The 71,684-nt window shown below is 48.4% G+C and overlaps 12 non-coding genes and 1 pseudogene across 12 annotated transcripts; all 13 read right to left on the bottom strand.

The window, feature by feature from the left end:
* Positions 1-47,506: 47,506 nt before the first annotated feature.
* On the bottom strand, positions 47,507-47,648 carry LOC134993178 (U1 spliceosomal RNA; annotated as a pseudogene).
* Positions 47,649-47,800: 152 nt separating this feature from the next.
* LOC134993170 (U1 spliceosomal RNA) lies at positions 47,801-47,963 on the bottom strand. The gene has a single exon (XR_010197056.1). It is a non-coding gene; the product is annotated as a U1 spliceosomal RNA (small nuclear RNA).
* A 152-nt stretch (positions 47,964-48,115) lies between these two features.
* Positions 48,116-48,279, bottom strand: LOC134993171 (U1 spliceosomal RNA). The gene has a single exon (XR_010197057.1). It is a non-coding gene; the product is annotated as a U1 spliceosomal RNA (small nuclear RNA).
* A 671-nt stretch (positions 48,280-48,950) lies between these two features.
* Positions 48,951-49,113, bottom strand: LOC134993172 (U1 spliceosomal RNA). Its single transcript, XR_010197058.1, has one exon. It is a non-coding gene; the product is annotated as a U1 spliceosomal RNA (small nuclear RNA).
* Positions 49,114-49,265: 152 nt separating this feature from the next.
* On the bottom strand, positions 49,266-49,429 carry LOC134993164 (U1 spliceosomal RNA). The gene has a single exon (XR_010197051.1). It is a non-coding gene; the product is annotated as a U1 spliceosomal RNA (small nuclear RNA).
* A 671-nt stretch (positions 49,430-50,100) lies between these two features.
* On the bottom strand, positions 50,101-50,263 carry LOC134993177 (U1 spliceosomal RNA). Its single transcript, XR_010197062.1, has one exon. It is a non-coding gene; the product is annotated as a U1 spliceosomal RNA (small nuclear RNA).
* Positions 50,264-50,415: 152 nt separating this feature from the next.
* Positions 50,416-50,579, bottom strand: LOC134993169 (U1 spliceosomal RNA). Its single transcript, XR_010197055.1, has one exon. It is a non-coding gene; the product is annotated as a U1 spliceosomal RNA (small nuclear RNA).
* A 671-nt stretch (positions 50,580-51,250) lies between these two features.
* On the bottom strand, positions 51,251-51,413 carry LOC134993175 (U1 spliceosomal RNA). Its single transcript, XR_010197061.1, has one exon. It is a non-coding gene; the product is annotated as a U1 spliceosomal RNA (small nuclear RNA).
* Positions 51,414-51,565: 152 nt separating this feature from the next.
* Positions 51,566-51,729, bottom strand: LOC134993168 (U1 spliceosomal RNA). Its single transcript, XR_010197054.1, has one exon. It is a non-coding gene; the product is annotated as a U1 spliceosomal RNA (small nuclear RNA).
* A 646-nt stretch (positions 51,730-52,375) lies between these two features.
* On the bottom strand, positions 52,376-52,538 carry LOC134993174 (U1 spliceosomal RNA). Its single transcript, XR_010197060.1, has one exon. It is a non-coding gene; the product is annotated as a U1 spliceosomal RNA (small nuclear RNA).
* A 152-nt stretch (positions 52,539-52,690) lies between these two features.
* LOC134993179 (U1 spliceosomal RNA) lies at positions 52,691-52,854 on the bottom strand. Its single transcript, XR_010197063.1, has one exon. It is a non-coding gene; the product is annotated as a U1 spliceosomal RNA (small nuclear RNA).
* A 671-nt stretch (positions 52,855-53,525) lies between these two features.
* Positions 53,526-53,688, bottom strand: LOC134993173 (U1 spliceosomal RNA). The gene has a single exon (XR_010197059.1). It is a non-coding gene; the product is annotated as a U1 spliceosomal RNA (small nuclear RNA).
* A 152-nt stretch (positions 53,689-53,840) lies between these two features.
* On the bottom strand, positions 53,841-54,004 carry LOC134993166 (U1 spliceosomal RNA). Its single transcript, XR_010197052.1, has one exon. It is a non-coding gene; the product is annotated as a U1 spliceosomal RNA (small nuclear RNA).
* Between the last annotated feature and the right edge of the window lie 17,680 nt (positions 54,005-71,684).

Below are 71,684 nucleotides of genomic sequence, written 5' to 3'. Positions count from 1 at the left end.
AAGTGCTGAAATTCAACAGCTCTCTCGAACTTGCAAGGCATGGCTGTGCAGCTGTCTCCAGCCATCTCCTTGCCCACTGTGCAAAGGGGCAGAGCTAGGAGTGAAGCAGTGGACAGCAGTTGAGGGGCGTTTCAAACTGTAACAGGGTTGGGACAATTTCAGTATCCTTCCCTCACCGTCTAATTGGTCAGTCCCATGCTGATTGCCATAGCGCCCTTTCGAGACTGCAGAACTCTATCCCTTAGCCACGGTTGGCACAGCTGGATGGTGCCCCTGGCAAGTGCCATCCTGGCCAAGGGGTAGATACGCCCCTGAGGGTCAGGGCCAGAAACAGAAATCTCGGGGCCCAGTACACTGATATCTCTGGGGCCCCCTCAACCCCCCCTTAACTTGGCAGAGGGATCTTTAAAAAAAAATGGAGCCTTTGACTCGGACCGTCAGTGAGGCCGGCAGGTGGTTTTCATACTGGGCTATCCAGCTCTTCGGTGGCGGGGGCAGGGACATTCAGAAAAGGGCCAGCACAGCAACATGCATAATAATGGCAATACAGTATGGACCACAGGGACTGGACAAAGTGATGCGGTAAAAGGAGGGGGGAGGGTTTAGTTGGCCTGTTAATTGTTTTCCTGCTTAAATTGAGCAGTTGGTGGATACACTTTAAAAAGCAATATTGGCACTGTGGCCCCATTATTTCTGTTCTTAATACTTGGAGCCCTGAACAAGTGTCCCCTTTGTCCCCCCTGTCACCGGGCCTGTTCAGGCGTTACCTATGGAGAAGCTGCGACATGACATCCTAGGACACGATACTGCACCATGCATCACCATTATATTTCAGTGTGCCTTGTCAATATTTAAATCTTGTTCTGTGTGACGTGAGTTGTAAATGGTTGAAAATCTCTGTGCTACAGTATCGTCACCATGTAGTTATAACAACACCGCAAAACCACCAAAAGACGTGTTTTGGTAGAGGGACTGCTGGAGGGGCCCATTGGGGCCCCCAGTTTGCTACCCCACCCCAGTATACCTGTGCTGTAGCCAGTGGAAGGGGCACTATCTTCCCGGTGATCTCTTCGGGAAGATGGTGCCGCACATAGAAAGCAAAGACTCTGGCTGCACTCTCCTGCCCTCGCTCTAAGCAAGGTGATCGGGCCACAAAAGGACCCCTGTTGGACCCCTGCCGGACCCCGGCCTGTGGGCCACAAAAGGATGCATTGGGGGCGGCATGCGGCCCATGGGTTTGACACCCCTGCCCTAGAGTATCAAAATTTGTTTCACGGCACCCCTAGGCCAAAGTTTTTTTTATTGAGAAATTCAGAAAAAAATATAAAATTAAGTAAATTGTGTTTATAGCATGTCATCCTCAGGTTCAGTTATGTTGTGAGGGAATGGTTTTGCCAATTTAATAAAGTATAAATAATTTTAATTGGTCCTGGACCACCAAACTATGCTACCAGTGCAAGAACCCCAGTTTGGAAACTACTGCCATAAAATAAACCTTTTTTGTTTTTTTTAAACTACATGTAATACACCTTAGAGCTCAGTTCCTAAAAGGTTTTAAACCCTTGCATACAGTAAACTACACATATTTAAAAATCCTACACCGGGCACAAGTGCTCACGGGCCAATTTCATGGCAGTCTCGGATAGGAGGGCATTGTGGATTCACCAAGGGAATGCTGATGCTGACTCCAAGAAGAAAGGGAGTCTCTTCCCTATGAAGGTGAAGCCTTGTTTGGCGACGGCCTAGTTAATTTGATCTCGGCAGCTCCCGCAGGTAAGTCATCCTTCTTGCCCTATGTTCCCTCTCAACGGATGAAGACGCATCATTATCTGAAGCAGTCATTTCGGCCCAATAGATATGCAAGAAGTTAAGATTCCCCTTTCTTTGCAGGTAGAGGAAGGAAAAGAGGGAAGAGGTCTGTAGCCTCTTCAAGATCGCAGGAGCAGAGATCGTCCTCTGCTTCTGCCAAATCCACTGCATGACGCTGGGGCTCTCTTGCAGGAGCCCGCACCAGTGGGGGGCACGTCTAAAACTCTTCAGTCAGTTCTGGATTCATTCGGACCTGGACTCGTGGGTTTTACAAATAGTGTCCCAAGGGTACAAACTGGGGTTTCAAGACGTTCCCCCTCACCGATTGTTCAAATCAGCCTTAGTCAGCAGGGAGAAGGTTTTTATTCAAGCCTCTTCGTGGTCCCGAAGCCGGACGGCTCAGTCAGACCAATCTTAAATCTGAAATCCCTTAATTTCTACCTAAAGAAATTCAATTTCAAGATGGAATCTCTCAGGGTAGTGATCTCCAGTCCGGGGGATAAAGGAGATTTCATGGTTTTGGTAGACATAAAGGATGCCTACTTATATGTTCCCATTTAGCCACTGCATCAAGCTACCTGAGGTTTGCAATTCAGGATTGTCATTACCAATTTCAGACGTTGCCGTTTGGTCTGTCCACGGCTCCGAGGATTTTCACCAGGGTGATGGCGGAAATGATGGTTCTCCTTCGCAAGCAAGGAGTCACAATTATCCCGTACTTGGATGATCTCCTGATAAAGGCGAGATCCAGGGACCAGTTGGTGCAAAACATCTACTCTCCCTGACAGTTCTTCAACAACATGGTTGGCTCCTAAACTTGCCAAAATCGCAGTTGGTCCCAATGACGCGGTTGTTGTTTTTGGGAGTGATACTGGACACAGAAGAGGTTTTCTTCTAGTGGAAAGGCTCTGGAGATCCAGAGTCTGGTCAAACAAATTCTGAAACCAGCAAGAGTGTTAATCCATCAATGCATTCAGTTGCTGGGGAAGATGGTTGCGGCCTACGAGGCCATTCAGTTTGGCAGGTTCCATGCCAGAGTGTTCCAGTGGGACCTGTTGGACAAGTGGTCCGGATCCCACCTACACATGCACCGGAGGATAATCCTGTCTTCCAAGACCAGAATCTCACTCCATTGGTGGCTGCACAGTTCTCACCACCTAGAGGGGCGATGGTTCGGGATCCAGGACGGGATCCTAGGGACCACGGATGCAACCCTCCGAGGCTGGAGAGCAGTCACACAGGGGGAAAACATCCAAGGAAGATGGTCAAGTCTTCCTTGGATGTTTTCATCTCCACATAAATGTTCTGGAGTTAAGGGCCATTTAATAACTGCAGACACAGTACGCACTGGGACGGGTGCCCAGCATCCTCTACGGACTAAGAGAAAAGGATTTACCGGTAGGTATTAAAATCCTATTTTCTCTAACGTCCTAGAGGATGCTGTGGACTCCGTAAGGACCATGGGGATAGACGGGCTCCGCAGGAGACATGGGCACTTTAAGAAAGACTTTAGTTCTGGGTGTGCACTGGCTCCTCCCTCTATGCCCCTCCTCCAGACCTCAGTTTGATACTGTACCCAGTGGAGACTGGGTGCTTTTCAGGAGCTCTCCTGAGCTTTCTGACAGAAAGTATTTTGTTAGGTTTTTAATTTTCAGGGAGCACTGCTGGCAACAGACTCCCTCATCGAGGGACTGAGGGGAGAGAAGCAGCCCTACTCTCTGAGTTGCAAGGTCCTGCTTCTTAGGCTACTGGACACCATTAGCTCCAGTGGGATTGGTACGCAGGATCTCACCCTCGCCGTCCGTCCCAGAGCCGCGCCGCCGTCCCCCTCGCAGAGCCGGAAGATAGAAGCCGGGTGAGTATGAGAAGAAAAGAAGACTTCAGAGGCGGCAGAAGACTTCATGATCTTCACTGAGGTAACGCACAGCACTGCAGCTGTGCGCCTTTGCTCCCATACACCTCACATACTCCGGTCACTGTAAGGGTGCAGGGCGCAGGGGGGGCGCCCTGGGCAGCAATATAAACCTCTTTCGCAAAAATATAACATATATACAGCTGGGCACTTTATATATGTATAAGCCCCCACCAATTTTACAGTTTAAGCGGGACAGACGCCCGCCTCCGAGGGGGCGGGGCTTCTCCCTCAGCACTCACCAGCGCCATTTTTTCTCCACAGCACCGCTGAGAGGAAGCTCCCCGGACTCTACCCTGCTTATACCACGTTAGACAAGAGGGTTGAAAAGAGGGGTGGGGGGGGCACATAATTCGCAAATTACATACAGCAGCACTACTGGGCAAACATTAAGTTACTGTTTTATTCCTGGGTTATATAGCGCTGGGGGGGGGTGCTGGCATACTCTCTCTCTGTCTCTCCAAAGGGCCTTGTGGGGAAACTGTCTTCAGAAAAAGCATTCCCTGTGTGTGTAGTGTGTCGGTACACGTGTGTCGACATGTCTGAGGAAGAAGGCTATATTAGAGAGGAGCGGGAGCAAATGAATGTGGTGTCTCCGCCGACAGCTGATTGGATGGATATGTGGAATGTTTTAAATGCTAGTGTAAACTCATTGCACAAAAGATTAGACAAGGCAGAAGCTTTGGGACAGTCAGGGTTTCAACCCATGCCTGATCCTATGTTGCAGGGACTGTCAGGGTCTCATAAGCGCCCACTATCCCAGATTGTTGACACAGATACCGACACGGATTCTGACCCCAGTGTCGATTACGATGATGCAAAGTTACAGCCAAAATTGGCAAAATCCATTCGATTTATGATTATGGCAATAAAAGATGTTTTGCACATCACAGAGGAACCCCCTGTCGCTGACAAGAGGGTACATATGTACAAGGGAAAGAAGCCTGAGGTAACCTTTCCCCCCTCACACGAGCTGAACGAGTTATGTGAAAAAGCTTGGGAATCTCCAGATAAAAGACTGCAGATTTCCAAAAGGATTCTTATGGCGTATCCTTTCCCATCAACGGATAGGTTACGATGGGAATCCTCCCCTAGGGAGGACAAAGCATTAACACGCTTATCCAAGAAGGTAGCCCTCCCGTCCCAGGATACGGCTACCCTCAAAGAGTGTGCTGACCGCAAACAGGAGATTACCCTGAAGTCCATTTATACACATTCAGGTACCTTACTCAGACCGGCAATTGCGTCGGCCTGGGTGTGTAGTGCTGTAGCGGCATGGACAAATACCTTATCTGAGGGGATGGATAGCCTAGACAAGGATACTATTTTATTGACCCTGGGGCATATAAGAGATGCTGTCCTATATATGTGTGTATGCAAACTACAGGTGGTGCTGCAGGGCCCACACCCTTTTACTTGTCTTGTAGAGCAGCTCTGAAGCTGTTACAGTGCCCAGCTGCTGCAAGAAATCAGCTTGAATGCTTCAGGGGCTTGGGCATGGCCAACATGAGCCCCACACCGAAGGAGGGTGGGGGTGTTTAATGCAAACTTGGGGTTATACAAGCGCCGCAAAAGGCCGCCATGCCCTCCATGCCCCTTTTCTCTTTTCATATACAGATGAGGGTTCCAGCCAACTTTGGCCCACTGCTTGGATGACATCACCGTATGCAAATCCGTCTGCTGCAGACCTTCCCCCAGGAATGCTTGCAATAGTTGTTGCATATGGTTTAATGTCTGAGGGTGCTTCAGTATTAGGCAGCCTTCCGCCCTCCCATGTTCATCTGAAAAGATGTGGTCTCCCTGCAGTTGTTGTCCCCAGACGAGAGTTCCCTTGTGCTTCCTCAGTTAAATCTCCTTAACTTGACGGGGGGGTGCCCGAGCAGCCGCCCTCCCCAGCCCTATCCCAACACATACTTATCTTGCATATGAGATCTCTTGATCATGAAGATAGTTCTCACAGGTTGAGGTTCATCCTGGCCCCGCTCCCCGCTGGAGAGCGCTGATGGGGACAGCAGCGGGGCTTCAGCAGAAGGGTGAGTATGTGTGGCCAGAGACCTCCCTTCCCATGTGCAGGCCTGCAGAGTCTGCCACGCAGGATGGGGCATGTGGCACTCTCCCTCCCAGGGGCTCTTCCAGATGTAGCTCCTCAGCAGTATTTTTCCCGGGCTGCGCGGCGCTCTCCCCGACTGGCATCCGCCCTGGAACACTGCCTTCCTCAACGCAACATCAGCAGGGGGCCCTGGCCTCATCACCATCCCAGGTCTTTCTCATGTATGTATCATGTATGTGTGTGTGATATATGTATGAATCATATATGTTTGTGATATATATATATATATATATATATGTATGTATGTATGTATCTATCGTATGTGTGTGTATATATATGTATCTATCATGTATGTATGTATGTATCTATCTTGTATGTATGTGTTCTATCTATCTATCTATCTATCTATCTATCTATCTATCTATCGTGTGTGTGATATATGTATGTATATGTATGTATCTATCATGTATGTGTTATATGTATGTATCACACCTTCCTCTATACATATACATACATACATACATACATACACACACCTATATCTGTACGTACACTGACATACACACACCAACATCTATACATAAACACGCTGACCCCTAAACGTACACCAACGTACCCACACCTGCATCTATACCTACACATGCTGACACGTGGACGTACACCGGCTTACCCACATGTGAATCTATACATACATGTGCTGACACCTGGATATACACTGATGTACCCACACCTAACATCTATACATACACATGCTAACACCTGGACGTATACAGACGTACCCACATTTGCATCCATGCATATATAGATTTAGGTGTGTGTACGTCAGTGTACGTCCAGGTGTCAACGCGTGTATGTATAGATGCAGGTGTGGGTACGTCTGTGTATGTCCAGGTGTCAGAATGTGTATGTATAGATGCAGGTGTGGGAAGGTCAGTGTAGGTTCAGGTGTCAGCGCGTGTATGTATAGATGCAGGTGCTTGTATGTCCAGATGTCAGTGCATGTATGTATAGATGCAAGTGTGGGTACGTCGGTGTATGTCCATTTGTCAGCGCGTGTATATATAGATGCAGGTGCTTGTATGTTGGTGTATGTCCAGGTGTCAGCATGTGTATGTATAGATGCAGGTGTGGGAATGTTGGTGTATGTCCAGGTGTCAGGGCGTGTATGTATGGATATTAGGTGTGGGTACATCAGTGTATGTCCAGGTGTTAGCGCATGTATGTATAGATGCAGGATAATAATCACACAGCGTGCCCCCCACCAACCACAAACCTCCCCCACCCCCCTGTATGACATAAACACCGCTAATTCCACTTACACACAATAATTTCAGTTTGCGACCAGGAGCCGGCAATGTATGTGCACCCAAATGAAGCCACTGTACATGCCCTGCAGGCTGCTATGTACTGCACAGGTGCAACAAATGTAAATGCCCTATCTTTAAAATGGGGCATATTTTACTAAATTAAAAAAACCTGTAACTTTCTGTAAAACCTTAACCCCAAAAGGCACTACACTAACATCGGGGTGTAGAGTTGGATCTTGATCCAAGGCACCAACAGGCTAAAGCTTTGACTGTTCCCAGGATGCCTCGCACCGCCTCCTCTACAACCCTGCCCAGTGGCGTAACTAGACCTTTGTGGGCCCCATAGCAAAATTCTGAATGGGCCCACCAGCACTCAACAAGAATGAGTGGCGTTTGGGGTCAGAAAAGTAGAGGGGAAGGGGTCTGACAGAGTAGGGGGCAGGACATGAATGAATAGAAACTGAGGTGTCCATTATATAAAGAAATACAGTATGTGTGTCTGTGTGTATATCACACACACACACATATAAGGGAAATTCAAATGCCCTCAATTATTGCGCCCATTACACTCTGGTTTAGGTGCACAAAGCACCTAAACCTGAATAAAGTAATGGGCGCGATCATGAAAAGACACCGTTTGGTTGCCCAAATGGGTCTCTTTGCACACATTTCAGCTTGTTTCCCCTGGGGGTAGCGAGCTGAAATAAACATGTCGCACCCGTTGGCAGCAACATTAGAATAGCTGCTGACGGGCACGATTGAGTGAGGAAAGGGACATTTGAATCCAGCCCATAGATGCAATGTGAATATGTAATTTGTACCTTCCTATCTTAAAATGTATATAGTAGTGTTTACACTAGAGGTCTTTCCGAACCCCCTAATCCTAACATTGTAATTTGCTTTAGGGCGCACCTCCAATTAGTCTAGTGTTTCGTATTTTCACATTAAATACTTTCTCGCATTGGTTGGTTAAAGATTAGATCGTATATTTTTCTAGATATAGCTGTATAAGGCTACATGCTTCTCCCCTAACTAGAGATGTGCAGCGGGCATTTTTCGTGTTTCACGTTTTGGTTTTGGTTTCGGATCCGCAGTTGTGTTTTGGATACGGACGCGTTTTGGCAAAACCACCCTTTCGGGTTTTGTATTCGGGTGATTTTTTTTTAAAACCTCAAACAGCTAAAAACATAGAATTTGGGGGTAATTTTGATCCTATAGTATTAAGCTCAATAACCATAATTTCTACTCCTTTCCAGTCTATTCTGAACACCTCACACCTCCCAATATTATTTTTAGTCCTAAAATTTGCACCAAGGTCCCTGGATGACTAAGCTAAGCGACCCAAGTGGGCAGCACAAACACCTGACCCATCTAGGAGTGGCACTGCAGTGTCAGACAGGATGGCATTTAAAAAAATAGCCCCAAACAGCACATGATGCAAAGATAAATAAAAAAAGAGGCGCAAGATGAAATTGTAGTGTGTCTCTCCTGCTCAGTGTCAGTTCTCAGTAGTATCCTCATCAGTGCTCAGTATCACTGCTCATTGTCTTGTGCTGCAATGTGGTGCTCAGTATACTAGAGTACATTACTAATAGTCCAGTGCTGCATCTTGCTGCTCAGTGTCAGTTCTAGTATCCTCATCAGTGCTCAGTATCACTGCTCATTGTCTTGTGCTGCATTGTGGTGCTCAGTATACTACAGAACATTACTAATAGTCCAGTGCTGCATCTGGCTGCTCAGTGTCAGTTCTAGTAATCTCATCAGTGCTCCGTATCACTGCTCATTGTCTTGTGGTGCTCAGTATACTACAGTACATTACTAATACTCCAGTGTCTTGTGCCGCATATGGCTGCTGTAGGGTGCTGTGGTAGTGTCCTGTCACTGTGCATATGTCATCATTCCAGTCACAGTGATATCTGGTATCTATCTAGTGGTATCTAATTCCAGACATTACCACCGTCTAATTCCAGATATATTACTGGCATATAATTCCACACATTAAAAAATGGAGAACAAAAAGGTGGAGGGTAAAATAGGGAAAGATCAAGATCCACTTCCACCTAGTGCTGAAGCTGCTGCCACTAGTCAAGGCAGAGACAATTCAATGCCATCAACATTATGTAATGATTATACGATACATTATATATCATATCATTGTATGGTTGTAAAATACAACTTAAAAACTTTAATGAATAAATACATAAAGTAGCTTTTATGTAACCTTTTTAAACCTATTAGCATAGACCGAATCTCATCGTGTGTATAGGCCTTTAGTTCAACAACAGCATGGGACCAGTTAGTGTGTTTTGACCACTGCACAGCACCTGGTGTTATATAGTAAGCACCACTATGGCATAGTATACAGCATTATGGGCCTGATATGAGTGTGACCAGCGGTGATGTGGAATGCAGTAGGAGGTGCTGTTTAGCAAGCACCACTTCTATATTCACCATGCAGTATATTGTGTGAATATAGAAGTGTTGGCTATGTTATGTATTAGAGTAATTATTGCAGCTCCCAGCTAAAATTGCAACAATGTAATTTAGTGACAAGCTGCAGAGATTAACCCTTTCTGTGGCTGCTGCACAACCTCTATTCATATCGCTGAATTCAATTAGGGAGATGTTCTCACCCCGCGAGCAAGCGCAGGTATATGCCACACTTAAATGTATGGGTATGGTCTCCATAAAATGAGCGTAGCCTTGCAGGCAAAGACTACCTTACACCCTAGTTCTTGACCCTGCACCAACAGACCTCGGCCACCACAGGGAAAAAAGTACAGTAATTTCCACCATGTTAAGCCCCACACATTAATGCCCTTTGGAACATATTATGTCACACACCACAATATCTGTGATACACTATGCCCTACAGTAAAGCTTCTAATTACTTTTACAAAAACTGCTCAACGCCAAGAGTTTCACGTGCTGGGTGTCATGCTCATTGCCAGGGGTTTCACTCTCTGGGTGTCATGCTCATTGCCAGGGGGAACGCAGTAGGAGGTGTTATATAGTAAGCACCACTATGGCATAGTATATAGCATTATATATATTGTGAGCACTGGTGATGTTGAGTGCAGTAGAGCTGCTGCTGGGTAATTACAATTTACTACAACCACCAATATATTCTGCTGCACTATATATACGCAAAGCTAATTCTGCTTTGTAATTACAATTGACTACAACCACCAATATATTCTGCTGCACTATATCTATATTTGCAAAGCTAATTCTGCTGGGTAATTACAATTGACTACAACCACCAATATATTCTGCTGCACTATATCTATATATGCAAAGCTAATTCTGCTGAGTAATTACAATTGACTACAACCACCAATATATTCTGCTGCACTATATCTATATATGCAAAGCTAATTCTGCTGGGTAATGCAAATTGAAACATTATTGCATAGTATGTGATTTTTAAGTACTTTTTTAAAGTTTTGAATGATAAAGACCCAGTTTAATCTTTGTGGAATGCCTGGTTGTTGTTTTTAAGGTAATTTATTGCCTGGCATTTGAGGTGGGGGGGGTTTGGTTACAGATTTCAATTATTGGTTTTACTTGTAATAGTCTTCTACTTAAGTCCAATGGTGTAGGCTGTGCAAAGCCGTTTGGCTGTGCATTTATTGATCCAAGCGTGCATTTTTATCAAAGCGTGATAAAATTGACACATAACAGCAGCGTTCAATCAGCGTTAATTTATCTTCAGCTGATATCGATTGTGAATTGACGTTTCTTCTCTTCTTGTCACCTACAGTTAATTACAATTGACTACAACCACCAATATATTCTGCTGCACTATATCTATATATGCAAAGCTAATTCTGCTGGGTAATGCAAATTGAAACATTATTGCATAGTATGTGATTTTGAAGTACTTTTTTAAAGTTTTGAATGATATAGACCCAGTTTAATCTTTGTGGAATGCCTGGTTGTTGTTTTTAAGGTAATTTATTGCCTGGCATTTGAGGGGGTGGGGTGTGGTTACAGATTTCAATTATTGGTTTCACTTGTAATATCTTCTACTTAAGTCCAATGGTGTAGGCTGTGCAAAGCCGTTTGGCTGTGCATTTATTGATCTAAGCGTGCATTTTTATCAAAGCGTGATAACATTGACACATAACAGCAGTGTTCAATCAGCATTCATTTATCTTCAACTGATATCAATTGTGAATTGACGTTTCTTCTCTTCTTGTCACCTACAGGTAATTACAATTGACTACAACCACCAATATATTCTGCTGCACTATATCTATATATGCAAAGCTAATTCTGCTGGGTAATGCAAATTGAAACATTATTGCATAGTATGTGATTTTGAAGTACTTTTTTAAAGTTTTGAATGATATAGACCCAGTTTAATCTTTGTGGAATGCCTGGTTGTTGTTTTTAAGGTAATTTATTGCCTGGCATTTGAGGGGGTGGGGTGTGGTTACAGATTTCAATTATTGGTTTCACTTGTAATAGTCTTCTACTTAAGTCCAATGGTGTAGGCTGTGCATTTATTGATCTAAGCATGCATTTTTATCAAAGCGTGATAAAATTGACACATAACAGCAGTGTTCAATCAGCATTAATTTATCTTCAGCTGATATCGATTGTGAATTGACGTTTCTTCTCTTCTTGTCACCTCCAGGTAATTACAATTGACTACAACCACCAATATATTCTGCTGCACTATATCTATATATGCAAAGCTAATTCTGCTGGGTTATGCAAATTGAAACATTATTGCATAGTATGTGATTTTGAAGTACTTTTTTAAAGTTTTGAATGATATAGACCCAGTTTAATCTTTGTGGAATGCCTGGTTGTTGTTTTTAAGGTAATTTATTGCCTGGCATTTGAGGGGGTGGGGTGTGGTTACAGATTTCAATTATTGGTTTCACTTGTAATAGTCTTCTACTTAAGTCCAATGGTGTAGGCTGTGCAAAGCCATTTGGCTGTGCATTTATTGATCTAAGCGTGCATTTTTATCAAAGCGTGATAAAATTGACACATAACAGCAGTGTTCAATCAGCGTTCAATCGAAGTGAAAAAGAAGGAAAACAGAAGCACACCAATCTAACAAAACAAAGAAAACTGAAGAACTAATAACAAATGTGAGTCACTTACTCCTCAGATCACTCACCTCCTGATTGTTGCATCTGATTACATAGCACAGAACTACCTTACTTGGACATTTCATAAACCATCCATTTCACCTACAAATCCCTGTATCTGTATTATTGTAATTTTGTTTTTTAAGCACAGCTGCACCAATGCAATTTTACCTGCAAACACTTAAAACATCTAACATAATTACCATTGCTTCTTAAACCTCTCACAATCCTTTCATTTCTTACACTCCAAATACATTTCTGCACCCACTTTATCTACGCTTTTGACTCATTTCATACTAAATCTACACCCCTTGAGCCTACACTGCTTTTCTCACCTGCATTTCTGCAATTCTTCTGCTCGGATTGCATTACAGTCTCCTCTCCTACTTCCACTACTTCAACCTATTTACCTACTTAACACTATGTCAAGGTTTTCTTATACTCCCCACATCACTCAGTGTCTACCTAATAATGTATCTTTATCCTTCCCCACTAGTCTCCTCCACCTCCTCCTCTCTCCCCTCCTCTGTCTCCCCTCCATCCCTCTGTTTCCTTCCCCCACCTTTCCTGTTACCCCACTTTCATTCACCTCTGCCCCATGGTCCTGCTACCCCACAACTCAGCCCTGCTCCCTCTCTCCCTTCCCTGTCACCTCCCCACACCCCCATCCACATCACACTGACCTCCCTCCCTGCCCACCTCCTGCAGTTTCCCCTCCTAGCTTAGGCACCCGTACCATCACTACTCTCTCATCATCCCTGCCCTCAAAGTTAATCCCACCTCATTGCTACAGCAACCCTGAAAATCTAATTCACATCTCTCCCACAAACTCATACCCCCTATCCTGTGCCCTCTGGAATGCCAGATCTGTTTGTAACAAACTGGTCCCCACTCATGACCTTTTCATTTCCAACTCCCTACACCTACTAGCCATTACTGAAACTTGGATTACGCCCTCTGACACTACTTCTGCTGCTGCTCTCTCTGCTGGGGGCCTTACATTCACACACACACCCCGACCTGGGGGTCGCCATGGGGGTGGTGTTGGGGTCCTTTTACCTTCTAGTTACTCCTACCAACTCATACCACCAGAACCATCCCTTATATTCTCTACATTTGAGGTCCACGCCATATGCCTCTTCCAACCAGTCCATCTTAGAGTAGCTGTCATTTACCGCCCCCCTGGCACTGCTTCCAAATTCATCGACAACTTTGCTTCCTGGCTTCCTCACTTCCTCTCTTCTGACATTCCCACCATTATCCTAGGCAATTTCAACATCCCTATTGACATACCCACACAATCCCCTGCCTCTAAACTCCTTAACCTCACCTCTTCACTTGGTCTCTCCCAGTGGACCTCCTCACCCTCCCATGTGAATGGGAGCTCACTGGATCTGGTCTTCACTCACCGCTGTGATATTTCTGATTTTTCCAACTCCCCATTTCCCCTCTCTGACCACCACCTGCTCTCCTTCAACCTATCTCTCTCGACTTCCCCATCTCTACCTCCTAAGGCTACCATCACTAAGCGTAACATTGAAGCTATTGACACCACATTCCTTTCCTCCCTGTTTGACTCACTTCTCTCTCCTATTCTCTCTCTCTCATGCCCTGAACAAGCCACTTCCACATACAATGCTTCCCTTACTTCTGCTCTTGACTCTGTTGCTCCACCAACGACTATTCACCCTTGCAAATTAACACCTCAACCCTGGCACACCAAATGCACCAGATATCTGCAAAAATGCTTATGTACTGCTGAGCGACACTGGAGGAAATCACGCTCTAAGGCAGACTTCCTCCATTTCAAACTTATGCTCTCATCCTTCAGTGCTGCCCTTTCTCTTGCTAAACAGTCATACTTCAAGAACCTCATCTCCTCCCAGTCTTCCAACCCCCGGCGCCTCTTTGCCACTCTCAACTCACTCCTCTGCCCACCTCCACCTCGTCTCCCTTCCTCACTCTCTGCTCTTGACTTTGCCACTTACTTCACATCCAAAATTGACTCCATACGTCAGGACATCACATCACACCAGACTATCAGTAACCAGCCTTCTCCCATCCCTTACCAACCCTCCTCATCCCTCGTACCAACTCTGTCATCTTTCTCCCATGCATCTGGAGAGGAAGTCATGGCCCTCATTCGTTCCTTTCCGCCCACAACCACCTCCCCACTTGACCCTATCCCCTCCCGCCTCCTTTGCCACCTCTCTTCTTCTGCTTGTTCCCATCTTTCCCACCTTCTCAATCTCTCCCTCTCATCAGGCACTGTCCCCTCTGCCTTCAAGCACGCTCTCATCTCTCCTATTCTTAAAAAACCTACCCTTGATCCAAACACTCTCTCCAACTACCGACCCATCTCTCTCCTCCCTTTTGCCTCCAAACTCCTTGAGCGTATTGTCTACAACCGCCTTACTTCCTTTCTTTCCTCACACTCACTGCTTGACCCATTCCAGTCTGGCTTCGGTCCTCTCCACTCCACTGAAACTGCCCTTACAAAAGTATGCAATGACCTCCATGCTGCTAAATCTAAGGGACACTACTCTCTACTTATTCTACTTGATCTCTCTGCTGCTTTTGACACTGTGGACCATCCTCTCCTACTGCAAATCCTTCACTCCATTGGTCTGCGTAACACTGCCCTCTCTTGGTTGTCGTCCTACCTTTCTGACCGTTCATTCTCTGTCTCCTCTCATGACTCCACCTCCCCCTCACTTCCACTAACTGTAGGGGTACCCCAAGGTTCTGTCCTTGGTCCTCTTCTCTTCTCTCTCTATACGTCCTCACTAGGTAAGCTCATTAGTTCTTTTGGTTTCCAATATCATCTCTATGCTGATGACACTCAAATCTATCTTTCCTCTCCAGACCTCTCCCCTACTCTCCTCACTCGTATCTCCAACTGTCTCTCTGCTATCTCTTCCTGGATGTCCCAGCGCTTTCTTAAACTTAACATGTCTAAGACCGAGCTGATCATCTTCCCTCCCTCCCGCATAATCTCACCTCCTACAATCGCACTACTATCTCCTCTACCCCCCAAGCGCGCTGTCTTGGAGTAATCCTTGACTCCTCCCTCTCCTTCAAACCACACATTCAGCACCTCTCACAAACCTGCCGTTTTCATCTAAAAAATATTTCCAGGATCAGACCCTTTCTGACCCAGGATGCTACTAAGACTCTTATCCACTCACTGGTCATCTCCAGACTGGACTGCTGTAATCTCTTCCTGACTGGCATTCCTGACAAATACCTCTCTCCACTCCAATCTATCCTCAATGCTGCTGCCCGGCTCATTTTCCTCACCAAACGCACTACGTCCACCTCTCCTCTCTTACTAGTCCTTCACTGGCTCCCCTTCCCTTTCAGAATCCATTTCAAGCTTCTCACACTTGCTTACAAAGCCCTCACCCACTCCTCTCCCATCTACATCTCTGATCTTATCTCGCTTTACACTCCCACCCGTCCTCTTCGCTCTGCTAATGCACACCGACTCTCCTGCCTACGGATTACTTCCTCCCACTCCTACCTCCAAGATTTTTCACGTGCTGCACCACTTCTCTGGAATTCCCTACCTCTCCCCCTCAGACTCTCCACCTCTCTACAAAACTTCAAACGGGCTCTCAAGACCCACTTCTTCACCAAACCCAGCCAAATCTCATCCTAAACCTCTGTTCCATGCTCTCTATGTACCCCATCTGTCTCACCCCTGTCTGTCTACCCCTCCCTTTTAGAATGTAAGCTCTCACGAGCAGGTCCCTCTTCCCTCATGTGCTTACTCTTTTCTTACTTTAATAATCTTCAGCTGCACCAAATCCAGCAGTCTTCTGCCACCTGATACTTATTCCAGTGTCATCTGCTGATGTAGCTATGTTTATTTACCCTGTACTTGTCCTATATTGTCGTCAACTGTAAGTTGCTGTTTTCCTGTTTGATTATTTGTTTATGTACTCTGTAATTGGGCACTGCGGAACCCTTGTGGCGCCATATAAAATAAGAATTTACTTACCGATAATTCTATTTCTCGTAGTCCGTAGTGGATGCTGGGGACTCCGTCAGGACCATGGGGATTAGCGGCTCCGCAGGAGACAGGGCACAAAAGTAAAAGCTTTAGGATCAGGTGGTGTGCACTGGCTCCTCCCCCTATGACCCTCCTCCAAGCCTCAGTTAGGATACTGTGCCCGGACGAGCGTACACAATAAGGAAGGATTTTGAATCCCGGGTAAGACTCATACCAGCCACACCAATCACACTGTACAACCTGTGATCTGAACCCAGTTAACAGCATGATAACAGCGGAGCCTCTGAAAAGATGGCTCACAACAATAATAACCCGATTTTTGTAACAATAACTATGTACAAGTATTGCAGACAATCCGCACTTGGGATGGGCGCCCAGCATCCACTACGGACTACGAGAAATAGAATTATCGGTAAGTAAATTCTTATTTTCTCTGACGTCCTAAGTGGATGCTGGGGACTCCGTCAGGACCATGGGGATTATACCAAAGCTCCCAAACGGGCGGGAGAGTGCGGATGACTCTGCAGCACCGAATGAGAGAACTCCAGGTCCTCCTCAGTCAGGGTGTGCCCCTGACCAAGTAGCAGCTCGGCAAAGTTGTAAAGCCAAGACCCCTCGGGCAGCCGCCCAAGATGAGCCCACCTTCCTTGTGGAATGGGCATTTACATATTTTGGCTGTGGCAGGCCTGCCACAGAATGTGCAAGCTGAATTGTACTACACATCCAACTAGCAATCGTTTGCTTAGAAGCAAGAGCACCCAGTTTGTTGGGTGCATACAGGATAACAGCAAGTCAGTTTTCCTGACTCCAGCCGTCCTGGAAACCTATATTTTCAGGGCCCTGACAACATCTAGCAACTTGGAGTCCTCCAAGTTCCTAGTAGCCGCAGGTACCACAATAAGCTGGTTCAGGTGAAACACTGACACCACCTTAGGGAGAAACTGGGAACGAGTCCGCAGCTCTGCCCTGTCCGAATGGACAATCAGATATGAGCTTTTGCGAGACAAAGCCGCCAATTCTGACACTCACCTGGCCGAGGCCAGGGCCAACAGCATGGTCACTTTCCATGTGAGATATTTCAAATCCACAGATTTGAGCGGTTTAAACCAATGTGATTTGAGGAATCCCAGAACTACGTTGAGATCCCACAGTGCCACTGGAGGCACAAAAGGGGGTTGTATATGCAGTACTCCCTTGACAAACTTCTGGACTTCAGGAACTGAAGCCAATTCTTTCTGGAAGAAAATCGACAGGGCCGAAATTTGAACCTTAATGGACCCCAATTTGAGGCCCATAGACACTCCTGTTTGCAGGAAATGCAGGAATCGACCGAGTTGAAATCTCTTCGTGGGGCCTTCCTGGCCTCACACCACGCAACATATTTTCGCCACATGTGGTGATAATGTTGTGCGGTCACCTCCTTCCTGGCTTTGACCAGGGTAGGAATGACCTCTTCCGGAATGCCTTTTTCCCTTAGGATCCGGCGTTCCCCCACCATGCCGTCAAACGCAGCCGCGGTAAGTCTTGGAACAGACATGGTACTTGTTGAAGCAAGTCCCTTCTTAGCGGCAGAGGCCATGAGTCCTCTGTGAGCATCTCTTGAAGTTCCGGGTACCAAGTCCTTCTTGGCCAATCCGGAGCCACGAGTATAGTTCTTACTCCTCTACGTCTTATAATTCTCAATACCTTGGGTATGAGAAGCAGAGGAGGGAACACATACACCGACTGGTACACCCACGGTGTTATCAGAACGTCCACAGTTATTGCCTGAGGGTCTCTTGACCTGGCGCAATACCTGTCCAGTTTTTTGTTCAGGCGGGACGCCATCATGTCCACCTTTGGTCTTTCCCAACGGTTCACAATCATGTGGAAGACTTCCCGATGAAGTCCCCACTCTCCCGGGTGGAGGCCGTGCCTGCTGAGGAAGTCTGCTTCCCAGTTGTCCACTCCCGGAATGAACACTGCTGACAGTGCTATCACATGATTTTCCGCCCAGCAAAGAATCCTTGCAGTTTCTGCCATTGCCCTCCTGCTTCTTGTGCCGCCCTGTCTGTTTACGTGGGCGACTGCCGTGATGTTGTCCGACTGGATCAATACCGGCTGACCTTGAAGCAGAGGTCTTGCTAAGCTTAGAGCATTGTAAATTGCCCTTAGCTCCAGTATATTTATGTGGAGAGAAGTCTCCAGACTTGATCACACTCCCTGGAAATTTTTTCCTTGTGTGACTGCTCCCCAGCCTTCCAGGCTGGCATCCGTGGTCACCAGCATCCAATCCTGAATGCCGAATCTGCGGCCCTCTAGAAGATGAGCACTCTGTAACCACCACAGGAGAGACACCCTTGTCCTTGGAGATAGGGTTATCCGCTGATGCATCTGAAGATGCGATCCGGACCATTTGTCCAGCAGATCCCACTGAAAAGTTCTTGCGTGGAATCTGCCGAATGGAATCGCTTCGTAAGAAGCCACCATTTTTCCCAGGACCCTTGTGCAATGATGCACTGACACTTTTCCTGGTTTTAGGAGGTTCCTGACTAGCTCGGATAACTCCCTGGCTTTCTCCTCCGGGAGAAAACCTTTTTCTGGACTGTGTCCAGAATCATCCCTAGGAACAGCAGACGTGTCGTCGGAAACGGCTGCGATTTTTAGAATCCACCCGTGCTGTCGTAGAACTACTTGAGATAGTGCTACTCCGACCTCCAACTGTTCTCTGGACCTTGCCCTTATCAGGAGATCGTCCAAGTAAGGGATAATTAAGACGCCTTTTCTTTGAAGAAGAATCATCATTTCGGCCATTACCTTGGTAGAGACCCGGGGTGCCGTGGACAATCCAAACAGCAGCGTCTGAAACTGATAGTGACAGTTCTGTACCACGAACCTGAGGTACCCTTGGTGAGAAGGGCAATTTGGGACATGGAGGTAAGCATCCTTGATGTCCAGGGACACCATATAGTCCCCTTCTTCCTGGTTCGCTATCACTGCTCTGAGTGACTCCATCTTGATTTGAACCTTTGTATGTAAGTGTTCAAAGATTACAGATTTAGAATAGGTCTCACCGAGCCGTCTGGCTTCAGTACCACAATATAGTGTGGAATAATACCCCTTTCCTTGTTGTAGGAGGGGTACTTTGATTATCACCTGCTGGGAATACAGCTTGTGAATTGTTTCCAATACTGCCTCCCTGTCGGAGGGAGACGTTGGTAAAGCAGACTTCAGGAGCCTGCGAGGGGGAGACGTCTCGAATTTCCAATCTGTACCCCTGGGATACTACTTGTAGGATCCAGGGGTCCACTTGCGAGTGAGCCCACTACGCGCTGAAACTCTTGAGACGACCCCCCACCGCACCTGAGTCCGCTTGTACGGCCCCAGCGTCATGCTGAGGACTTGGCAGAAGCGGTGGAGGGCTTCTGTTCCTGGGAATGGGCTGCCTGCTGCAGTCTTCTTCCCTTTCCTCTATCCCTGGGCAGATATGACTGGCCTTTTGCCCGCTTGCCCTTATGGGGACGAAAGGACTGAGGCTGAAAAGACGGTGTCTTTTTCTGCTGAGATGTGACTTGGGGTAAAAAAGGTGGATTTTCCAGCTGTTGCCGTGGCCACCAGGTCCGATGGACCGATCCCAAATAACTCCTCCCCTTTATACGGCAATACTTCCATGTGCCGTTTGGAATCTGCATCACCTGACCACTGTCGTGTCCATAAACATCTTCTGGCAGATATGGACATCGCACTTACTCTTGATGCCAGAGTGCAAATATCCCTCTGTGCATCTCGCATATATAGAAATGCATCCTTTAAATGCTCTATAGTCAATAAAATACTGTCCCTGTCAAGGGTATCAATATTTTCAGTCAGGGAATCCGACCAAGCCACCCCAGCGCTGCACATCCAGGCTGAGGCGATCGCTGGTCGCAGTATAACACCAGTATGTGTGTATATACTTTTTAGGATATTTTCCAGCCTCCTATCAGCTGGCTCCTTGAGGGCGGCCGTATCTGGAGACGGTACCGCCACTTGTTTTGATAAGCGTGTGAGCGCCTTATCCACCCTAAGGGGTGTTTCCCAACGCGCCCTAACTTCTGGCGGGAAAGGGTATACCGCCAATAATTTTCTATCGGGGGAAACCCACGCATCATCACACACTTCATTTAATTTATCTGATTCAGGAAAAACTACAGGTAGTTTTTTCACACTCCACATAATACCCTTTTTTGTGGTACTTGTAGTATCAGAAATATGTAACACCTCCTTCATTGCCCTTAACAAGTAACGTGTGGCCCTAAAGGAAAATACGTTTGTTTCTTCACCGTCGACACTGGAGTCAGTGTCCGTGTCTGTGTCGACCGACTGAGGTAAAAGGACGTTTTAACTCCCCTGACGGTGTTTGAGACGCCTGGACAGGTACTAATTGGTTTGCCGGCCGTCTCATGTCGTCAACCGACCTTGCAGCGTGTTGACATTATCACGTAATTCCTTAAATAAGCCATCCATTCCGGTGTCGACTCCCTAGAGAGTGACATCACCATTACAGGCAATTGCTCCGCCTCCTCACCAACATCGTCCTCATACATGTCGACACACACGTACCGACACACAGCACACACACAGGGAATGCTCTGATAGAGGACAGGACCCCACTAGCCCTTTGGAGAGACAGAGGGAGAGTTTGCCAGCACACACCAAAACGCTATAATTATACAGGGACAACCTTTATATAAGTGTTTTTCCCTTATAGCATCTTAATATATATAATCATATAGCCAAATAAGTGCCCCCCCTCTCTGTTTTAACCCTGTTTCTGTAGTGCAGTGCAGGGGAGAGCCTGGGAGCCTTCCCACCAGCATTTCTGTGAGGGAAAATGGCGCTGTGTGCTGAGGAGAATAGGCCCCGCCCCCTTTTCGGCGGGCTTCTTCTCCCGTTTTTCTGAGACCTGGCAGGGGTTAAATACATCCATATAGCCCCAGGGGCTATATGTGATGTATCTTTTAGCCAGTATAGGTATTTCATTGCTGCCCAGGGCGCCCCCCCAGCGCCCTGCACCCTCAGTGACCGCTGGTGTGAAGTGTGCTGACAACAATGGCGCACAGCTGCAGTGCTGTGCGCTACCTCATGAAGACTGAAAAGTCTTCTGCCGCCGGTTTCTGGACCTCTTCACTCTTCGGCATCTGCAAGGGGGTCGGCGGCGCGGCTCTGGGACCGGACTCCATGGCTGGGCCTGTGTTCGATCCCTCTGGAGCTAATGGTGTCCAGTAGCCTAAGAAGCCAATCCATCCTGCACGCAGGTGAGTTCACTTCTTCTCCCCTAAGTCCCTCGTAGCAGTGAGCCTGTTGCCAGCAGGACTCACTGAAAATAAAAAACCTAACAAAACTTTTACTCTAAGCAGCTCTTTAGGAGAGCCACCTAGATTGCACCCTTCTCGGCCGGGCACAAAAATCTAACTGAGGCTTGGAGGAGGGTCATAGGGGGAGGAGCCAGTGCACACCACCTGATCCTAAAGCTTTTACTTTTGTGCCCTGTCTCCTGCGGAGCCGCTAATCCCCATGGTCCTGACGGAGTCCCCAGCATCCACTTAGGACGTCAGAGAAATAAAGGATAATAATAATAATAATAAATAATATAATATATAGCAGTACGGTACAGTAGGCCACTGCTCTACCTACCTCTGTGTCGTCAAGTATACTATCCATCCATACCTGTGGTGCATTTTAGAAAAAAACATGTCTCGGCAGAGCAATCTATAAATCCATCATTTTTCAGACAGCAACAGTGGGTATTGTAATAGTCACCCAATCCATCACTTTTATAGGGTTACATGCACCCACATGCTACAGCCTGTCTCAATAATTTTACTGTCACGCTGTGTGTGTTTGTGTTTTTATTTGGGTATTTTTTGTTGTTGTAGAACTACAGGTACCAGCAAGCCCGTTATTTCCCCGCCTGCTGGTACTTGAGGTTCTCCAAGTACCAGCAAGCGGGGGAGGCTTGCTGGGCCTTGTAGTTCCACAACGAAAAAACAATATTCTTTTTTTACACACATGGCTATCAGCCCGGCACCCACCACCCAGGGGTGCTGGGGACAGCCTCGGGCTTCACCCCTGGCCCTTGGGTGCCTCGAGGGGAGGAACCTCTTGATTTAAGGGGTCCCCACTCCTCCAGGGAACCCCGGCCAGGGGTGACTAGTTGGAGGGGTAATGCCAGGGCCGCAGGGACCTACATAAAAGTGTCCCCCGGCTGTGGCATTATCTCTCTGGCTAGTGGAGCCCGGTGCTGGTTTTAAAAATATGGGGGACCCCTACATCTATTGTCCCACGTATTTTTGGAACCTGGACCGGTCTAAGAGCCCGGTGCTAGTTGTCTAAATACGGGGAACCCCTGTCCAATTTTTCCCCCAGTATTTAAATAACCAGGACCGGCTCAAAGAGCCCGAGGCTGGTTATACTAAGGAGGGGGGACCTCACGCATTTTTTTTAACCCATTCAGACCCTTCTCCTTTAAGTTAATGGAAGCCCTGGACAACAAAATTGCATTCATGTCCTCCTCCCTCACCCTTCCCAGTCCCAAACACTCATTTTTTTTTCTTTAAAAATTTATAATATATAACGAGAACAATGAGCAGGCAGGCAGCGGGCATTGGCGGCATCGGACTGAGATAGAAATTAGTGGTGGAGGGCTGGGTCAGTTGATTGTGGGCGAGTTTGTAAGCCATTGGCGGTGGCAGCGGGTATCGGCTCAGAGGCAGTAGCGGGCATTGGCTAAGGGTCATCGGCAGGATTCGGCGGACATTATGGCTGTAGTGCCTCACTAGCCACTGACCTCACCGCACGCCACTGTGGGACAGATGTAACATGCAGAGAGAGGTAGATTTGGGAGGGGGAATGTCCTAGCATAACTGTTAATTGCAGTGTAATACTGTAATTCAGCTGTGCAGCATTTGTGGCTAAATGTCAAAGAAGCCAGTATTTACCCTGCATGCAAAACAATAAATGTATTTGAACATACCTCCCAACTATCCCAATTTTTGCAGGACAGTCACTTTTTTGGGGAATGTCCAGCTAACCCAAACAACCCCCCCCCCCTTCCCATGGGGAAGGGGGGGGGGGTGGAAGGCTCCCTGTAGCTTGTTGCTCTGCAAATATGCACATTGTGGGTAATTCAGACCTGATCGCTAGGGTGTGTTTTTTGCATCCCTGTAATCAGGTAGTTGCCGCCTACAGCGGAAGGGAAAATTTGCTGTGCAGGTGTGTGATCACATGTGCACAAGAGCTGCACAGCTCAGCACTTACTCAGCCATTGAGGTGACGTCACAAATCCTCCCACAAAACGCCGGGTCCCTCCAGTGTTTTTCCGGACACTCCCTAGAAACATTCAGTTGCCACCCACACAAACACCCTCTTCTTGTCAATCTTCTTGTGATCTCCGGACCGTCGCACTTACGCATTGTGGCGCATACGCATGTGCAGTGCAGACCAGATTGCCCGCTGGGTGAAAATAAATTGAAGCGATCTGGTCTGAATAAGCCTCAATGTCTATTCACGGGAGACAGAGGGGCTGGGGCATGGCCAGCAGCTCACAGAGCACCTATAATGACAAAAATGGGAGACATGGCTCATGATCGCGATATACCTGCGAAGGTACGCCCTCTACTGATTGACAGGCAGAGGCATTCGCATTTTCTGCGGGGCACCCGGAGAAAATGTAGGCACACGCACAGGATGGACCCTGCGTATATGCCCCCATCCTCTTCATAGTTTTTGCGGTTGGAACGCGTATTACGATCCAAACTGAATTAGGCCCTATGTCTTATATACACGAGCAGTGTGAAAACATCAATCGATGGGGGTAATTCCAAGATGATTGCAGCAGGAATTTTGTTAGCAGTTGGGCAAAACCATGTGTACTGCAGGGGAGGCAGATATAACATGTGCAGAAAGAGTTAGATTTGGGTGAGTTATTTTGTTTCTGTGCAGGGTAAATACTGACTGCTTTATTTTTACACTGCAAATTAGATTGCAGATTGAACACACCACACCCAAATCTAACTCTCTCTGCACATGTTAAATCTGCCTTTCCTGCAGTGCACATAGGTGGTCATTCCGAGTTGTTCGCTCGGTAATTTTCTTCGCATCGCAGCGATTTTCCGCTTAATGCGCATGCGCAATGTTCACACTGCGACTGCGCCAAGTAAATTTGCTATGCAGTTAGGAATATTACTCACGTTTTTTTCATCGTTCTGGTGATCGTAATGTGATTGACAGGAAGTGGGTGTTTCTGGGCGGAAACAGGCCGCTTTAGGGGCGTGTGGGAAAAAATGCTACCGTTTCTGGGAAAAACGCGGGAGTGGCTGGAGAAACGGAGGAGTGTCTGGGCGAACGCTGGGTGTGTTTGTGACGTCAAACCAGGAACGACAAGCACTGAACTGATCGCACTGGCAGAGTAAGTCTCGAGCTACTCAGAAACTGCACAGAGATGTCTTATCGCAATATTGCAAATTTTTCGTTCGCAATTTTAAGATGCTAAGATTCACTCCCAGTAGGCGGCAGCTTAGCGTGTGCAATGGGGTAATTCTGAGTTGATCGCAGCAGGATTTTTGTTAGCAGTTGGGCAAAACCATGTGCACTGCATTTACGAACAGATGATTTTTTTATATAAATTTTAAAATGTTAGTAAATGTGTGTGTCTTTTTCAACCTGGAAGCCCAACATCGATTAAGATCGATCTTAAATAGACCCCTGGGTTTTAAGGATAACCATGGTTGAGTCCAATGGTTAATTCACATTGACCGAAGTTCTAATTAAGTCACCTGTGCTCAAGCATGATATCCTTAAAATCTGGATTGCAATGACAGCATTTTGGAACTATGCCTAAGGGTTTAATTTTTACATTTATCCACTGACAATAAATCTACCTACAATATCCCTGTAACTGTTATGATTACAGTATTTCACTAAATAATTTAATTTGCTGAACCTTCTGTAAAAAGAAATATTAAGCTGCTGTAATTCCCAGATGCAGCAAATTTGTTAGCTAGTGGGCAAAACCATGTGCACTGCAGGGATGGGGGGGGGGGGGCAGATATAACATTTGCAGAGAGATTTAGGTGGGTTATATTGTTTGTGTGCAGGGTAAATACTGGCTGTTTTGTTTTTACACTGCAATTTAGATTTCAGTTTGAACACACCGCACCAAAATCTAACTCTCTCTGCACATATTATACACCCCCCCCTGCAGTGTACATGGTTTTAGCTAATAAATTTGCTGCTGTGATCAGATCTGAGTTAAGCCCTATGTATTTGGCACTGGCAAAGGGTTAGAGGCCTTGCTGTAGAGCTCACACCTTTCTTATCATGCATTGTAATATTTCCTATGTCCTGATGTTGTGCTCTCTGCTCCATCCAAGTAAACAGCAATGTAGCATGGCTATCAAAGAGCGTGAAGATTGCAGATTTCCTGGGATTAATGCTAAGGAATGCTATTCCAGAGGCTGCTGCTTTAATTCAAGTGTCACTGGGGTTAAATGGTGTTTTTACCTTAAAAACACAGGTAGAGTATATAGTACAGTGGTAAAGTGGGAGCATGTAGTGCTATTGATTACAGATTTGATGGAGCTTAAACATGGATAAGGTCCATGGCTCTAAGAGTTTATCTTGTGTATCCTTTATTCTTAGTCATGGTCAGATAAGATTAGAAAATACCATTTAAGTGGAAATTTCCTGTTAGCTGTTTTTCAGTTTGCTCAACTGTCTGATTAACTGGTCCTAAAAAAGGACCAAAGGAGCTAAATTGCCCTGTGATCTAGCTAAATTGCCCCAGTTAAAAAAAAAACTAAGCTTCTGTAATTCCTGGATGTTTCCTTACTGCATCAACAGGAAGTGACAAGAAACAATGTAATGTGGAACCGTACAGCAGAAGGGATTGCGGCTACCCCACAATAAGTGCAGCGGAATGTAAGAAGAGGAATTGTTGCTTTGACTGCAGCATTCCCGGGGTTAACTGGTGTTTCTTCAAGTCACAAGGTATGGAGCTGCTGTATAGTTACTCGCAAGTCAGTAGTTGTATGATGCTCACACCTGTTAAGCTGGATACACACAGAATGCCCTACACAGAGGGTGAAATGAGCGCCCCCCCCACCCCCCGTATGCTCAGCACACATCACGCTGTGCTGAGCGGGGGGAGAGATGTGTGCTGAGCAGTTCGCTCAGCACACATCTCTCCCCAAAATCGGGCCGTGAATACGGACCTTTAAACTGGATCCACACTTAGATTATCTGTCCAATTTTTTTTTCTAGTTGAAACAAAATTATGCTAATATGTGGCAGCAAATGACAATTGACCATTTGCTCACAAACACTGGAAAACATCCAAAAATGGTCATTTAGATAAATTGGTTAAATCCATTTCATTTAGCTAATTTATCCAAACTACCTTTATTGTATCTTTGTGGGTGAATGATGTGTGGGTCAGTGTTGAGGGTGGTGGAGGAGATGGGTAATAGGCACAGCAGGGTGTGGACAGTCAAATAGTGTGCTTAGAGGTTCAGAGTCATTGTATGAGACTCTGGCAACAGTGACTTGATGAGTCTGGTGTCCATAGGGTGGGACGCATTAACCTTTTTATGCTATTGAAATAGTTCTCCTCCTGACCGACGCAGTTCCTTGCTCCGAGGTTGGTGTATTGTCCTGTTGCAGCGTCTCTCCACTGTGGTCACAGTGAGCTGTGTGGTGTTGCTGGCGCATGCCAATCTCCCCCCAACCTCCCTCTTGCATTTCAGACCTACGTACGCATGATGGGATCTTGTATGATATGCGCGTGTGCTGTAGAGATGAAAGTGGGGGTGAGGAGGCAGATCGTGAGATGGGGAAACTTTGTGGACTGTTAGCGAAGGGGAGCACTGGGCAATCTGAGTTGCAAAGAGGGCAGCAGAAGAGGTTATTGCATGTGCACTGGTGACAGGTCCATCCTTGGTGGCCAGCCTCAGTGGTAAAGGTGTACATGAGCTAGTGTCCCTTGGCCAGCCATGTACCATGGCCACCTCCCTACCTCCTATATATTCTCCCTGATCTGTCACTTTGTTACGGTCTGCTGCTGGCACTGGTGTATCGTCCTGCAGTTGCCGTCTCCGCCCATTGCTGTGACTTCCCCCAGAGTTAGCCACACAGAGTGACAGATCTGGGAAAATATATAGGAGATCATTACTTTCACTTGCAGCCTACCTTATTTTTTGCAGCCTAGCATGCTCCTGACCCCTTCTCTCACTAATACTTATACAACATTCATGAACTCATCTTAAGGTTTCTTTATTATTCAGTCACACTGTCTTGGATCCAAACCATTTCCTGTGGCATTGCAGTCAAACAATTGAGCTATTTACCCTTGCATAGAAAGGTATAATCTAAGCTAGAGAATTCTATTTGGAGCTCACCTTGTACTTTGTGAAGAAATAATCAGCTTTGTGGCTGAGCAGATATATGGAGTGTGTGGCTGCACACTGCATTGATCTGCTGAGTTGCAATGCTAATAATTTTTTTTTTTGCAAAGTACCAATAGCTTCATTGTGAAGGTGGAAAGAAGGGTGTTACGGCATGGAATGTACAAACTGCGAGACCCTGCTGGTAGCGCCTTTGTCTATTTAGTAGGAAGGGCACGTAACAGCCGGGGGGCAATGGAGGAAGCCCCTTTAGGGCTGGAGCCCGGCGGCAACTGACTCCGTTGTCTCTGGCAGTTCCGCCCCTGGACTAGAGGAATGGTCAAGAACATGGCAACATTTAATGCCAAAAAATGCAAAATCATACACGTCTCAAAAATGCAAAGGCTAACTATAATATTAAGGGCATTATAATGGCAAGAGGAAAGCTATCTAAGTATTACTATTTCAGGTAAGCAATGTAACAAAGCAATAGGAAAGGCAAGTCAGATGCTTGTTTGCATAGGTTAAAGAACCAGTAGCAGAAAAAAGTAATACAGGTTGAGTTTCCCATATCCAAATATTCCGAAATACGGAATATTCCGAAATACGGACTTTTTTGAGTGAGACTGAGATAGTGAAACCTTTGTGTTTTGATGGCTCAGTGTACACAAACTTTGTTTAATACTCAAAGTTATTAAAAATATTGTATTAAATGAACTTCAGACTGTGTGTATAAGGTGTATATGAAACATAAATGAATCCTGTGAATGTACACACACTTTGTTTAATGCACAAAGTTATAAAAAATATTGGCTAAAATGACCTTCAGGCTGTGTGTATAAGGTGTATATGAAACATAAATGCCTTCTGCGCTTAGATTTAGGTCCCATCACCATAATATCTCGTTATGGTATGCAATTATTCCAAAATACAGAAAAATCCGATATCCAAAATTCCTCTGGTCCCAAGCATTTTGGATAAGGGATACTCAACCTGTAATGCCACTGTATAGGTCCTTGGTACAGCCACATTTAGAATCCTGTGTTCAGTTCCAGAAGCCATATCTCCAGAAGGCTGTAAATACATTAGGGCAACTAAAATTGTGCATGGCCTACATCACAAAACTTACCTGGAAATACTAAAAAATGTTGATGTGTATAGTTTGGAGAAGGGAAGAGGGAACATACAGTAATAGAAACATTTAAATATATAGGGAGGAATGTAATAGGGTGTGAGAATCAGAAAGTGAGAGATTTTGTGTTTTTTCCTGTTGTTTTTTTTGTTTTTGTTTGATTGTTTGTTTTTAAAGTGGCAATCCTTTACATGGCAAAACCAGGTTGATATTTGCCATGTAAAGGATTGCCACCGTGGGCATGTGTAGAAGGGGCACTGCTACTGTTGGCATTATGTGTGTAAGCTGCACTGATATGGTGGTTATGTGTATAAAGGGCACTGCGACTGTGGGTATTATTATTATTATTATTACATGCGGTGTAATGACAATAAGATAGTGCTACTGTGTGGCGTATTTTGATTTGGGGTGCTATTGTGTGGCCATGCCCCTTCCTTGTGATACCACACCTTCTTTTTTTAAGGAGCGCACTGTCCCTTTATTAAGTATTGGAGAGAGGGCCCAAATTAATAGTTTGCAGGGAGGCGCCAAACACCCTAGCACTGGCCCTTTGGTAGGGGACAGGATTTGCTTCTGCTTGTGCACATATGTTATGATTGCCAGCCAACAGCACTGGTTTTGCCTATAACACTAACTATAAATATTTTGAATTGGTCCTGGACCACCAATCCAAGGCACCCCTGCAGGTGTCCTGAGGCACCCCAGGGTGCAGTTTGAGAACCACTGGTCTAGTGAGTACCCAGGATAATTATTGTAGCTGGTCTGCGGGTAACAGCTCTCAGATCCACTTCTAGAAAAAATGCAGCAATGTAATTTGAGTGACAAACTGCAGAGATGAACCCTTTCTGTGACTGCTGCACAGGGATCACACAAACTCTATTCATAGGGCTGACTTCACTTAGGGGAGATGTTCTCACCCCGCAAAGAAGTGCGAGTATATACCGCACTTACGGTACCATTGGATTTACAGATATTTTCTTGCAATACACTATGGGGGTCATTCTGAGTTGATTGCTCGCTAGCAGTTTTTAGCAGCCATGCAAACGCATTGTCGCTGCCCACTGGAGAGTTTATATTCACTTTGGAGAAGTGCGAACACTTGAGCAGCAGAGCGCCTGCAAAATCGTTTCAAAATAAGACCAGCACTGTAGTTACACTTCGTGTGCGTTGATTCTAACAACCGAGGGACGGCTTTTGATGTCACACACCCATCCAGCGAATGCCCAGCCACGCCTGCATTTCTTCTGCCACGCCTGCATTTTTCCAAGCACTCCCTGAAAACGGTCAGTTGACACCCAGAAACGCCCTCTTTCTGTCAATCTCCTTGTGGCCTGTTCTGTGATTGGAATAATCGCTAGAACTAGTGCAAAACCACAATGGACTTTGTACCCGTACGATGCGCATGCACATTACGGAGCATGCGCATGCACAGATTAGCCATTTTTTTTCAACTGATTGCTACGCAGCGAACAACGGCAGCATGCGATCAACTCGGAATGACCCCCTATATACATAGAAACATGGATTTTTACTGCAGGAATTATGGTTAGTTTAGGGGTATCGGTTAGGGTCAACAGAGGTGTAGCTAGGGGTCCAAGCGCCCCTGGCAAAGTAAGGGACTGGCGCCCCCCCTTTCGATAAAGCATTGCAGTCCATTGGCGGTTACCATGTTGGAGCCACAGCAACTGACCCCCTCCCCCACACGCTGCCCTTCATCATCGGCTGGGATTCACTGTTGGTGTGAAGCCACTGGGAACAGTCTGGTAGCATTAGCAGCAGTCTGTGTCATAGATAGGGAAGGCAGAAGGTTAACTAGCTAATAGCAGTCTGTTGGCAGCAGAGGCTGGGCGGGGGGCTGAGAATGAGCCAACGCTGATCAGTGTCCAGTCTGCTCAGACAAAAATATTTTGTGATCAGGGCTGGTTCTAGACCAAAGGAGCCACTGGCAAAAATTTCCTTTGGCACCCCCCCCCCCCCACACACACACATACATACACACACACCAAAAAAGAACATATCCCAGTTTAACATAACGCTATGTGGTGCAAGGTGTGGAGCTGGTCACTTGTATCAGACCTCTGACATTTGCCTTTTCACCCATATTGCATACTTTTTCTTGCAGGTTGTGTCTTAATTCAAGAAGTGTTCTAAGTACTTCAGCTTAGTATCTTTACTGACCCCTCTTTACCCCACACTACATAACTGACCCCTCTATACCCTACACTACATCACTGACCTTTCTATAACCATCACTGCATTACTGACCCCTCTATACAGTACACTGACCTCTATATACCTGCTAGTACATCCCTGATGCCTATATTCCCTAAGCTAAATCCCTGACGCCTCTATTCCCTACGCTACATCCCTGACGCCTCTATTCCCTATGCTACATCCCTGACGCCTCTATACCCTACGCTACATTCCTGATGCCTCTATAACCTACGCTACATCCCTGACGCCTCTATACCCTACGCTACATCCCTGACGCCTCTATACAGTACAATGCATTACTGATCCCTCTAGACCATACATCCTCATTACATCAGAGAGATAGTGAAACACTGGAAAAAATAAGGATAAAGTGGACTACAGAAACTGATGCTCTAAACAAAGGAGAGAGAGAGAGAGAAAAGCACAAGGGAAAGTGGGCAATCGGAACACCATAGAGAGAGGAGAGATAGAAATGCCTGAAAAAGTAAAGGGGGTTGGGTATGGCATCCGGCGGTCGGGATTCCAGCAGTCGCATGATACCTAATCCTAATCCTCTGGGGGGGTGGCGGATAGGGCTAACCCTCAGGGGGTGGCAGCTAGGACTAACCCCCCCCCCTCCTAGTGCCTTCCCTAACACCCGCTCCCCCGGTCCTAACCCTCCCTCCAATACTCGCCTTCGGGATGTTGGCTGTCTGTGTGCCGGCACCAGTCTCCCAAGTGGTGTCAGGATTCCAACATCGGTCAAATGACCGCCGGTATACCGTCTGCCGGGATGGTAAATGTATCCTGAGGACAGGTAGTGAGTGTGGAGGGATAGGTGGTTCAGTAAAATGTAACAGCTCAAACTGCGATCATTCACTGATAAATTGATTTATAGCTCTCCCTTTTTAACCATTGCAGTCATAAAAGCAATGTTTTTTAAACTTTTAAATAAAGCTTGTTAGCATCCCCAGCACACTGTATATGCTGGGAGATGTAGTTCTCAATATGAAAACATTTAATTACTGTATGAACTCTAATTCCCCAACTGAAACCTCTCACAAACACACACTCCTAAATCTAGTACACACACACACACATTTCCCCAGTACTGACAACTCTCATCACTTCCACACACTGACAACTCCCTCCTGCTCCTCTCCCCACTGACACTGACAGCTCCCTCACAGTCACACACATCCTCCACCCCCCCACCCCCCCCACACACACACTGATAGCACACATGCACAAATCCCCCCCTCCTCGACACTAACTGTCACGGACTGCTTGGGCAGCAGGGGGCAGGCTCTGGCTTGAAGTGCTGAAATTCAACAGCTCTCTCGAACTTGCAAGGCATGGCTGTGCAGCTGTCTCCAGCCATCTCCTTGCCCACTGTGTAATTTGTGGCGTTCTCTGATGTTCCCCGCTCTGCCTCTACAACCGGCACATAATGTACAGCAGTGGTGACTCCTGAGTATGGGCCTGGAGAACTCCGCCTACCGGGGGGTAGGGATTAATAATTTCAAAGGGGCAGAGCTAGGAGTGAAGCAGTGGACAGCAGTTGAGGGGCGTTTCAAACTGTAACAGGGTTGGGACAATTTCAGTATCCTTCCCTCACCGTCTAATTGGTCAGTCCCACGCTGATTGCCATAGCGCCCTTTCGAGACTGCAGAACTCTATCCCTTAGCCACGGTTGGCACAGCTGGATGGTGCCCCTGGCAAGTGCCATCCTGGCCAAGGGGTAGATACGCCCCTGAGGGTCAGGGCCAGCAACAGAAATCTCGGGGCCCAGTACACTGATATCTCTGGGGCCCCCTCAACCCCCCCTTAACTTGGCAGAGGGATCTTTAAAAAAAAATGGAGCCTTTGACTCGGACCGTCAGTGAGGCCGGCAGGTGGTTTTCATACTGGGCTATCCAGCTCTTCGGTGGCGGTGGCAGGGACATTCAGAAAAGGGCCAGCACAACAACATGCATAATAATGGCAATACAGTATGGACCACAGGGACTGGACAAAGTGATGGGGTAAAAGGAGGGGGGAGGGTTTAGTTGGCCTGTTAATTGTTTTCCTGCTTAAATTGAGCAGTTGGTGGATACACTTTAAAAAGCAATATTGGCACTGTGGCCCCATTATTTCTGTTCTTAATACTTGGAGCCCTGAACAAGTGTCCCCTTTGTCCCCCCTGTCACCGGGCCTGTTCAGGCGTTACCTATGGAGAAGCTGCGACATGACATCCTAGGACACGATACTGCACCATGCATCACCATTATATTTCAGTGTGCCTTGTCAATATTTAAATCTTGTTCTGTGTGACGTGAGTTGTAAATGGTTGAAAATCTCTGTGCTACAGTATCGTCACCATGTAGTTATAACAACACCGCAAAACCACCAAAAGACGTGTTTTGGTAGAGGGACTGCTGGAGGGGCCCATTGGGGCCCCCAGTTTGCTACCCCACCCCAGTATACCTGTGCTGTAGCCAGTGGAAGGGGCACTATCTTCCCGGTGATCTCTTCGGGAAGATGGTGCCGCACATAGAAAGCAAAGACTCTGGCTGCACTCTCCTGCCCTCGCTCTAAGCAAGGTGATCGGGCCACAAAAGGACCCCTGTCGGACCCCGGCCTGTGGGCCACAAAAGGATGCATTGGGGGCGGCATGCGGCCCATGGGTTTGACACCCCTGCCCTAGAGTATCAAAATTTGTTTCACGGCACCCCTAGGCCAAAGTTTTTTTTATTGAGAAATTCAGAAAAAAATATAAAATTAAGTAAATTGTGTTTATAGCATGTCATCCTCAGGTTCAGTTATGTTGTGAGGGAATGGTTTTGCCAATTTAATAAAGTATAAATAATTTTAATTGGTCCTGGACCACCAAACTATGCTACCAGTGCAAGAACCCCAGTTTGGAAACTACTGCCATAAAATAAACCTTTTTTGTTTTTTTTAAACTACATGTAATACACCTTAGATCTCAGTTCCTAAAAGGTTTTAAACCTTTGCATACAGTAAACTACACATATTTAAAAATCCTACACCGGGCACAAGTGCTCACGGGCCAATTTCATGGCAGTCTCGGATAGGAGGGCATTGTGGATTCACCAAGGGAATGCTGATGCTGACTCCAAGAAGAAAGGGAGTCTCTTCCCTATGAAGGTGAAGCCTTGTTTGGCGACGGCCTAGTTAATTTGATCTCGGCAGCTCCCGCAGGTAAGTCATCCTTCTTGCCCTATGTTCCCTCTCAACGGATGAAGACGCATCATTATCTGACGCAGTCATTTCGGCCCAATAGATATGCAAGAAGTTAAGATTCCCCTTTCTTTGCAGGTAGAGGAAGGAAAAGAGGGAAGAGGTCTGTAGCCTCTTCAAGATCGCAGGAGCAGAGATCGTCCTCTGCTTTTGCCAAATCCACTGCATGACGCTGGGGCTCTCTTGCAGGAGCCCAAACCAGTGGGGGGCACGTCTAAAACTCTTCAGTCAGTTCTGGATTCATTCGGACCTGGACTCGTGGGCTTTACAAATAGTGTCCCAAAGGTACAAACTGGGGTTTCAAGACGTTCCCCCTCACCGATTGTTCAAATCAGCCTTAGTCAGCAGGGAGAAGGTTTTTATTCAAGCCTCTTCGTGGTCCCGAAGCCGGACGGCTCAGTCAGACCAATCTTAAATCTGAAATCCCTTAATTTCTACCTAAAGAAATTCAATTTCAAGATGGAATCTCTCAGGGTAGTGATCTCCAGTCTGGGGGATAAAGGAGATTTCATGGTTTTGGTAGACATAAAGGATGCCTACTTATATGTTCCCATTTAGCCACTGCATCAAGCTACCTGAGGTTTGCAATTCAGGATTGTCATTACCAATTTCAGACGTTGCCGTTTGGTCTGTCCACGGCTCCGAGGATTTTCACCAGGGTGATGGCGGAAATGATGGTTCTCCTTCGCAAGCAAGGAGTCACAATTATCCCGTACTTGGATGATCTCCTGATAAAGGCGAGATCCAGGGACCAGTTGGTGCAAAACATCTACTCTCCCTGACAGTTCTTCAACAACATGGTTGGCTCCTAAACTTGCCAAAATCGCAGTTGGTCCCAATGACGCGGTTGTTGTTTTTGGGAGTGATACTGGACACAGAAGAGGTTTTCTTCTAGTGGAAAGGCTCTGGAGATCCAGAGTCTGGTCAAACAAATTCTGAAACCAGCAAGAGTGTTAATCCATCAATGCATTCAGTTGCTGGGGAAGATGGTTGCGGCCTACGAGGCCATTCAGTTTGGCAGGTTCCATGCCAGAGTGTTCCAGTGGGACCTGTTGGACAAGTGGTCCGGATCCCACCTACACATGCACCGGAGGATAATCCTGTCTTCCAAGACCAGAATCTCACTCCATTGGTGGCTGCACAGTTCTCACCACCTAGAGGGGCGATGGTTCGGGATCCAGGACGGGATCCTAGGGACCACGGATGCAACCCTCTGAGGCTGGAGAGCAGTCACACAGGGGGAAAACATCCAAGGAAGATGGTCAAGTCTTCCTTGGATGTTTTCATCTCCACATAAATGTTCTGGAGTTAAGGGCCATTTAATAACTGCAGACACAGTACGCACTGGGACGGGTGCCCAGCATCCTCTACGGACTAAGAGAAAAGGATTTACCGGTAGGTATTAAAATCCTATTTTCTCTAACGTCCTAGAGGATGCTGGGGACTCCGTAAGGACCATGGGGATAGACGGGCTCCGCAGGAGACATGGGCACTTTAAGAAAGACTTTAGTTCTGGGTGTGCACTGGCTCCTCCCTCTATGCCCCTCCTCCAGACCTCAGTTTGATACTGTACCCAGTGGAGACTGGGTGCTTTTCAGGAGCTCTCCTGAGCTTTCTGACAGAAAGTATTTTGTTAGGTTTTTCATTTTCAGGGAGCACTGCTGGCAACAGACTCCCTCATCGAGGGACTGAGGGGAGAGAAGCAGCCCTACTCTCTGAGTTGCAAGGTCCTGCTTCTTAGGCTACTGGACACAATTAGCTCCAGTGGGATTGGTACGCAGGATCTCACCCTCGCCGTCCGTCCCAGAGCCGCGCCGCCGTCCCCCTCGCAGAGCCGGAAGATAGAAGCCGGGTGAGTATGAGAAGAAAAGAAGACTTCAGAGGCGGCAGAAGACTTCATGATCTTCACTGAGGTAACGCACAGCACTGCAGCTGTGCGCCTTTGCTCCCATACACCTCACATACTCCGGTCACTGTAAGGGTGCAGGGCGCAGGGGGGGCGCCCTGGGCAGCAATATAAACCTCTTTCGCAAAAATATAACATATATACAGCTGGGCACTTTATATATGTATAAGCCCCCACCAATTTTACAGTTTAAGCGGGACAGAAGCCCGCCTCCGAGGGGGCGGGGCTTCTCCCTCAGCACTCACCAGCGCCATTTTTTCTCCACAGCACCGCTGAGAGGAAGCTCCCCGGACTCTACCCTGCTTATACCACGTTAGACAAGAGGGTTGAAAAGAGGGGGGGGGGGGGGGGCACATAATTCGCAAATTACATACAGCAGCACTACTGGGCAAACATTAAGTTACTGTTTTATTCCTGGGTTATATAGCGCTGGGGGGTGTGCTGGCATACTCTCTCTCTGTCTCTCCAAAGGGCCTTGTGGGGAAACTGTCTTCAGAAAAAGCATTCCCTGTGTGTGAAGTGTGTCGGTACACGTGTGTCGACATGTCTGAGGAAGAAGGCTATATTAGAGAGGAGCGGGAGCAAATGAATGTGGTGTCTCCGCCGACAGCTGATTGGATGGATATGTGGAATGTTTTAAATGCTAGTGTAAACTCATTGCACAAAAGATTAGACAAGGCAGAAGCTTTGGGACAGTCAGGGTTTCAACCCATGCCTGATCCTATGTTGCAGGGACTGTCAGGGTCTCATAAGCGCCCACTATCCCAGATTGTTGACACAGATACCGACACGGATTCTGACTCCAGTGTCGATTACGATGATGCAAAGTTACAACCAAAATTGGCAAAATCCATTCGATTTATGATTATGGCAATAAAAGATGTTTTGCACATCACAGAGGAACCCCCTGTCGCTGACAAGAGGGTACATATGTACAAGGGAAAGAAGCCTGAGGTAACCTTTCCCCCCTCACACGAGCTGAACGAGTTATGTGAAAAAGCTTGGGAATCTCCAGATAAAAGACTGCAGATTTCCAAAAGGATTCTTATGGCGTATCCTTTCCCATCAACGGATAGGTTACGATGGGAATCCTCCCCTAGGGTGGACAAAGCATAAACACGCTTATCCAAGAAGGTAGCCCTCCCGTCCCAGGATACGGCTACCCTCAAAGAGTGTGCTGACCGCAAACAGGAGATTACCCTGAAGTCCATTTATACACATTCAGGTACCTTACTCAGACCGGCAATTGCGTCGGCCTGGGTGTGTAGTGCTGTAGCGGCATGGACAAATACCTTATCTGAGGGGATGGATAGCCTAGACAAGGATACTATTTTATTGACCCTGGGGCATATAAGAGATGCTGTCCTATATATGTGTGTATGCAAACTACAGGTGGTGCTGCAGGGCCCACACCCTTTTACTTGTCTTGTAGAGCAGCTCTGAAGCTGTTACAGTGCCCAGCTGCTGCAAGAAATCAGCTTGAATGCTTCAGGGGCTTGGGCATGGCCAACATGAGCCCCACACCGAAGGAGGGTGGGGGTGTTTAATGCAAACTTGGGGTTATCCAAGCGCCGCAAAAGGCCGCCATGCCCTGCATGCCCCTTTTCTCTTTTCATATACAGATGAGGGTTCCAGCCAACTTTGGCCCACTGCTTGGATGACATCACCGTATGCAAATCCGTCTGCTGCAGACCTTCCCCCAGGAATGCTTGCAATAGTTGTTGCATATGGTTTAATGTCTGAGGGTGCTTCAGTATTAGGCAGCCTTCCGCCCTCCCATGTTCATCTGAAAAGATGTGGTCTCCCTGCAGTTGTTGTCCCCAGACGAGAGTTCCCTTGTGCTTCCTCAGTTAAATCTCCTTAACTTGACGGGGGTGTGCCCGAGCAGCCACCCTCCCCAGCCCTATCCCAACACATACTTATCTTGCATATGAGATCTCTTAATCATGAAGATAGTTCTCACAGGTTGAGGTTCATCCTGGCCCCGCTCCCCGCTGGAGAGCGCTGATGGGGACAGCAGCGGGGCTTCAGCAGAAGGGTGAGTACGTGTGGCCAGAGACCTCCCTTCCCATGTGCAGGCCTGCAGAGTCTGCCGCGCAGGATGGGGCATGTGGCACTCTCCCTCCCAGGGGCTCTTCCAGATGTAGCTCCTCAGCAGTATTTTTCCCGGGCTGCGCGGCGCTCTCCCCGACTGGCATCTGCCCTGGAACACTGCCTTCCTCAACGCAACATCAGCAGGGGGCCCTGGCCTCATCACCATCCCAGGTCTTTCTCATGTATGTATCATGTATGTGTGTGTGATATATGTATGAATCATATATGTTTGTGATATATATATATATATATATATGTATCTATCTATCTATCTATCTATCTATCTATCTATCTATCTATCTATCTATCTATCTATCTATCTATCTATCTATCTATCTATCGTATGTGTGTGTATATATATGTATCTATCATGTATGTATGTATCTATCTTGTATGTATCTATCTATCTATCTATCTATCTATCTATCTATCGTGTGTGTGATATATGTATGTATCTATCATGTATGTGTTATATGTATGTATCACACCTTCCTCTATACATATACATACATACATACATACACACACACACACACACACACACACACACACCTATATCTGTACGTACACTGACATACACACCAACATCTATACATTAACACGCTGACCCCTAAACGTACACCAACGTACCCACACCTGCATCTATACCTACACATGCTGACACGTGGACGTACACCGGCTTACCCACATGTGAATCTATACATACATGTGCTGACACCTGGATATACACTGATGTACCCACACCTAACATCTATACATACACATGCTAACACCTGGACGTATACAGACGTACCCACATTTGCATCCATGCATATATAGATTTAGGTGTGTGTACGTCAGTGTACGTCCAGGTGTCAACGCGTGTATGTATAGATGCAGGTGTGGGTACGTCTGTGTATGTCCAGGTGTCAGAATGTGTATGTATAGATGCAGGTGTGGGAAGGTCAGTGTAGGTTCAGGTGTCAGCGCGTGTATGTATAGATGCAGGTGCTTGTATGTCCAGATGTCAGTGCATGTATGTATAGATGCAAGTGTGGGTACGTCGGTGTATGTCCATTTGTCAGCGCGTGTATATATAGATGCAGGTGCTTGTATGTTGGTGTATGTCCAGGTGTCAGCATGTGTATGTATAGATGCAGGTGTGGGAATGTTGGTGTATGTCCAGGTGTCAGGGCGTGTATGTATGGATATTAGGTGTGGGTACATCAGTGTATGTCCAGGTGTTAGCGCATGTATGTATAGATGTATATATACACACACATACGATAGATAGATAGATAGATAGATAGATATTATAAGGGCACGGTCGTGCCCTTATATTAAGGCTGAATCGAACAAACGGAATTCTCCCATAGGGAACTTCTGAGATGGGGGCATGGTGTTTGAGGGGCTACACCTCAAAACTGATTGGACGTACTGAGCTGAAATTTGGCATGGGCGTGTAGAATCGTCACCCGGTGCTGCATGCCAAATTTCAGGGCAAAATAATAAAAAATGAGGAATTGGGAGTAACCTAAAGTTCCAACTGTCAGTTTTTTTCTGTGGCTTCCTTTGTGGCTTTTTGACACCGTTTTCCTATAGAGTGAATTAGATATTTTTTGGGAAGGCATAACTCCGGATAGAGGACGAATTAAGACTTGGGGTTTGTTTTACTAGATAGAGTATGCCCCAGTGTAGTGCCTTTTGGGGTTGTGGTTTTTCAGAAAGTTATAGGGTTTTTTTAATTAAGAGAAATATGCCCCATTATAGAGATAGGGCTTTTCAATTTGTTGCGGCTGCGCAGTGGCCGCCAGGAGAGCGAGAGTGAGTGAGGGAAGGGGTCTCGTGCAGGCTGAGGTTATAAAAGTAGCTGCTGGCGGCGGGAGGAGAGCCAGCGGTTCCTGGGTGTGTGCACCTGCGGTCCCTTACAGACTGCAGCGACCCATTAGGACTGTGGAGGAGAGGGGTAGCGGCATAGCAGCCGCAGGCTTACCGAAAGTGCTCACTACTGAGCAATATGGTCCCCTTACCCGAAGTGGGAGCCGCAGCGGGAGGAATAGCTGGAGTTGCGCCGCAGGAGAAAGTCAGAGGACATCCAGAAGAGACATCCGGTGCAGCGCTGACTCCTGACTGACAGCGCTTGCCTACTGAGCGGTGTGGTACCCCCCACACCTGAAGCGGGTGCGGGAGCGGCAGCGGCAGCCGGAGAAGACAGCTGTGCTGCACGGAAGAAGTCAGGCAGCAGCACCAGCGGGCTGAGGTGGGTAGGATCAGTATGGTCCCTTACGTGCGGCTCACATTCAGATCCATCCGGCTCCCTTCCCCTCCTCCCCTGCACCCTTAGCAGCCTGCCCCCACATCTCATTCACCCACCGCCGCAGACTCCTCCCCCACACGGTTATTATAATAAGGCCACCCCCCTACCCCCTTCCCTCCCTGCTGTGTGTCCAGCCACCCCCCCCCTCACCTGCTGTGTGTCCGGCCTACCCCCCCCTCACCTGCTGTGTGTCCAGCCCCCCCCCTCACCTGCTGTGTGTCCAGCCCCCCCCCCCCTCACCTGCTGTGTGTCCGGCCTACCCCCCCCCCTCCCTGCTGTGTGTCCAGCCACCCCCCCCCCCTCACCTGCTGTGTGTCTGGCCTACCCCCCCCCCTGCTGTGTCCAGCCCCCCCCCCCCTCCCTGCTGTGTGTCCGGCCTACCCCCCCCCCTCCCTGCTGTTTGTCCGGCCTACCCCCCCCCCCCCCTGCTGTGTGTCCAGACCCCCCCCTCACCTGCTGTGTGTCCAGCCACCCCCCTCACCTGCTGTGTGTCCGGCCTACCCCCCCCTCCCTGCTGTTTGTCCGGCCACCCTCCCCTCCCCTGCTGTGTGTCCGGCGGCCTACCCCCCCCCTCCCTGCTGTGTGTCCGGCCTACCCCCCCCCCTCACCTGCTGTGTGTCCAGCCCCCCCCCTCACCTGCTGTGTGTCCAGCCCCCCCTCCTCCCCTGCTGTGTGTCCGGCCTACCCCCCCCCCCCCCTCCCTGCTGTTTGTCCGGCCACCCTCCCCTCCCCTGCTGTTTGTCCGGCCACCCTCCCCTCCCCTGCTGTGTGTCCGGCCACCCTCCCCTCCCCTGCTGTGTGTCCGGCCTACCCCCCCTCACCTGCTGCGTGTCCAGCCCCCCCCCTCACCTGCTGCGTGTCCAGCCCCCCCCCCCCACCTGCTGTGTGTCCAGCCCCCCCCCCTCACCTGCTGTGTGTCCAGCCCCCCCCCTCACCTGCTGTGTGTCCAGGCCCCCCCCCCTCACCTGCTGTGTGTCCAGCCCCCCCCCCCTCACCTGCTGTGTGTCCAGCCCCCCCTCACCTGCTGTGTGTCCAGCCACCCCCCCTCCCCTGCTGTGTGTCCGGCCTACCCCCCCCTCTCTCCCTGCTGTTTGTCCGGCCACCCTCCCCTCCCCTGCTGTGTGTCCTGCCTACCCCCCCTCCCTGCTGTGTGTCCGGCGGCCTACCCCCCCCCTCCCTGCTGTGTGTCCGGCCTACCCCCCCCCCTCACCTGCTGTGTGTCCAGCCCCCCCCCTCACCTGCTGTGTGTCCAGCCCCCCCTCCTCCCCTGCTGTGTGTCCGGCCTACCCCCCCCCTCCCTGCTGTTTGTCCGGCCACCCTCCCCTCCCCTGCTGTTTGTCCGGCCACCCTCCCCTCCCCTGCTGTGTGTCCGGCCACCCTCCCCTCCCCTGCTGTGTGTCCGGCCACCCTCCCCTCCCCTGCTGTGTGTCCGGCCTACCCCCCCTCACCTGCTGCGTGTCCAGCCCCCCCCTCACCTGCTGCGTGTCCAGCCCCCCCCCACCTGCTGTGTGTCCACCCCCCCCCCTCACCTGCTGTGTGTCCAGCCCCCCCCTCACCTGCTGTGTGTCCAGGCCCCCCCCCTCACCTGCTGTGTGTCCAGCCCCCCCCCCCCTCACCTGCTGTGTGTCCAGCCCCCCCTCACCTGCTGTGTGTCCAGCCACCCCCCCTCCCCTGCTGTGTGTCCGGCCTACCCCCCCCCCTCTCTCCCTGCTGTTTGTCCGGCCACCCTCCCCTCCCCTGCTGTGTGTCCTGCCTACCCCCCCTCCCTGCTGTGTGTCCAGCCACCCCCCCTCCCTCACCTGCTGTGTGTCCGGCCTCCCCTCCCCCCCCTCCCCTCCCCTGCTGTTTGTCTGGCCACCATCCCCTCCCCTCCCCTGCTGTGTGTTCGGCAACTCCCCCCTCTTCCTGCTGTGTTCGGCCACCCCCTCCCCTCCCTGCCGTGTGTCCGGTCACCCTCCCCTCACACACGCAGACACGCAGCGCCTGACACACACGCAGACACGCAGCGCCTGACACACACGCAGACACGCAGCGCCTGACACACACGCAGCGCCTGACACACGCAGAGCCTGACACACACGCAGCACCTGACACACACGCAGACACGCAGCGCCTGACACACACGCAGACACGCAGCGCCTGACACACACGCAGACACGCAGCGCCTGACACACACGCAGCGCCTGACACACGCAGAGCCTGACACACACGCAGCGCCTGACACACACGCAGACACGCAGCGCCTGACACACACGCAGACACGCAGCGCCTGACACACACGCAGCGCCTGACACACACGCAGCGCCTGACACACACGCAGCGCCTGACACACACGCAGCGCCTGACACACACGCAGACACGCAGCGCCTGACACACGCAGACACGCAGCGCCTGACACACACGCAGACACGCAGCGCCTGACACACACGCAGACACGCAGCACCTGACAGACACGCACACACACACACAGCACCTGACACAGATATGCAGCGCCTGACACACACACGCAGACATACAGCGCCTGACACACACACACGCAGACATGCAGCACCTGACACACACATGCAGCACCTGACAGACACACACACCCACACACACACACACAGACATGCAGCACCTGACACACCCACACACACACACACATGCATCACCTGACACACCCACACACAGACATGCATCACCTGACACACCCACACACATATACAGACATGCAGCACCTGACACACACACACACACACACACAGACATGCAGCGCCTGACACACACACACATACAGACATGCAGCACCTGACACACACACACACACATACAAACATGCAGCACCTGACACACACACACACACACACACACACACACACACGCAGCACCTGACACACATATATACATGTGGCATTTAACGCACACATGCACAGCACCTGACACACAATCATATACACTCAGTGCACCTAACACACACATACACTCGCAGCACCTCACACACACTCGTATACACACGCAGCACCTGCCACTCACACATATATACACATGCAGCACCTGCCACTCCCACATACATGAACAGCACCTGAAACACACATACACGCGCAGCACCTGACAGTCACACACATACAGATGCGACAGCTGACACAAACACATACACGCTCAACACCTGACACCCACGTGGCAGCTGACGCATACAAATGCAGCACCTGAAATACACACATATACACGTGCAGCACCTGAGACACACACATACACGTACAGCACCTGAGACACACACACACACATGTATGTACACGCGCGGCTCCAGGCACACACATACGTACGTACACACGCGGCACTTGACACACACACGTACACGCGCGGCACCTGACACAAACACACACACACACGTACGTACATGTGTGGCACCTGACACACACACGTATGCACACGTGTGGCTCCTGACACACACGCGCGTTGCTCCTGACACACACACATGTACGTACGCGCTCGGCTCCTGACACACACACGTATGTATACGCGCGGCACCTGAAACCTACACGTATGTACGTATACGTGCGGCTCCTAACACCCTCACGCATGTACACGCGTGGCTCCTGGCACACTGGCACACACACACACACACACGCGGCACCTGACACATACACGCGTGTACGTACACACATGCACAGCACCTGACATACACACATGTAGGTACGCGCCACCTGACACACACACACACACACGTACACGCACGACACCTGACACACACGTACGTACGTACGCGCACGGCACCTGACACACACGTACATACTAGTGATGAGTGGGTTCGGTTCGTCGGAATCCGGACCCCCCGAACTTCACCCATTTTACATGGGTCCGAGGCAGGTTCGAACCTTCCCGCCTTGCTCGGCTAACCCGAGCGCGCCCGAACGTCATCATCCCGCTGTCGGATTCCCGCGAGATTCGGATGTCTGCATTCGTGGAAAGGGGTCCCATGTGTAAACATGGGACCCCTTTCAGTCCGTCTGGTCCGGGTGTTCGGTTTGTTGTTTTGCCAAGTACGTGGAGTTAATCTGGAACCTGGATCAGGTGAGTATAATTATCTTTTATTTTCAGGTACCCGTGGATTCTACTTGGAGAAGAGGACCGACTGCTTCGTGTCAACATAGGTAAGTATGTGTGTGTCGGCAGGTGTGAAATAAAGTTATACTTTCACGGTGTCTGTGTCCTGTTTTTATTTGGGTATTTTTCCCCCAGTAGAACTACAGGTACCAGCGGGCACGTTTTTCTCCCGCATGCTGGTACTTGTGGTTCTCAAAGTACCAGATTGCGGGGGAGGCTTGCTGGGACTTGTAGTACTACTGGAAAAAACAATATTCTTTCAATTTTCTCAAGGCTATCACCCTCCCATCCGCAGCCCTTGGATGGGGGGACAGCCTTGGGCTTCACCCCTGGCCCTTGGGTGGCTGGGGGGGGACCCCTTGATTGAAGGGGTCCCCACTCCCCCAGGGTACCCCGGCCAGGGGTGACTAGTTGGATATTTAATGCCACGGCCGCAGGGCACTGTATAAAAGTGACCCCCGGCTGTGGCACTATCTGTCCAGCTAGTGGAGCCCGATGCTGGTGTAAAAATAATGGGGGACCCTACTCTTTTTGTCCCCCGTATTTTTTGCACCAGCACCAGGCGCAGAGCCCGGAGCTGGTTTTAAAAATACGGGGGATCCCCTGTCCGTTTTTCCCCCGGATTTTTAGAACCAGGACCGGATCGAAGAGCCCGAGGCTGGTTATGCTTTGGAGGGGGGACCCCACGCAATTTTTCTTTTCCGGGTTTTTCACATTCCATTTAAAAAAAAAAAAATAATAATAATAATCTTTTAAAAAATATATAAATAATACTTGTGCCTCCAAAAAAGACAAACCAAGTACCTAATCCCTTCTAATATAAATAGATATGCTATTACCCCAAAAAAATATTATTTTTTATTAGATTCCGCCTGCAAAGTGTGGCGGATTGAAAATGACGAATTTACTGTTTAAAAGCACTGTTGTCGAATTTACAAACTTCAATTGAATATACTTTTGTTGAATTGCCGCATTTGTACCATTGCAGAAAATCGAATTTGTCAAATGTCGAATTTTAAAAAGTCGAATTTTGAAAGGATGCAAGAATAGGCCCTGCCCCCTTCTTCACATCAGCCGTCCCCTTCTACCCCTGTACCTTGCTCTCTCCTGTCTGTGCTCTCTCCCGTCTGTAGGACTAGGCCCCGTCCCCTTCTTACCCTCCAGTGACTGCTCTCTCCTGACAAGTGGACCAGGCCTGCCCCCTACACGCTGCTGGTGTCTTCATTGTTACTTGGTCTGGAGCTCCGTTGGGGAGAGAACTCACGTGAGCTCATTAAGAATGAGGAACTGGGATGTTTTAATTTTATTGTGAGTAGTGTACTGTGGTGATGTAGTATGTTGTATGGGGGGTATAGTGTAACTATGAAGTGCAGCATATGGGAGGGCTATAGCATAGTGATGTAGTGTGGCATATGGGGGGTGGTAGCGCATAGGCGTGCGTACAGGGGGTGCCTGGTGCGCACAGGCACTCCCTAATGTCCAGCACCGCTGCACGATACGCTTGCTGTGGCACAGTGATCGCTGAGTGTGTGATCGGTGGAGCCTAGCCTGTAGCTCATTTCCGTACCTCCCACCACCGCTGCGCCCGCCCCCCCTCTGCCTGCTGCTAATACTATGCTGAGTGCATTCGTCGGCGGCCTCACTGGGGGGACTGGTGTCACCTTGCAATGTGACGTGGTGATGTCCGCCTATGCTCTCCTCCCGCCCACCCGTGCTTTCCTCCCGCTGCGGTCTCTCAGTCCTAGTGTGCCGCGGCTGCCACACCACTGGCAGTGTTCCTCTAGGGGGGACTGGGAGCCGCCGGCAGACACATTCTGCTGAGACTTACTTGTCAGTGCGGGTTCCGGATGGCAGGCGGCGGGTGGGAGGGCAGACGGGGAGCAGGTGTCACAAGGAGTGTGTGGGTAACTAAATCACAATACTTCCGCTCAACGTGGCACTGCTGGTCCTTCATCTCCCATGTCTCTTCACCAGGTGGCGGGCGGCCTGGAAATTAAGTGATGTGTTGTGCAGCAGTCAGTGTGAAGTGACTGTGAGTAACACTGATGGTGCTGATGATGCTGCTGCAGAATCGGGAAGCAATTAATTCATAAATATAATGTACTCAGTGTATTATACATACATAAACATGTACATACGTGTATTTGTGTATACAAGTATATACATGAGTGTGTGTGCATATATATATATATATACAGCCAGTTCCCAGGAACAAAAGTCCTCCCCCGCTTCCGCTAAGTCCACAGCATGACGCTGGGGCTCCACTGGTGGAGCCAGGTGCGGTGGGGGCCCGTCTCAAGTGCTTCAGCAATCAGTGGGCTTGCTCACAGGTGGATCCCTGGATTCTACAAGTAGTGTCTCAGGGATTCAAGCTGGAATTCGAGACGTCTCCCCCTCGCCGTTTCCTAAAATCTGCCTTGCCAACATCTCCCTTGGACAGGGAGGCTGTGATAGAGGCAAATTCACAAGCTGTATTTGCAGCAGGTGATAGTCAAGGTACCCCTCCTTCAACAAGGAAGGGGTTACTATTCCACAATGTTTGTGGTACCGAAACCGGACGGTTCGGTGAGACCCATTTTAAATCTTTGAACACGTATATAAAACGGTTCAAGTTCAAGATGACCCTTAGTTCGCATTAAACACCCCCACCCTCCTTCGGTGTGGGGCTCATGTTGGCAATGCCCCAGCCCCTGAAGCATTCAAGCTGATTTCTTGCAGCAGCTGGGTACTGTAACAGCTCCAGAGCTGCTCTGTGAGGCAAGTAAAAGGGTGTGGGCCCTGCAGCACTACCTGTAGTTTGCATTGTGTGTTGGAAGGAACAAAGTAAGCAGACGGGAGAAGTCAGGATAGTGCGCAAGGGCATAGAAGGGAGCGGCTCAAGAAAAGAGAAGTGGAAACAGACAGCAAACTAGGCTGGAGAGAGACCTGAGACAAAGAGATCTGAATTATACGAGAGACGGCCAGGGGAAACACAAATTATGCAGTCAAGTTTCCCACATTTGGGGAAATCACAGGGGCAGCACACCCAGAGTGCAATGGGTGAGCCTTGCCCTGGGAGAAGCACCTACATGATCATAGTATCTCACCTGGCAGGTAAGTAGGAGTTGGGCTAGAGCTGGGGAGGGTCGCTGCTCGGGTACCCCCCTGTCAAGTGAAGGAGATCCAACTGAGGCAGCACAAGGGAACTCTCGAAAGAGGAACAAGGCTAGAGGAAGATCTGAGACAAAGAAATCTGATTTTTACCAGAGTTGACCAGAAGAAAGCACAAACACAGTCCCCCACTACCACAAATAATGCAGTCAAGTTTCCCACATTTGGGGAAATCACAGGGGCAGCACACCCAGAGTGCAATGGGTGAGCCTTGCCCTGGGAGAAGCACCTTCCTGATCATAGTTTCTCACCTGGCAGGTAAGTAGGAGTTGAGCTAGAGCTGGGGAGGGTCGCTGCTCGGGCACCCCCCTGTCAAGTGAAGGAGATCCAACTGAGGCAGCACAAGGGAACTCTCGAAAGAAGAACAAGGCTAGAGGAAGATCTGAGACAAAGAAATCTGACTTTTACCAGAGCTGACCAGAGGAAAGCACAAACACAGTCCCCCTCTACCACAAATAATGCAGTCGAGTTTCCCACATTTGGGGAAATCACAGGGGTCATCATACCCAGAATGCAATGAATGAACCTCACCCTGGGAGAACAATCTTCATGACCATGATATCTCCTATGCAAAATAAGTATGATTTGGGATAGGGCTGGGGAGGGCCGCTGCTCAGGCACATCTCTGTCAAGTAAAGGCGATTCAACTGAGGCAGCACAAGGGAACTCTCATCTGGGGACAACAACTGCTGGGAGAACACATATTTTCAGATGAACATGGGAGGGCAGAAGGCTGCCTAATACTGAAGCACCCCCAAACAACAAACCAAATGCAACAACTAGTACAAGCATTCCTGGGGGAAGGCCTGCAGCAGATGGATTTGCATATGGTGATGTCATCCAAGCAGTGGGTCAAAGTTGGCTTCAACCCTCGTCTGCATATGAAAAGAAAAAAGGGATGTGCAGGACATGGCGTCCTTTTGTGGCGCTTGGATGACCCTTAATTCGCATTAAACATCTCCACCCTCCTTCGGTGTGGGGCTCATGTTGGCTATTCCCCAGCCCCTGAAGCATTCAAGATGATTTCTTGCAGCAGCTGGGCACTGTAACAGCTCCAGAGCTGTTCTGTAAAGCATGTAAAAGGGTGTGGGCCCTGCAGCACTACCTGTAGTATGCATTGTGCATTGGAAGGCACAAAGTAAGCAGACGGGAGAGGTCAGGATAGTGCGCAAGGGCATAGAAGGGAGCGGCTCAAGAAAAGAGAAGTGGAAACAGACAGCAAACTAGGCTGGAGAAAGACCTGGGACAAAGAGATCTGAATTATACGAGAGCCAACCAGAGGAAACACAAATTATGCAGTCAAGTTTCCCACATTTGGGGAAATCGCAGGAGCAGCACACCCAGAGTGCAATGGGTGAGCCTTGCCCTGGGAGAAGCACCTTCCTGATCATAGTATCTCACCTGGCAGGTAAGTAGGAGTTGGGCTAGAGCTGGGGAGGGTCGCTGCTCGGGCACCCCCCTGTCAAGTGAAGGAGATCCAACTGAGGCAGCACAAGGGAACTCTCGAAAGAAGAACAAGGCTAGAGGAAGATCTGAGACAAAGAAATCTGACTTTTACCAGAGCTGAGCAGAGGAAAGCACAAACACAGTCCCCCACTACCACAAATAATGCAGTCGAGTTTCCCACATTTGGGGAAATCACAGGGGTCAGCATACCCAGAATGCAATGAATGAACCTCACCCTGGGAGAACAATCTTCATGACCATGGTATCTCCTATGCAAAATAAGTATGATTTGGGATAGGGCTGGGGAGGGCCGCTGCTCAGGCACATCTCTGTCAAGTAAAGGAGATTCAACTGAGGCAGCACAAGGGAACTCTCATCTGGGGACAACAACTGCAGGGAGAACACATATTTTCAGATGAACATGGGAGGGCAGAAGGCTGCCTAATACTGAAGCACCCCCAAACAACAAACCAAATGCAACAACTAGTGCAAGCATTCCTGGGGGAAGGCCTGCAGCAGATTGATTTGCATATGGTAATGCCATCCAAGCAGTGGGTCAAAGTTGGCTTCAACCCTCGTCTGCATATGAAAAGAGAAAAGGGGCGTGCAGGGCATGGCGGCCTTTTGCGGCGCTTGGGTGACCCTTAGTTCGCATTAAACATCTCCACCCTCCTTCGGTGTGGGGCTCATGTTGGCAATGCCCCAGCCCCTGAAGCATTCAAGCTGATTTCTTGCAGCAGCTGGGTACTGTAACAGCTCCAGAGCTGCTCTGTGAGGCAAGTAAAAGGGTGTGGGCCCTGCAGCACTACCTGTAGTTTGCATTGTGTGTTGGAAGGCACAAAGTAAGCAGACGGGAGAAGTCAGGATAGTGCGCAAGGGCATAGAAGGGAGCGGCTCAAGAAAAGAGAAGTGGAAACAGACAGCAAACTAGGCTGGAGAGAGACCTGAGACAAAGAGATCTGAATTATACGAGAGACGACCAGGGGAAACACAAATTATGCAGTCAAGTTTCCCACATTTGGGGAAATCACAGGGGCAGCACACCCAGAGTGCAATGGGTGAGCCTTGCCCTGGGAGAAGCACCTACATGATCATAGTATCTCACCTGGCAGGTAAGTAGGAGTTGGGCTAGAGCTGGGGAGGGTCGCTGCTCGGGTACCCCCCTGTCAAGTGAAGGAGATCCAACTGAGGCAGCACAAGGGAACTCTCGAAAGAGGAACAAGGCTAGAGGAAGATCTGAGACAAAGAAATCTGATTTTTACCAGAGTTGACCAGAAGAAAGCACAAACACAGTCCCCCACTACCACAAATAATGCAGTCGAGTTTCCCACATTTGGGGAAATCACAGGGGTCAGCATACCCAGAATGCAATGAATGAACCTCACCCTGGGAGAACAATCTTCATGACCATGGTATCTCCTATGCAAAATAAGTATGATTTGGGATAGGGCTGGGGAGGGCCGCTGCTCAGGCACATCTCTGTCAAGTAAAGGAGATTCAACTGAGGCAGCACAAGGGAACTCTCATCTGGGGACAACAACTGCAGGGAGAACACATATTTTCAGATGAACATGGGAGGGCAGAAGGCTGCATAATAGTGAAGCACCCCCAAACAACAAACCAAATGCAACAACTAGTGCAAGCATTCCTGGGGGAAGGCCTGCAGCAGATTGATTTGCATATGGTAATGCCATCCAAGCAGTGGGTCAAAGTTGGCTTCAACCCTCGTCTGCATATGAAAAGAGAAAAGGGGCGTGCAGGGCATGGCGGCCTTTTGCGGCGCTTGGGTGACCCTTAGTTCACATTAAACATCTCCACCCTCCTTCGGTGTGGGGCTCATGTTGGCAATGCCCCAGCCCCTGAAGCATTCAAGCTGATTTCTTGCAGCAGCTGGGTACTGTAACAGCTCCAGAGCTGCTCTGTGAGGCAAGTAAAAGGGTGTGGGCCCTGCAGCACTACCTGTAGTTTGCATTGTGTGTTGGAAGGCACAAAGTAAGCAGACGGGAGAAGTCAGGATAGTGCGCAAGGGCATAGAAGGGAGCGGCTCAAGAAAAGAGAAGTGGAAACAGACAGCAAACTAGGCTGGAGAGAGACCTGAGACAAAGAGATCTGAATTATACGAGAGACGACCAGGGGAAACACAAATTATGCAGTCAAGTTTCCCACATTTGGGGAAATCACAGGGGCAGCACACCCAGAGTGCAATGGGTGAGCCTTGCCCTGGGAGAAGCACCTACATGATCATAGTTTCTCACCTGGCAGGTAAGTAGGAGTTGGGCTAGAGCTGGGGAGGGTCGCTGCTCGGGTACCCCCCTGTCAAGTGAAGGAGATCCAACTGAGGCAGCACAAGGGAACTCTCGAAAGAGGAACAAGGCTAGAGGAAGATCTGAGACAAAGAAATCTGATTTTTACCAGAGTTGACCAGAAGAAAGCACAAACACAGTCCCCCACTACCACAAATAATGCAGTCGAGTTTCCCACATTTGGGGAAATCACAGGGGTCAGCATACCCAGAATGCAATGAATGAACCTCACCCTGGGAGAACAATCTTCATGACCATGGTATCTCCTATGCAAAATAAGTATGATTTGGGATAGGGCTGGGGAGGGCCGCTGCTCAGGCACATCTCTGTCAAGTAAAGGAGATTCAACTGAGGCAGCACAAGGGAACTCTCATCTGGGGACAACAACTGCAGGGAGAACACATATTTTCAGATGAACATGGGAGGGCAGAAGGCTGCCTAATACTGAAGCACCCCCAAACAACAAACCAAATGCAACAACTAGTGCAAGCATTCCTGGGGGAAGGCCTGCAGCAGATGGATTTGCATATGGTGATGTCATCCAAGCAGTGGGTCAAAGTTGGCTTCAACCCTCGTCTGCATATGAAAAGAAAAAAGGGATGTGCAGGGCATGGTGTCCTTTTGTGGCGCTTGGATGACCCCTCCTTCGGTGTGGGGCTCATGTTGGCTATGCCCCAGCCCCTGAAGCATTCAAGATGATTTCTTGCAGCAGCTGGGCACTGTAACAGCTCCAGAGTTGCTCTGTAAAGCATGTAAAAGGGTGTGGGCCCTGCAGCACTACCTGTAGTATGCATTGTGCGTTGGAAGGCACAAAGTAAGCAGACGGGAGAGGTCAGGATAGTGCGCAACTGCATAGAAGGGAGCGGCTCAAGAAAAGAGAAGTGGAAACAGACAGCAAACTAGGCTGGAGAAAGACCTGAGACAAAGAGATCTGAATTATATGAAAGCCGACCAGAGGAAACACAAATTATGCAGTCAAGTGTCCCACATTTGGGGAAATCGCAGGAGCAGCACACCCAGAGTGCAATGGGTGAGCCTTGCCCTGGGAGAAGCACCTTCCTGATCATAGTATCTCACCTGGCAGGTAAATAGGAGTTGGGCTAGAGCTGGGGAGGGTCGCTGCTCGTGCACCCCCCTGTCAAGTGAAGGAGATCCAACTGAGGCAGCACAAGGGAACTCTCGAAAGAAGAACAAGGTTAGAGGAAGATCTGAGACAAAGAAATCTGACTTTTACCAGAGCTGACCAGAGGAAAGCACAAACACAGTCCCCCACTACCACAAATAATGCAGTCGAGTTTCCCACATTTGGGGAAATCACAGGGGTCAGCATACCCAGAATGCAATGAATGAACCTCACCCTGGGAGAACAATCTTCATGACCATGGTATCTCCTATGCAAAATAAGTATGATTTGAGATAGGGCTGGGGAGGGCCGCTGCTCAGGCACATCTCTGTCAAGTAAAGGAGATTCAACTGAGGCAGCACAAGGGAACTCTCATCTGGGGACAACAACTGCAGGGAGAACACATATTTTCAGATGAACATGGGAGGGCAGAAGGCTGCCTAATACTGAAGCACCCCCAAACAACAAACCAAATGCAACAACTAGTGCAAGCATTCCTGGGGGAAGGCCTGCAGCAGATTGATTTGCATATGGTAATGCCATCCAAGCAGTGGGTCAAAGTTGGCTTCAACCCTCGTCTGCATATGAAAAGAGAAAAGGGGCGTGCAGGGCATGGCGGCCTTTTGCGGCGCTTGGATGACCCCTAGTTCGCATTAAACACCTCCACCCTCCTTCGGTGTGGGGCTCATGTTGGCTATGCCCCAGCCCCTGAAGCATTCAAGCTGATTTCTTGCAGCAGCTGGGCACTGTAACAGCCACAGAGCTGCTCTGTAAGGCAAGTAAAAGGGTGTGGGCCCTGCAGTACTACCTGTAGTTTGCATTGTGCATTGGAAAGCACAAAGTAAGCAGACGGGAGAAGTCAGGATAGTGCGCAAGGGCATAGAAGGGAGCGGCTCAAGAAAAGAGAAGTGGAAACAGACAGCAAACTAGGCTGGAGAGAGACCTGAGACAAAGAGATCTGAATTATACGAGAGCCGACCAGGGGAAACACAAATTATGCAGTCAAGTTTCCCACATTTGGGGAAATCGCAGGAGCAGCACACCCAGAGTGCAATGGGTGAGCCTTGCCCTGGGAGAAGCACCTTCATGATCATAGTATCTCACCTGGCAGGTAAGTAGGAGTTGGGCTAGAGCTGGGGAGGGTTGCTGCTCGGGTACCCCCCTGTCAAGTGAAGGAGATCCAACTGAGGCAGCGCAAGGGAACTCTAGAAAAAAGAACAAGGCTAGAGGAAGATCTGAGACAAAGAAATCTGACTTTTACCAGAGCTGACCAGAGGAAAGCACAAACACAGTCCCCCACTACCACAAATAATGCAGTCGAGTTTCCCACATTTGGGGAAATCATAGGGGTCAGCATACCCAGAATGCAATGAATGAACCTCACCCTGGGAGAACAATCTTCATGACCATGGTATCTCCTATGCAAAATAAGTATGATTTGGGATAGAGCTGGGGAGGGCCGCTGCTCAGGCACATCTCTGTCAAGTAAAGGAGATTCAACTGAGGCAGCACAAGGGAACTCTCATCTGGGGACAACAACTGCAGGGAGAACACATATTTTCAGATGAACATGGGAGGGCAGAAGGCTGCCTAATACTGAAGCACCCCCAAACAACAAACCAAATGCAACAACTAGTGCAAGCATTCCTGGGGGAAGGCCTGCAGCAGATGGATTTGCATATGGTGATGTCATCCAAGCAGTGGGTCAAAGTTGGCTTCAACCCTCGTCTGCATATGAAAAGAGAAAAGGGGTGTGCAGGGCATGGCGGCCTTTTGCGGCGCTTGGATGACCCCTAGTTCGCATTAAACACCTCCACCCTCCTTCGGTGTGGGGCTCATGTTGGCTATGCCCCAGCCGCTTAAGCATTCAAGCTGATTTCTTGCAGCAGCTGGGCACTGTAACAGCTCCAGAGCTGCTCTGTAAGGCAAGTAAAAGGGTCTCTGTGGCGCAATCAGTTAGTATGTACGGCTATTAACCAAAAGGTTGGTGGTTCAATCCCACCCAGGGACCTAATTGACCTTGTTATCAGATTTTGGTGATCTTTAAGTAGACAAGTCAAATTTCATACCCCCTGTTATGGTGTAGGGTACCTGGCCTTCTCTGATGTAATCAGAGTTAGATTTGATTCAGTGATTTTATAAAAACATCTAGGAAGCACAATTTAGCAGTGGGTTGCAGAGAAAAAGAAATATGCTGGCAAAAAAATCAAATTGCGTGATTAAACAGCTCTTCATTTTCTGGCTTTATTTTTATGCTAACAAATTTGTTCTCTGAAAAGTGTCCACAAAGCCAAGTCTCTGATTAACACCTTTGTAGGGATGGTTTTTCACCTATTACTAAATTAAACTTGCTTCATTGGAAAGGCAGCAAGATGCATCCTCATTTCAATGTCTACTGAAATAATACAGGTTGACACCAGGAAACATTAACGCCACTGCATCCTTGCTGCTTTCTCATGTGGAAGTCTGTTTAATGTGAAAACAAGGTGATATCTAATTAGCACACAGGTAAGAAATTACGAAAATCTTTATTTAAGGGTGAAGATGTTTCTCACAAAATTGTTGCCCCAATGCATCATTGAAATTCAAGCTGGAAAGATGATTTTAATATATCACTTGTACATTTTGTATTGCTCTTCTGGTGACAATGTCGTTTTTTTTGTCAATTACCATTTTAATAATAGGGTAAAGAAAATTAAGTGGATTTTTGAAAGAAAACTATACTGTCAATATACTATTAAAACAAATTAAAATGGTAAAAGTTATTGTACTTTAAGTAAAAATAAAAGAGCAAAAATATCAATCCCAGTTTTGATTACTTAAATTAACAAAAAAAAAATGCATATAGCAAAGGATAGTTTCAATCTGCCTACCTCTGGGTTATGGGTCCAGCATGCTTCCATTGCAGTACTCTGCTGCACATGTAAGTGCAAGAGATCCTGAAGCACTCACTCATCATGGGAAAGTACCAATGTGTTTATTCATTGGTTGATGGAAGAAACATCTTACAAAAACTCTCCAGATTATTGATTTTTTAATGTTTTTCTAGGAAACGTTCTAGATGTATGCTTATTAGCCTTTGTCAGTATGTACTGTTTGCAAAGTGTCTCTGTGGCGCAATCGGTTAGTGTGTTTGGCTATTAACCAAAAGGTTGGTGGTTCAATCCCACCCAGCGACGTAATTGACCTTGTGATCAGATTTTGGTGATATTTAAGTAGACAAGTCAAAATTTCAAACCCACTCTTATTGTGTAGGGTACCTGGCCTTCTCTGATGTAATCAGAGTTAGATTTGATTCAGTGATTTTATAAAAAACAGCTAGGAAGCACAATTTAGCAGTGGGTTGCAGAGAAAAAAAATATGCTGGCAGAAAAATCCAATTGAGTGATTAAACAGCTCTTCATTTTCTGGCTTTATTTTTATGCTAACAAATTTGTTCTCTGAAAAGTGTCCACAAAGCCAAGTGCATTCCTGCTTCAATGACAGCAGCACATCCCTACCTCACTTATAGCAGCACATCCCTGCCTCGCTGACAGCAGCACATCCCTGCCTCGCTGACAGCAGCACATCCCTGCCTCGCTGACAGCAGCACATCCCTGCTTCGCTGACAGCAGCACATCCCTGCTTCGCTGACAGCAGCACATCCCTGCTTCGCTGACAGCAGCACATCCCTGTCTCGCTGACAGCAGCACAGCACTGCTTCGCTGACAGCAGCACATCACTGCTTCACTACCAGCAGCACATCCCTGCCTCACTGGCAGCAGCACATCCCTGCCTTACTGACAGCTGTATATAGGGCCTAATTCAGACCTGATCCCTGCTGTGCATATTCACACAACAGGAGATCAGGTCTGAAGTGCGTGTGTGCTGGTGCCGCAGTGCACCGGCACATGCCAGAGATGCGATCAGCATCTCTGCCCAGTGAGCGCCTCTGCCTGATTGACAGGCAGAGGCGGTCACTGGGCAGGAGGAGTCGGGCCAGCGGCGTTGTGCCGCCATTTTGGGGGCACAGTCAGGACAACGCAGACATGACCGGACCGTATGGGGGCGGGCCGTGACGGCTGCGTGACCCGGACAGCAACGGGCCTTATTTACTAAAATCTCAGATAAATTTTATGGCATTTATGTGCAGTCTAGTTTGCACAGTTGATAGAGTGTTGATCTTGCACTATCAATGTAAGCCTCACATAGGTTTGATACACATGTAAGTTTGTTTTTATTTTACTACATTGTGGTTTGTGGCTCTATACCATGTAATGCATGTCTTTTAACAGTAGTCAAGTCTTCCAATGTGCTTGTTAGTGAAACCCAATAGATAGCTTTATTTTATTTTGTTTCTTCAAATATTGAATGCATATGTCTTATAACTTTTTTTTTTTTTTTCAATATACAGGTTGAGTATCTGTATATACATTTTTATTATAAGATTTTCAATGACACAAGTACATCCAAGTTGCAGATTATGGATTGTGAAGGACAAATCAACCATATAAACAATTTAAGCAATTTAAATTGCATGCAGGTAGTAGAATATCAAACTCCTTGGATGAGAGTTGGTCGTAATAAACTAGGATAGAAAAGAATAAAGTAGAAAATAAGATTTTAAACCTACCGGTAAATCTTTTTCTCGTAGTCCGTAGAGGATGCTGGGGACTCCGTAAGGACCATGGGGATAGACGGGCTCCACAGGAGACATGGGCACTTTAAGAAAGACTTTAGTTCTGGGTGTGCACTGGCTCCTCCCTCTATGCCACAGTTAGAGAAACTGTGCCCAGAGGAGACGGACAGTATGAGGAAAGGATTTTGTTAATCCAGGGCAAGATTCATACCAGCCACACCAATCACACCGTATAACTTGTGATAAACTACCCAGTTATCAGTATGAAAAAACAACATAGCATCAGTGCAGGACCGATGCAACTATAACATAACCCTTATTGAAGCAATAACTATATACAAGTATTGCAGAAGTAGTCCGCACTTGGGACGGGCGCCCAGCATCCTCTACGGACTACGAGAAAAAGATTTACCAGTAGGTTTAAAATCTTATTTTCTCTAACGTCCTAGAGGATGCTGGGGACTCCGTAAGGACCATGGGGATTATACCAATGCTCCAAAACGGGCGGGAGAGTGCGGATGACTCTGCAGCACCGATTGAGCAAACATGAGTTCCTCCTCAGCCAGGGTATCAAACTTATAGTATTTTGCAAAGGTGTGTGAACCCGACCAAGTAGCAGCTTGACACAGCTGTAGTGCCGAGACCCCTCGGGCAGCCGCCCAAGAAGAGCCCACTTTCCTCGTGGAATGGGCCTTGACCGATTTCAGTAACTGCAATCCAGCCATAGAATGCGCTTGCTGAATCGTGTTACAAATCCGGCGAGCAATAGCCTGCTTTGAAGCAGGGGCACCAATCTTGTTGGTTGCATACAGGACAAACAGCGCTTCAGTTTTCCTGACTCTAGCCGTCCTGGCCACGTAAATTTTCAAAGCCCTAACCACATCAAGTAACTCGGAATCCTCCAAGTCACGCGTAGCCACAGGCACCACAATAGGTTGGTTCATATGAAAAGATGAGACCACTTTTGGTAGGAATTGAGGACGGGTCTGCAATTCCGCTCTATCCACATGGAATACCAAATATGGGCTTTTATGTGACAAAGCCGCTAATTCTGACACTCGCCTAGCCGAAGCCAAGGCTAATAACATGACCACCTTCCATGTGAGATATTTTAACTCCACTGTTTTAAGTGGTTCAAACCAGTGTAATTTTAGAAAACTTAACACCACGTTAAGGTCCTAAGGTGCCACCGGAGGCACAAAAGGAGGCTGAATATGCAGCACTCCTTTTACAAAAGTCTGAACTTCTGGAAGAGAAGCCAATTCTTTTTGAAAGAAAATGGATAAGGCCGAAATCTGGACCTTAATAGAGCCTAATTTTAGGCCCAAATTCACTCCAGTTTGTAGGAAGTGAAGGAAACGGCCCAGATGGAATTCTTCCGTAGGAGCATTCCTGGCCTCACACCAAGAAACATAATTTCGCCATATACAGTGTAATGTTTTAACGTTACATCCTTCCTAGCCTTTATCAGCGTAGGGATGACCTCAACCGGAATGCTAGGATCCGGCATTCAACCGCCATGCCGTCAAACGCAGCCGCGGTAAGTCTTGGAACAGACAGGGCCCCTGATGCAACAGGTCCTGTCTTAGAGGGAGAGGCCACAGATCTTCTGTGAGCATTTCCTGCAGATCCGGATACCAGGTCCTCCGTGGCCAATCTGGAACAATGAGGATTGTTCTCACTCCTCTTTGTCTTATTATCCTCAACACCTTGGGTATGAGAGGAAGAGGAGGAAATACATAGACCGACCGGAACACCCACGGTGTCACTAGGGCGTCTACAGCTACTGCCTGAGGGTCTCTTGACCTTGCGCAATACCTCTGTAGCTTTTTGTTGAGCCGGGACGGCATCATGTCTATCTGTGGCAGTTCCCACCGACTTGTAATCTGTGCAAAGACTTCCTGATGAAGTCCCCACTCTCCCGGATGTAGGTCGTGTCTGCTGAGGATGTCTGCTTCCCAGTTGTCCACTCCCGGAATGAACACTGCTGACAGTGCGCTTGCGTGATTCTCCACCCAGCGAAGAATTCTGGTGGCTTGTGCCATCGCCACTCTGCTTCTTGTGCCGCCTTGGCGGTTTACATGAGCCACTGCGGTGACGTTGTCTGACTGGATCAGAACCGGTTGGTCGCAAAGTAAGGTCTCCGCTTGACGTAGGGCATTGTATATGGCCCTTAGTTCCAGGATGTTGATGTGAAGACAAGTCTCTTGACTTGACCAAAGACCTTGGAAATTTCTTCCCTGTGTGACTGCTCCCCAACCTTGGAGGCTTGCGTCTGTGGTCACCAGGATCCAGCCCTGAATGCTGAATCTGCGTCCCTCGAGAAGGTGAGCACTCTGCAGCCACCACAAGAGTGATACCCTGACCCTGGGGGACAGGGTGATCAACCAGTGCATCTGTAAATGTGACTCGGACCACTTGTCCAGTAGGTCCCATTGGAAAGTCCTCGCATGGAACCTGCCGATTGGAATGGCCTCGTATGATGCCACCATCTTTCCCAGGACTCGAGTGCAGTGATGCACTGACACCTGTTTTGGTTTCAATAGGTTCCTGACAAGAGTCATGAGTTCCTGGGCCTTTTCTATCAGGAGATAAACCCTCTTCTGGTCTGTGTCCAGAATCATGCCCAAGAAAGACAGACGAGTAGTAGGAATCAACTGCGACTTCGGGATATTGAGAATCCAGCCGTGTTGCTGTAACACTTTCAGTGAAAGTGATACGCTGTTCAGCAACTGCTCTCTTGATCTCGCTTTTATGAGATCGCCCAAGTACGGGATAATTGTGACACCTTGCTTGCACAGGAGCACCATCATTTCCGCCATTACCTTGGTGAAAATTCTCAGGGCCATGGAGAGACCAAACAGCAACGTCTGAAATTGGCAATGACAGTCCTGTACCGCAAATCTGAGTTACGCCTGATGAGGTGGATAAATGGGGACATGAAGGTATGCATCCTGTACACAAATGCGGACAACAGGTGTCAAGCCGTGTGTTGCCTTTGTCAAGATGTAATAAGTAGGGATAAGGACGTTAACCACCTCGGAACATCCTCCCTTATATGTCACCTGCAGCGCATTCATCATAAGTCAGTGACAAGTTCAAAAACTTTGGATGACAGCGGAAGCAGTCCACTAACCACTAAATCCCTTCCTCTTGTAACCAAGCTCCTGCAAACCACACCACCAACTCCCTCAGTGTCAATTTCCTCCTTAGACAGGAGAGCCAATAGTCCTGCAGGCCATGTCACTGGCAACTCTGACGAGTCCTCTCCTGCCTGGGATTCCTCCGATGCATCCTTGAGTGTAACGCCTACTGCTGCTGGCGCTGCTGTTGTTGCTGTTGGGAGTCGATCGTCATCCCAGAGGGGAAGTCGGAAGACCACTTGTACTTCTTCCAGTAAGCAATTGACTGTCCAACAGTCCTTTGCGAGGAAGATGAAATATCACAGCAGTCATCCTGCTGCAAAGCGGATAACTCAGGTCTGGGTGGTGAGAAACGTGGTTCCGGTATCCATCGTTAATTTAGAGGCAACTAGAGACTTGATTGAGGTACTGTGTCCCCGGTACCAAATACCCTCTAGGTTCCATTTCTCTAGGCAGGCGATACCGAAAATGTACACAGACCTCAGAAAAAGAGTCACCAGTGTCCTAAAAAATGCAGTTGTACCCAATGTCCACTTGTCTGTGGTTAAGTGGAGCAGGGCAGACTCAGGACTATATGACTGTGACAGCCCACTGGGTAGATGTATTGCCTCCCGCAGCAAGAACAGCAGCGGCGGCACCAGTAGCAGCATCTCGCAATTGCCAACTCGTTCCTAGGCAGGCTACGCTTTGTATCACCGCTTTCCATAAGAGGCACACAGCTGACAACCTCTTACGGAAACTGAGGAACATCATCGCAGAATGGCTTACCCCAATTGAACTCTCCTGGGGATTTGTGACATCGGACAACGCCACCAATATTGTGCGTGCATTACATCTGGGCAAATTCCAGCACGTCCCATGTTTTGCACATACATTGAACTTGGTGGTGCAGAATTATTTAAAAAACGACAGGGGCGTGCAAGAGATGCTGTCGGTGGCCCGAAGAATTGCGGGCCACTTTCTGCCTTCAGCCACCGCATGCCGAAGACTGGAGCACCACCAAACATTCCTGAACCTGCCCTGCCATCATCTGAAGCAAGAGGTGGTAACGAGGTGGAATTCAACCCTCTATATGCTTCAGAGGATGGAGGAGCAGCAAAAGGCCATTCAAGCCTATACATCTGCCCACGATATAGGCAAAGGAGGGGGAATGCACCTGACTCAAGCGCAGTGGAGAATGATTTCAACGTTGTGCAAGGTTCTGCAACCCTTTGAACTTTCCACACGTGAAGTCAGTTCAGACACTGCCAGCCTGAGTCAGGTTATTCCCCTCATCAGGCTTTTGCAGAAGAAGCTGGAGACATTGAAGGAGGAGCTAAAACAGAGCGATTCAACTAGGCATGTGGGACTTGTGGATGGAGCCCTTAATTTGCTTAACCAGGATTCAATCTGTTGAAATCAGAGCACTACATTTTGGCCGCCGTGCTCGATCCTAGATTTAAAACCTACATTGTATCTCTCTTTCCGGCAGACACAAGTCTGCAGTGGTTCAAAGACCTGCTGGTGAGAAAATTGTCAAGTCAAGCGGAACGTGACCCGTCAACAGCTCCTCCTTCACATTCTCCCGCAACTGGGGGTGCGAGGAAAAGGCTAAGAATTCCGAGCCCACCCGCTGGCGGTGATGCAGGGCAGTCTGGAGTGAGTGCTGACATCTGGTCCAGACTGAAGGACCTGGCAACGATTACTGACATGTCGTCTACTGTCACTGCATATGATTCTGTCACCTTTGAAAGAATGGTGGAGAAAAAGAGGCAATTTGGAGGCCCTTGCACAAACTGGCTTTATTCTACTTAAGTTGCCCTCCCTCCAGTGTGGACTCCGAAAGAGTGTTTAGTGCGGCCGCTCACCTTGTCAGCAATCGGCGTACAAGGTTACTTCCAGAAAATGTGGAGAAGATGATGATCATCAAAATTAATTATAATCAATTCCTCCGTGGAGACATTCACCAGCAATTGCCTCCAGAAAGTACACAGGGATCTGAGATGGTGGATTCCAGTGGGGACGAATTAATAATCTGTGAGGAGGGGGATGTACACAGTGAAAGGGGTGAGGAATCGGAGGATGATGAGGTGGACATCTTGCCTCTGTAGAGCCAGTTTGTGCAAGGAGAGATTGATTGATTCTTTTTTGGTGGGGGCCCAAACCAACCAGTCATTTCAGTCAGTCGTGTGGCAGACCCTGTCGCTGAAATGATGGGTTCGTCAATGTTTTTCTTTTCAATCTAAGCCCCTGCAGTTTTCTGTAAGCATCTGCTTCGCTATGATGATCAACAAGTCACAAGGGAAAACACTCAGGGCTGGAGGCGTAGATCTTAGGACCAGCTGCTACAAGCATGGCAGAGGTGTCACTATCACTGGTGACACCCAGAGAGGCGGCGAGGGAGATTGTAATGCAGTGCGCGCAGATAAGCAGCGCAATGGTAAAAAGGAGGCATGGTCTCATAGGTAGGGGCGTGGCCTGAATCACCATTTTGTTGCTGCGGGTATCCCGGGGGTTGGGGGCTGTACCCGGGGACTAGTGTGTGAGTGGTGCTGGCTCCTGCACAGTGACAGAAACTGGGTGTTGCACGTAATGTCACAGTGAAACACCCATATTCTGTCACTGAAGAAGAGCCGGCACTTTGGTGTCACCCCACTTGGCGGGTGACACTCGGGTGTGTGCCGCAACCCCGTTGTGATGCCACTGACCCATGGGAAGCTTTACGTGGCTTACCCATGTGTTAGTAGCCCCAAGCATCTTTTGTGTTAGTCCCTGAAGAAAAACTTCAAATATTGTTTACAATTTTGTAATCAATGGCCTAATTCAGTAAGGATTGCAAATTCTGCTAAGTAACAGAATTTGCAATCCTTTGGTTCGCATGCTGGGGCCACCCATCACAGGGCATGGCCACCCAGCATGCCGCCTCCCTTCTTGACCACGCTGAAATTGCAGTCTCAGTGCAGTTCAGCGTGATCATAAAAAATGGGTTAGCCTCCTGTTGGTGCAGACTGTACGTGTGCGCAGGAAGCCGCCACCATTTTTGTGATCGCAACGGCTGCATGTGATGTCATGCAGCCGCTCTGACCACGCCTCCTGTTTCTCCGTTGAAGCCCTGCCCCCGCACCGCTCCATCTCCGACTTTGAAATGGAGTGTTGCTGACCCCCCCCCCACACCGATTGACAGTCACAGAAAATGCAGGCGCTTGCGTATGCTCTTAGCAATTTTTGCAGTTGGATTGCTTATTCTGATTGCAATCCAACCTGAATCAGGCTCTATTACCTATCACAATGCACTGCAGGTAGTACAAAATGGGGTTAATATAGGAGAAAAACCCCCAGAGCTGTGCTCCTTAACTGTCCCTGGTGGCTAGTGGTGCGGCTGCCCAGTAATCAGTGTCCACGCCAGTGCGCCCACGGCCCGCCCCCTACTGCCACGCTGGATCACGGTATAGTGTGGGCACAGAAGCCCCTTACCTCCCTTTCATCAGCGGCCTCGTGATCCCGGAGGGCGGTGTGTGTGTGACTGACCTTAGGAAGAAACCGGAGCCTCCGCTGCAGTGACCCAGCAACCAGGGCACGGGAGTATACTGCGCCGCTGGGAGTGATGGAGCTGCAGTAAAGATGTCTATTAGACCTAGCCTGCTGCAGCCCTTGTACATTCTTATAAAAAAAGTTCTTCTTTTCTTGTCAAAATTAATAGCTAAGTATAGGCTGCCTGAGGCAGCCCCCTGTTAAGTGTCCTGCTACTGAAGGCACCAACTACAAACTGAGCTCCCTGTTCATGGAAGCGAGGTTATAGAGCAGGGGGCGCTGAGCATCTTGGGAACAGTCAAAAGCTTTGAGCCTGTTGGTGCCTCAGATCAAGATCCTACTCTACACCCCAATGTGAATCCTTGTGGAGTCCAGTGTACCCCACAGAAGAAATGAATGTGTCACACCCATTGGCAGCAACATTAGAATAGCTGCTGATGGGCACAATTGAGAAAGGAAGGGGGGAAAACATTTGAATCCAGCACATATATGTAATTTGAATATGTAATTTGTACCTTCCTACTTTAAAATGTAATGGATGAACCTCACCCTGTGAGAACTATCTTCATGAACAAGAGATCTCATATGCAAGATAAGTATGTGTTGGCAGAGGCGCTCACTGGGCAGAGATGCTGATCGCATCTCTGGCATGTGCCGGTGCACTGCGGCACCAGCACACACATACACACTTCAGACCTGATCTCCTGTTGTGTGAATATGCACAGCAGAGATCAGGTCTGAATTAGGCCCTATATACAGCTGTCAGTAAGGCAGGGATCTGCTGCTGCCAGTGAGGCAGGGATGTGCTGCTGTCAGTGAAGCAGTGATCTGCTGCTGCCAGTGAGGCAGGGATCTGCTGCTGCCAGTGAGGCAGGGATGTGCTGCTATAAGTGAGGCAGGTATGTGCTGCTGTCAATGAGGCAGGGATGTGCTGCTGTCAGTGAAGCAGGGATGTGCTGCTGTCAGCGAGGCAGTGATCTGCTGCCCACTATCTCCCTATCACCCCTGCCTGAGTCACACACTTTCCCTGTCACCCCTGCCCCAGTTACCCACTATCTCCCAGTCACCGCTGCCTCAGTTAACCACTATACCTGCGACCCCTGCCTCAGTCACCCACTATACCAGTCACCCCTGCTTTAGTCACCCACTATCTCTGTCACCCCTGCCTCAGTCAACCACTATCTCCATATCACCCCTACCTCAGTCACCCACTATCCCTGTCACCTCTGCCTCAGTCACCCACTGTCACCCTATCACCCCTGCCTCAGTCACCCACTATCCCTGTCACCCCTGCCTCAGTCTCCTACTGTCCCTGTCACCCCTGCCACAGTCATCCACTATATCCCTATCACCCCTGCCTTAGTCACTGACTATCTCCCAGTCACCCCGGCCTCAGTCACCCACTATCTCCCAGTCATACATGCTTCAGTCACCCACTATCTCCCAGTCATCCCTGCCTCAGTCACCTACTGACACCAGTGCAGACATTTCTGCTGCGGCCTCTCCACTCTCCAGCGTGAACGTACTGACGACTGAGGAAATCCGCTTCCCAGTTGAGGACTCCGGGAATGAACACTGCCGATATTGCTGGCAGATGACGTTCTACCCAACTGAGGATTTTTGATACTTCCAGCTTTTCCATGCAATTTCGAGTGCCGCCTTGATGATTTGTGTACACTACCGTGGTGTCGTTGTCCGATTGTACTTGAACAGGCCTGTTCTGTACTAGAGGCAGGGCCAGTGTCAATGAATTGAACACTGCCCGCAATTCCAGAATGTTTATCGGGAGGAGAGATTCCTCCCTGGTCCACCGATGGTGAAGGGTCGTCATCACGGCCATGACCTTGGTGAATTTCCGAGGTGCCGTGGCCAAACCAGAAGGCAGGACCTGAAATCCAAAAACTAACCAGGCACAACACTGCTTAGCTTCCAACATCAGATGAGATTGGACATATCCAGTGTGATGCGGCTGTAGATGATTTTTGCTGTTTCTAACTTCTACTTCTAACTACTGGTACATCAATGAATAAGTTTCAAAATATAATGCATCAAGAGAACGGTGTTGGTAGTATAAAACTACCTACAGCACCTGGTATTCCCATGTGGTCTCACATCCAAGAACAAACCAGGCCTAAAATCAGGTGATATTGGGCATATACAGTGTGGTGTGGCTGTAGATGAGCTTAGTGGTTTCTGTTAGAGTTCTTCTACTTCTAACTACTCGTACATAAATGAGTAAGCAGCCGATTTATTAAACCTGGTGAAATGATAATTTGCATGGTGATAAAGTACCAGCCAGTCAGCTCCTAATTGCCATGTCACAGGCTGGGTTTGAAAAATGACAGTTAGGAGCTGACTGGCTGGTACTTTATCACCTTGCACTTTATCAGTTCACCAGGCTTAATAGATCTGCCCCAATGTTTCAAAATGGAATGCATCAAGAGAACGGTGTTGGTAGTATAAAACTACCTACAGCACCTGGTATTCCCAGGTGGTCTCACATCCAAGAACAAACCAGGCCTAAAATCAGGTGATATTGGGCATATACAGTGTGGTGTGGCTGTAGATGAGCTTAGTGGTTTCTGTTAGAGTTCTTCTACTTCTAACTACTCGTACATAAATGAGTAAGCAGCCGATTTATTAAACCTGGTGAATTGATAATTTGCATGGTGATAAAGTACCAGCCAATCAGCTCCTAATTGCCATGTCACAGGCTGGGTTTGAAAAATGACAGTTAGGAGCTGACTGGCTGGTACTTTATCACCTTGCACTTTATCAGTTCACCAGGCTTAATAGATCTGCCCCAATGTTTCAAAATGGAATGCATCAAGAGAACGGTGTTAGTATTGTAAAAATACACACAGCTCCTGGTATTTCCTTGTGGTCTCCCATCCAAGTACTAAAACCAGGACCAACACTGCTCAGCTTCCATGATCAGGAGAGATTGGGCAAATCCAGTGTGCTGTGGCTGTAGATGAGCTGGTGGTTTCTGTTACAGCTCTTCTACTTCTAACTTCTGGTACATAAAAGAATACATGTAAAAATTAAATGTACCAAGAAAATGGTGTTGGTAGTTTAAAAACACCTAAAGAATCTGATACTACCAAGCAGTCTCCCATCCATGTATTAACAAAGTCCAATACTGCTTTGCTTCAAAAATCAAATGAGATTGGGCATATCCAGTGTGGTGTGGCTTTAGATAAGCTTTGTGGTTTCTGTTAGAGCTCTTCTACTTCTAACTACTGGTACATTAATGAATATGTATAAGGTTGTAGTTTATCCAATATGCCTTTACTACCTTACCTTTCAACCCCCCCTCCCTCCCCTCTTCTCCTTATAGCTTCCTTAGTTCTCTCCTCCTCGTGTGTGCGTTATTTGTTTTCTCATACGTCCTAGAGGATGCTGGGGTCACATTAAGAACCATGGGGTATAGACGGGATCCGCAGGAGACATGGGCACTTTAAGACTTTCAAAGGGTGTGAACTGTCTCCTCCCTCTATGCCCCTCCTCCAGACTCCAGTTTTAGTATTGTGCGCAGTGATACTGGATGCACTACAGGGGAGCTCTACTGAGTTTCTCTGAAAAGACTTGTTAGTTTTTTTTATTTTCAGGGAGGCTGCTGGCAACAGTCTCCCTGCTTCGTGGGACTTAGGGGAGAGAAGTATGACCAACTTCTAGTGAGTTCAATGGCTCTGCTTCAGGCTGACAGGACACCATTAGCTCCTGAGGGTGCTGATCGCTGGGTACGCCTAGATGCACACTCCCGCAGCCTGCCGTCACCCCCTTACAGAGCCAGAAGACATGTGAGTAGCAGAAGAACAGAAGACTTCTTCTTCAGTGACGGCATTCTGAGGTACCGAGCAGCGAGCGGAACGCTGCGCGCCATGCTCCCACACAAACACAGGCACTGCAGGGTGCAGGGCACGGGGGGGGGGCACCATGGGCAGCATAAATTCCTCACAAAAGGCTGGAAAAAGTGGACATTAGTGCCTGGGCACTGTCCTTACCCCGCTAGCGTAATTAATTATTTCTGAACGGGACAGATACGCGCCATTACAGCGGCGGGGCTTCTTCCTCACCTCACCAGAACATCTTTAGAGCATTACAAGTCTATCACTATAGAGTTTATTATTTCCCAGACTGTGTACTTTTGGCGCTGGATTGTGAGCTGAAAAATCCTCTGTGTCCCTCTGACAGATTTACTGACGGTCTGTCCCCCATAAGCCGGTGTGTCTGTGGGTACTTGGTATATGTGTGTCAACATGTCGGTGGCTGAATGTTTTTCCCAAGAGGAAACTATATTAGGAATGCAGACATATGATGGTGGCCCTGTTGGCACCACCAATAACTGACTGGGTAAATGTTTCAGTAATATCAGAGTAAGGTTGGATAAATCTGTGTCCCAGACACAGATGTAGAGAATAGATGTGATATTCATGGCTATGTTTCTTTTCCCTCAGGCCCCGCTGGGTCGCAAAAATGTTATTTTGCCCAGTTACTACACACTGATACTGACACGGATACTGATACTTATGTCGACCATAATGTTTCCTGATTAGATCCAATATTGGCAAGGAGCATTCAGTACATGATTGTGGATATTAAGGACATATTAAAATCACTGAAGACCCTGCTGTTCCTGACAAAGGGTTCTATATGTATGTATATATAGATATATAATGAAAGCTGATGTAACGTTCCTCCATCTCTGTTTGAGAAAGTCTGGGCCAGCTCGACAAGATGGTTTCAAATCCCCAAAAGGATTCTGGTTGTTTATTCATTTCCCGCCGCGGACAGAATAAAGTGGGAGTCACCCCCTGTTCTGCACGGGGCCCTGTCACAAATCCAGCGGATCGTATGCAGGAAGCTACATTATTTCTAGTTATGTAACCACGGGTACATTACTTAGACCTGCCATTACATGTGCATGGGTGAGTAGTAGTATTCAAGAATTGGTCGAATACCTTGTCATCCGATATAGATACCCTGGAGAGATGGGATACTCCTTACGTTGTATCATATCAAGGACACTGCAGCATACTTACGTGAGACTGCAAGGGATATAGGACTCTTGAGTTCACGGGCCAATTTCATGGCAGTGTCGGATAGGAGGGCATTGTGGATTCACCAAGAGAATGCTGATGCTGACTCCAAGAAGAAAGGGAGTCTCTTCCCTATGAAGGTGAAGCCTTGTTTGGTGACTGCCTAGTTAATTTGATCTCGGCAGCTCCCGCAGGTAAGTCAACCTTCTTGCCCTATGTTCCCTCCCAACGGATGAAGACGCATCATTATCTGATGCAGTCATTTCGGCCCAATAGATATGCAAGAAGTTAAGATTCCCCTTTCTTTGCAGGTAGAGGAAGGAGAAGAGAGAAGAGGTCTGCATCCTCTTCAAGATCGCAGGAGCAGAGATCATCCTCTGCTTCTGCCAAATCCACTGCATGACGCTGGGGCTCTCTTGCAGGAGCCCGCACCAGTGGGGGCACGTCTAAAACTCTTCAGTCAGTTCTGGATTCATTCGGACATGGACTCGTGTGTTTTACAAATAGTGTCCCAAGGGTACAAACTGGGGTTTCAAGATGTTCCCCCTCACCGATTGATCAAACATTAAGTTACTGTGCTATTCCTGGGTTATATAGCGCTGGGGTATGTGCTGGCATACTCTCTCTCTGTCTCTCCAAAGGGCCTTGTGGGGGAAATGTCTTCAGTAAAAGTATTCCCTGTGTGTGTGGTGTGTCGGTACGCGTGTGTCGACATGTCTGAGGAAGAAGGCTATATTAGAGAGGAGCGGGAGCAAATGAACGTGGTGTCTCCGCCGACACCTGATTGGATGGATATGTGGAATGTTTTAAATGCTAGTGTAAACTCATTGCACAAAAGATTAGACAAGGCAGAAGCTTTGGGACAGTCAGGGTCTCAACCAATGCCTAATCCTATGTCGCAGGGACTGTCAGGGTCTCATAAGCGCCCACTATCCAGATTGTTGACACAGATACCGACACGGATTCTGACTCCAGTGTCGATTACGATGATGCAAAGTTACAGCCAAAATTGGCAAAATACATTTGATATATGATTATGGCAATAAAAGATGTTTTGCACATCACAGAGGAGCCCCCTATCCCTGACAAGAGGGTACATATGTACAAGGGAAAGAAGCCTGAGGTAACCTTTCCCCCCTCACACGAGCTGAACGAGTTATGTGAAAAAGCTTGGGAATCTCCTGCAGATTTCCAAAAGGATTCCCCTTTCCCATCAACGGATAGGTTACGATGGGAATCCTCCCCTTGGGTGGACAAAGCATTAACACGCTTATCCAAGAAGGTAGCCCTCCCGTCCCAGGATACGGCTACCCTCAAAGAGTCTGCTGACCGCAAACAGGAGATTACCCTGAAGTCCATTTATACACATTCAGGTACCTTACTCAGACCGGCAATTGCGTCGGCCTGGGTGTGTAGTGCTGTAGCGGCATGGACGGATACCCTAGATAAGGCTACTATTTTATTGCCCCTGGGGCATATAAGAGATGCTGTCCTATATATGTGTGTATGCAAACTACAGGTGGTGCTGCAGGGCTCACACCCTTTTACTTGTCTTGTAGAGCAACTCTGGAGCTGTTACTTGGTCCAGCTGCTGCAAGAAATCAGCTTGAATGCTTCAGGGGCTTGGGCATGGCCAACATGAGCCCCACACTGATGGGGGTGTATAAAGCGATCTAGGGGTCATCCAAGCGCAACCCCACAAAGGCCGCCATGCCCTGCGTGACCATTTTCTCTTTTCATATGCAGACGAGGGTTGCAGCCAACTATGCCCATTGCTTGGATGACATCACCGTATGCAAATCCGTCTGCTGCAGACCTTTCCCCAGGAATGCTTGTACTAGTTGTTGCATATGGTTTGATGTTTGAGGGTGCTTCAGTATTAGGCAGCCTTCCACCCTCTCATGTTCATCTGAAAATATGTGGTCTCCCTGCAGTTCCCTTGTGCTTCCTCAGTTGAATCTCCTTAACTTGACGGGTGTGTGCCCGAGCAGCCGCCCTCCACAGCCCTATCCCAGCACATGCTTTTCTTGCGTATGAGATCTCTTGATCATGAAGATAGTTCTCACAGGGTGAGGTTCATCCATTACATTTTAAAGTAGGAAGGTACAAATTACATATTCAAATTACATATATGTGCTGGATTCAAATGTTTTCCCCCCTTCCTTTCTCAATTGTGCCCATCAGCAGCTATTCTAATGTTGCTGCCAATGGGTGTGACACATTCATTTCTTCTGTGGGGTACACTGGACTCCACAAGGATTCACATTAGGGTGTAGAGTAGGATCTTGATCTGAGGCACCAACAGGCTCAAAGCTTTTGACTGTTCCCAAGATGCTCAGCGCCCCCTCCTCTATAACCTCGCTTCCATGAACAGGGAGCTCAGTTTGTAGTTGGTGCCTTCAGTAGCAGGCCACTTAAGAGGGGGCTGCCTCAGGCAGCCTATTCTTAGCTATTAATTTTGACAAGAAAAGAAGAACTTTTTTTTCTAAGAATCTACAAGGGCTCCAGCAGGCTAGGTCTAATAGACATCTTTACTGCAGCTCCATCACTCCCAGCGGCGCAGTATACTCCCGCGCCCTGGTTGCTGGGTCACTGCAGCGGAGGCTCCGGTTTCTTCCTAAGGTCAGTCACACACACACCGCCCTCCGGGATCACGAGGCCGCTGATGAAAGGGAGGTAAGGGACTTCTATGCCCACACTATACCGTGATCCAGCGTGGCTGTAGGGGGCGGGCCATGTGCGCACTGGCGTGGACACTGATTACTGGGCAGCTGCTCCACTAGCCACCAGGGACAGTTAAGG

Source organism: Pseudophryne corroboree, unplaced genomic scaffold (assembly GCF_028390025.1).
Source record: "Pseudophryne corroboree isolate aPseCor3 unplaced genomic scaffold, aPseCor3.hap2 scaffold_1253, whole genome shotgun sequence".
In the NCBI taxonomy this organism is placed as follows: Eukaryota; Metazoa; Chordata; class Amphibia; order Anura; family Myobatrachidae; genus Pseudophryne; species Pseudophryne corroboree.
This window is presented reverse-complemented; position numbering and strand designations above follow the sequence as displayed.